The sequence below is a fragment of the Terrapene carolina genome, unplaced genomic scaffold (genome assembly GCF_002925995.2).
Source record: "Terrapene carolina triunguis isolate 2854851 unplaced genomic scaffold, T_m_triunguis-2.0 Scaffold130, whole genome shotgun sequence".
Classification (NCBI taxonomy): Eukaryota; Metazoa; Chordata; order Testudines; family Emydidae; genus Terrapene; species Terrapene triunguis.
In genome coordinates, this window is record NW_020664481.1 from 20,821,555 (window position 1) to 20,892,634 (window position 71,080).

A 71,080-nucleotide genomic window follows, 5' to 3' on the forward strand; every position below is an offset into this window, starting at 1 on the left:
CCCACCCTGCTCTAAAGAGAGAAGAGGGAAAGAAAGAACTAGTAAAGAGTACGGTTTGCCCCCCATTCATACACGTGCTAGGAATGGGTCCTGAGCAGCAGATGGATGACACAGTTACAGGGGCCTAGTGCCAGGAGGTGGGAGGAGGAGGAATGGAGCTCTTACCCATCCCTTACCAGAGCACCACTCCTCTGGAAAGCATAAACAAAACATGGCGAGGACTGATCTCGGCTATCAAAATTTCCAAGATCACTTAGTTCAGGACCTCAGAACTATGAGCAAACCCGTATGGGGGGGAGGGGTGTGTGTGCCCACAGATCTGTGCCTGATCACCGTGTCCTTAAACTCATTCTAAAGTTCATCCGCTCCGCTCTTGTTCGGCACTGACAGACATCACACGCACACTGCAACCTCTGAGTGCTCCTGTCTATGCCAGGACCAACCCACTCCCTTCACGTCTCAAACCCATGCTCTGCAGCTCCCCAGGCATTTCTTGGTGGCACGGCTGTAATCCTCTACCACACCCACATACATGAGGTGAGGGGAAGTGGAACTCACGAATTTCTGCAGCAAAAACTCGGGCCTCTCCTCTTCCAGCTAAAGGGCAGTCGCGTTCGTGGTGTGAGGGCTTTCAGCTCTTCTTTCAACCCCCAGCCACCTCTCACGTCTGTGCTCAGAAGCGTGGAATCATAGAATTGAAGGCCAGAAGGGACCCGCTAGATCATGTAGTCTGACCTCCAGCATGCCACAGGCCAACACCACCACCACCCAGCGCCCACATGCTGTACCTGTGACTTGCCAACCATTGTGCAGGGATCTAGCCATGTGACTTCCACTGACACAAGCTCAGCAGAGTGCTTCCAAAATACAGCACTGAGTCTTTGGCTTGATAGCGCTGGACTTTCTGCCTCATGCGTCCTTCTGCCTGGTCTAAGTTTGGTTTAATTTCATCAGTAACCAAAGGACAGACATTTTAGCTGTCAGAGTAGATGAGCCCAGTTCTGTTTGGTGTAACTTTTTATTTGTATTGCAGTAACCTAGGAGCCCCAGTCACAATACAAGTGTGCTAGATTAGAGGTGGGCAAACTATGGCCCGTGGGCCCCATCCGGCCTGCGGGACCATCCTACCCGGCCCTTGAGCTCCCGGCCAGGGACGCTAGTCCCCAGCCCCTCCCCTGCTGTCCCTCCTCCCCTGCAGCCTCAGCTCGCTGTGCCACCAGCGCTCTGGCCCACTGCTCCTGCCAGGCAGCGCGGCAGCCACTCTGAGCGTCATGGTAAGGGGGCGGGGAGCGGGTGGGGGGTTGAATAAAGGGGCAAGCGGTTCAAGGGGGCAGTCAGGGGACAGGGAGCAGGGGGTGGTTGGATGGGGCAGAGGTTCTGGGGGGGGCGGTCAGAGGACAGGAAGCAGGGGGGTTGGATGGGGGTGGGGTCCCCAGGGGGGCGTGGTTAGGGGCAGGGGACAGGGAGCAGGGGGGGTTGGATCGGTTGGCAGTTCTGGGGGGGGTGGGAAGGGGGTGGGGTGGATAGGGGACGGGGGCCAGGCTGTTTGGGGAGGCACAGCCTTCCCTACCCGGCCCTGCATACAGTTTCGCACCCCGATGTAGCCCTCGGGGCAAAAAGTTTGCTCACCCGTGTGCTAGATGCTGCATAAACAAAGGACAAAAAGCCCCAAACAGCTTACGATCCCAGGCAGATTTTTACCTATTGTACTAAATGCTGTTCACAGCTGATGTCACAGCACCCTCTAATTCCCTCGAATGCCTCTCTCCATTTGAGCCAGTCCATCTCCGCCCAGAATTTACCCCTTGTACACCCTGAAACTGCTCTACTGGTGTTGGGTTGTCTGACACAGCAGGATAATTTCACTGCAAGGGTAGGACTTGCAGGCCGGGAGAGTGGGGCTCTGGCTCAGGGGCTAGTGGCACTGAGAACAAAATACCGCTTGTGACTCCTGGGTGGGTGACTTGCCGGCCTTGGGAATAACCTGCTGTATGTTTGTTGTGGAAACTGGAAAATGGTTCTACTACAAAGTTTTGGGGGGAGTACTGCACTGGTCGGTATGAATACACGGTGGCCAGAGGCAGGCTTCATATTAGACACTGAGATACTATGTTCTTTTGCATTTCCCAGAGAAAGGGAAACTGAGGCAGGGGCACCTGTCATGCTGCAGCCTGTTGCAAGAGGGTACCCCAGGAGGCGACTGTCCAGATGGCTTTTAGGAGGGGCAGAGAATGGTCACAGCCTCCCGTGAAGTAGAGGGCTTTTCACAGGAAACTGGAGAAGGCTGAGAGCGCTTCAGGGAGGCTGGAGGAGGAAGTAGCAGTGGAGGTCTGAGCTGGTCACTGCTGGATGTGAAGTTTGTGGTGTGAATGGAGAGGAATGGATGGACTTTGGTGACTACCAACAGGATGTAGGGACAGTATCCAGTTGGGAGAGGAGAAGAGAGTTCACCAAAGTCTCAAACCTTGGAGGGTGCAAGGCAGGGAGGACGATGGAATTGTTGACAGAAATGGAAAGGAAGGGAGGTGGGAGGGTATGGAGGAAACGAATTCAGCTGTTGGCGCTTTGAGCTAGCACGGGTAGAGGGACTTCCAGGGTGGGGGAGATGTCCAAGACACAGCTGGGGCCTTAGTCCTTCATGCAGTCCAGCACCTCCTAAATTCAGCTGCCGTATCTAGAGCCCAACTGTCAGCTTCCCAGGCTGAACACACACTGTGAAAGTGCATTTCTCCCTATTTGTTTTAAACAGACCTGCCGTTGGCTTCACTAAGCCAGCCTGTGATCTCTGCCCATGGAAACCACACTTGTGACGCATCCTCCAAGCTGCTGGCTTCGACACCGGCACCAAACTTATTTCGCTTCTCAAACCAGACCTAGCCAACCACTAACCTTGTGTGCTGTCAAGCTGTAGTGTTCTGCGTTCACCTGTGCTAGTCATCTGTCAAACCACATACGTGAGAAGTGGGGAAATGGAGTCCTACTTCGGCAACATAAAACACAAAAATCATCGTGATCCTTACTCCCGGTTTCAAACCGAAATTGTTGAGCGCCAGGCAGATCTTTCTGAACTCAAAGGTGGTTGTAGCAAAGTGGTTTTAATTACCTGAGCCCCAGAGCAATCAACTCTGGTTAGCTGTGTGGCCTAAAGAATGGTTGCTTGGGAGTTCTCGTGGCTTTTGATGGAGTTTATCACATTGTTCAAGCAACAGACCAGGATCACTGAGATAGCAGGCAATGTGGACAATTGGATGTTCAGTTTGATTGGACGCTTTGCATGGGACAAGGGTGCCATCCCGTCAGGACATTCCATTTCTGGGGAGTGCCTTTGGTGCCTTTAGTGAGTCATCTTGTCAAAGGGCATCCCCCTTCACCCTCCCCCACCATGGGTGACACCAACATGTGCTGGCACTCAGAAATTTATCCGCATATTCTTGGGCCTCTTTCCTGACTCTGAAAGATCTGATGAAGAGAGGACTCCAGGCAACATCTCCATGCCCATTACTCTTTCCTGAGAAAACTCTAAGACATGAACCACACATTCTTGCAACTCCAGTCCCATGTCCTCTGATGTGTTAACTTCACCCCTACCTTTTTCCTCTCACCTCTCTTCTATATTTCTCTTGCCACCTTCTCTCTAGTACGAATCGGACTCCTTTAGCCAGGACAGATGTACCCCTGCAACACGTTGCATGGACAAGTTTGGCAAACTACAAAGAATGCATGAGCAGCCTCTGGGCTTTCCAGAAGAAGACTGGAGCAATCTAGTGAGCTGGGGTCCAGGAGTGACTGACTGGGTCACGTGCTAATGCTTGCAGTCTTCCAGGAACTGAGGGTGTGTCTACCCAGCAAAGAAAAGCCCGTGGCTGGCCTGTGCCAGCTGACTCAGACTTGCAGGCCTCAGGCTGTGGGGTTGTTTTCTTGTGGTGCAGGCTTCCAGGCTCGGGCTGGTGCCCAGGCTCTAGGACACTTCAGGGTGGGAGGGTCCCAGGGCTTGGGCTCCAGCTATACAGTCCCAGATGGAGCTGTGGCATGAGGGTGTCCGCCACTGGCTGCTGCCCCTAGAGCCCAATCTCATGAGGTACAGGAGCAGAGAGGGGAACCCCTGCAAGTCAATGCTCAGCGTTAAGTTAGGATGGGTCTGCTGACAGGCTTGATGGTGACGGGAGATTTGAGGATGTAGACAGCAGCTGTTTCATCCCCTCCCCACCTACGGATCCTGATCATCATGGTGAACCCATGGAGAGGCTTCTGCTGGGTCAGGGGAAAGAGAAGCATGCCACAGAGCTGGCCCTCCCCATTCCCTGGATCCCCACCCACTACCCCCAGACCAGGGGACTGGTGCTCCATTCTCTTACACCAATGTAACTCTATGATGGTACAGAGGGGGGAATTTTTGCTACCTCCCCCCACCACACTCACCAAATTAGAAGGCCCTATGGGACCCTATCGCACTGGTTAGTGACTGTGGTGACTCACAGCTGGTCTTCCAGATGCTAGTGCGGTCTAACAAGGTTCAGCTGTATTACGATTCAATTTCCCTCTTCCACAATTATGAAACCTCAGGAAATCTCTTCCCTCCGCAAAAGTCACATTGTTTCCTTAGGCATATTATCTTCCAGTTTCCACCTGTTCTATCTTGTCTTAGACTGTAAGCTCTTCAAGGCAGGGACTGCCTTTAGTTCTACATTTGTACAGCACTTAACACCATGGGGTGGACTTCAAGAGGCGACTGAAATACAAATACACATGGAATTGGTTGAACTGATGTTCGGCACGTACTAGTGGCTTTGGTAAAGAGGGATGCTTCCCTCTGCTGCTCTGAGCACGGCCCTGTTTCGCAGTAGCGCTACCACGTGTGAGACAGAAGGAACTTTTCTCTTTGTCAGGGTGTTTGTGCGGGTGAGGTTTCTCTTGAGGTGTGTGACAAGTTCCAAGCCTCAGAAGTTATGAGTAAGCCCTGGGATCTCTGCGTCTGTCTCCAGAGGAGCAGAGTGAGAGGAAAGGCTGCACTGAAAGCTCTATAGGAAGGGAGGTAACAAAGGCGTCTTTTGTCACCCTCTCCTAGTTTCCTAGCAGTCAGCCGCATGGCCGTGCCTGTGATGGGAAACGGCTCCTCCCTCAGCTTTGAGGAAGCATGGGCCATATGTAAGCTGGTGCAACTCCATTGACTTCCATGACAGCCCTGAATTTGACCCGTATAATGCAACTTGCTGTGTAAGCTGACTTGTGGCCAGATAGCAGAACAGACATAAGCAGCAGATTTTCCCTACTCGGGTGGTGGGGGAGCTGTGCAAGCATCATGTGTGTTACCGCAGGTGGGGTGAGCACAAAACCTCCAGGGTTCTAGTGTGTCATTCCGCTAACGGAGGCTGCGGGGGGCCTTTCTTGCTTTGTCTGACCCAGCAGCTTGCCTCAGTTAGAAGATATTTCTGGCTTATCTCAGACAGCCATTGATCTAAAAGAAGCTGCACGAGGTAGATGCTGTGGGCTGGGGATGGCAAACCACCTCATCTGCCATGATAAGATCTGAGACAATAAATGTGTTTCTCTGAGGCTGTTGTTTCAGAGGAGACTTTTTTTTGCAAAAATTGCCAGTTTCTAATGCTTTGTTAACTTTAACCCCCCCGCCCCCCAAAATCTATATTTAGGTTAAGGGAACATTTGGGGCCGGTTCCTCAGCTGGTGTAAATCAACATAGCTCCATTGTTAGCAGTGTAGGTAGGCTGATTTGCACCAGCTGAGCATCTGGCCCATCGTTCCAAGATCCTCCTGCTTGTTTTTACCTGCTGTTTCACTTCTGCAGGGCAAATCCTGCCCCTTCTCCACAGCTTTGAAGGCCCCAGACGCAGTGGAACCAATGCAACTGCACTGCAGATGGATGTAGGATTTGGGTCTGAGTCCCCACTATGCTGAGGGGCTGGGCTCCCTGCAGAGTGTTTATTGGGGGGCGAGAGGGGATTAGGAAGTTGTGGCCAAGGAATCTGCCGGTTCTACAGAATAGCATTGCAGTATACCCCTACTGTTCCTGCAGCCTACAGAGTGGCTGCAGCGTGGTAGCCCCGAGGAAGATCAGGGTAAGCTTCCTTCCCCCTCCCCCAATCTGCTGAACTTGAACCCTAACCTTGGGCTTGATACTAGTAAAGAGAAAAGAAGAAACATCCCTGACTCAATTGGCTAACCAATATCTGGGCTCTCAGCAATATCTGTTCCCGGTCCCCCAGGGTCTGTGGTTCTGAGTTTGTCTTGTGCACGTACTGATTGTCCCCGATTTCGAAGCAACAGTTTCAGTTTTGAAACTTTTAGTTTACAGGGAGCGAGGTTACAGATAAACCCCATCCCTGCATTCCCATCTACAGCCTTGTTCTAACATAATAGCATCCCAACCTGCCCCAGCTACTCTCCTCTAGTTCATTGTGTAGAATCATAGAGATGTTGGTGTGACGGATTCCCCCCGGGGTGCCAGCTGGAAGTGGGTTACCACTGAGCCTCCCTGACCCACCAGCCTGGGCTGTCTTACACTGTACTGCTGTGACAAGCTGTCAATGCCTCCAGGCTTCAGCCTGCACTTTCACCAACATACATACAGGCAGAACACACCCAGCTGCAGGCAACAGCTAGGGCAACAACCAACTCTTCAGGCACCCACCCCCTCTGGAGTATAAACCCAAAATTATACCATCTTGCACTGCACAGGGAACTGTACAGCGTGAGCTCATGATATTCGCCCCCTCCCTCAATGTGGAGAGGAATATGCAACAGCTTTCTGCCCCTGAGTTAGGATTCCCACAGACTGGTTTAGATAAAGCAAAAACAAATGTATTAACTACACAAGAACAAAGCAGATTACCTAATAAATAAGCAGAAAACACAAACTACGTTTAATATACTAAATAGATTGGATATGAATAGCAGATTTTCATCCTAAGTGATGGTACAAGCAGGCTGCAGATTCTTAAGGGGCAAGCTGCACTTGCTTACAGCTTGAAATCCCCACGTGTTCCATTCGCAGGCTAAAAATCCCTTTAGCCTGGGTCCAGCACTTCCCCCAGGTCAGTCTTTGTTCCTCAGGTGTTTTCAGGGGTCTTCTTGTGTGGGGCGCAAAGAACCCCAGTCTCTCTCTCCGCCTTCTATAGCTTTTTCATATGGCAGGAACCCTTTGTTCCAAAGCTTGGTTCCCAGAGTGGTCTGTGGAAAAACACTGACAGTCCAAGATGGAGTCTAAAGACATGTGATCACATCACATGTCCTTGTAGAGTCATAACAGCCATATTCAGAGGCTGTCTGTAGCGTTCTCAGGAAGATTCCCCAGGTGGGAGATAAGCTTTTCCAAAGGCCTATTGTGTTCCTAATGGCCCATTCCCCACTCACTGTCTAGAATGAAAACATTTTCTCTAGTGGGCGTTACCCAGGTGTAACTACATGTGAAATAGATACATAGTCAATATTCATAACAGCAGATACAAAAATGATACATGCATACAAATAGGATAATTATATTCAGCAAATCCTAACCTTTCCAGTGACATCTCACATGACTTATCTTGCATAGAATACATCATAACTATGTCATAATCGTGTCCTAATAATATCACTGTGAAGAATATGGGGTGCGGTGTCACAGTTGGGCTGGAAGGGACCATGATGAGAGGTCATCAAGTCCAGCCCCGGCATTGAGGCAGGGCCAGTAAACCTAGACCATCCCTGCAGCTGTTTGTCCAACCTGTTGCCTGTACCAGCAAAGGGCTTTAAAGCACCTCACAGCGCATGTGCTCCTCCTGTCCTGACTCTGAGGATTCTAGAGATGATGCAGTTTCTTTAATTGGACGGGGTTTTCGGTTTGTGTCAAGCAGATGCAATGGTGGGTTCAGACCGATGATAGGATGATAAAATACCACAGAGGCAGCTTGTGACAGGTTCGGTCACAGAGACCCCCTTGGGACTGTCACTTGACGTGCTGAATTTGCCTCTGAGCCCATTTTCCTTGCCAGCTTGGGACTCCAGAACCCTGCCTGGTTGAGCCAGACATGCTAGCCACCTGTAAACACAGACCCAGGTCTGGTCCATGCCCCCAAAGCTGCAGACTTTAACCAAAAACTGCTCATCTGGTCACCTATCTCTAGGACCCAGACACCCAGTTCCCAATGGGATCCAAACCCCAAATAAATCCGTTTTACTCTGTATAAAGCTTATACAGTGTAAACTCATAAATTGTCCTCCCTCTATAACACTGATAGAGAGCTGTTTGCTCTCCCAGGTATTAATCACTTACTCTGGGTTGATTGATAAACCAAAGTGATTTTATTAAGTATAAAAATTAGGATTTAAGTGGTTCCAAGTAATAACAGACAGAACAAAGTTACCAAGCAAAAAAAACAAAACAAAACACGCAAGTCTAAGCCTAATACATTAAGAAACTGAATACAGGTAAATCTCACCCTCAGAGGTGTTCCAAGAAGCTTCTTTCACTGACTAGACTCCTTCCTAGTCTGGGCCCAATCAGTGGCGTAGCCAGCTTCTCACTGCATGGGGAGCAAACATAAAAAAGGCGCCCCCCCTTGGCTCCTCCTCTGGCCACCCCCCCCTTGGCTCCTCCTCTGGCCACGCCCCCCTTGGCTCCTCCTCCAGCCGCTCCGCGCCCCCCCCCCCCCTTGGCTCCTCTGGCCATGCTGCGGCCATGCTGTGCCCCCGTTCGGAGGGGCTCGGTGGGGGGCGGGCTGGGTGCGGGGGCAGGGATGGCGGGTGGGCGCTGCTCGCTTTTCCCGGGGGCTGGGGGGAGCGGAGCAGTGGGGCGGGCAGCAGCTGGCGGGCAGATCCCCTCTCCCTGGCAGCTTCCTGGTTCCCTTGGCCCGGGCAGCCCAGCATTTTTTTCAAAAGCGGAGCCTGCCAGACCGCCGCTGGGCTCCTGCAGGCAAGGGAGGGGGGCAGCACGGCCAGACTCCGGAGGAGCCATTTGGGGGGGTGGCGGGCGCGGCCGGAGGAGCGAAGCGGCTGGCTCCTCGGCCATCGCGCCCCATGCTCAGCGTAGCCGCCTCCTGCGGCGGCTCAGGGCTCGGCGGCCGAGCGCTCCACAGCTGGTGGGCAGATCCCCTCTCCCCGGCAGCTTCCCGCTTCCCTCGGCCCTGAGCTGCCGCAGAAGGTGGCCGCGGCGGCGATGTTGGGGCCGCGTGGGGCGCGATGGCCGAGGAGCCGGCCCCTTCGCTCCTCTGGCCGCACTCGCCGCCCCCTCCCCCATGGCTCCTCCGGAGTCCGGCCGTGCTGCCCCCCCACTTGCCTGCAGGACCCCAGCGGCGGCCCTGCAGGCGCCGCTTTTGAAAAATGTACTGAGGGAAGCAGCTGCTTCCCCTGAACCCCCCTAGCTACGCTACTGAGCCCAATCCTTTCCCCTGGTACAGCCCTTGTTAGTTCCAGATAAGGTGGTAACTCAGTGATTTCTCATGACTGGCAGCCCCTTTTGTTCTATTCCACCCCCTTTTATATCTTTGGCACAAGGCGGGAATCCTTTGTCTGTCTCTGAGTTCCCACCCCTCCCTCTAAATGGAAAAGCACCAGGTTAAAGATGGATTCCAGTTTAGGTGACATGATCACATGTCACTGTAAGACCTCCTTCTTCATTACCTAGTAGCTGGAAGACAGGTACATAGGAAGGCTTGCAGAAAAACAAACCCATTCACAGTTCATTGATTCTGAAGCACTCTTAATGGCTTCCACTTAACATGTTTGCATCAGTAATACAAGTTTATATTTTATTCTCCTAACTCAAGACAGAGTTAATACATGCAAACAAATAGGATGAACACACTTGGTAGATCATAAGCTTTGTAATGATACCTTACAAGAGATCTTTTGCATGAAGCATATTCCAGTTACATCATATTCACACTTAGAAACATATTTCCATAAAACATAGGGAGTGCAACGTCACACAGCTGTTTTTCTTAAGTGACTCTGAAAAGCACATCTTGGACCTCTAGATTCCTCCTCACTCAGGATTCTAGAGAGCTGTTGCCGGATAGTCGTGAAAAGACAACTCTTCAAACCACCGTTGGAAACGGGCGTTGAATTATTTTTTGGCACCAAGTGTGGTCCAGGCAGGAGTGATTTAACATGGGAACTTGCATGGGTCTGGCCCTGGAGCTGTCTTGTAACACTGCAGAAGGGGACAGCTTGAGTGGAAGAGGGGCAGTTTGTGAAGGCAAAGAGGAGAGAGGGAGAAGAAAGCTATGGTGAAGAAAAGGTAGGGTATGTCTACACTTACCCGGTAGTTCGGCGGCGAGCGATCGAACTTCTGGGTTCGACTTATCACGTCTGGTCTGGACGCGATAAGTCGAACCAGGAAGTGCTCGCCGTCGACTGCGGTACTCCAGCTAGACGAGAGGAGTACCGCGGAGTCGACGGGGGAGCCTGCCTGCCGCGTGTGGACCGAGGTAAGTTCGAACTAAGGTACGTCGACTTCAGCTACGTTATTCACCAAGCCGTAGGAAGGAGAGTCCAGGGCTTAGGCACTAGGCTAGGACTTGGTTGAGCTGGGTTCAATTCTACAGAATTCCTGCGTGACTGTGGGCAAGTCATTTAGGTCCAGATCCTCAAAGCTCAACCTCCAGTTGAAATCAGTCAGAGTTAGGATCTGAGCCTTCACCTCTCTGTTCCCCATCTGTGAAATGGGGATAATGGCACTTCCCCACCTCACAGGGGTGAGTGGAGGTACCCCAGTAATGGGGACCATATAAGTGCCTAAGATAGGGAAAGTAAAAGACTGTCTGAGGGAATAGAAAGAGCTTGTTTTGGAGAAAGGGAGATGCCTGAGGAGAGGAAAATCCCCTCTAGACAGGCCCTTAGCAATCAAGGAAACCTCCTGAAGTGTGAACCCCTTGGAGACTTTGTGGCCCAGCTGACATAGCAAATCAAATGCTGAAACTCCCCAAAGAGGAATTGGCAAGCCGAGAAGGAATGAATTTATAATCACCCCTAAGAGGAGAAATTGAAAGTAAGACTCTCTCTTTCACCGTACAAAGAAAGAGAGTGAGTGACTTCTTTATGTTCCCACAAATCGTCTGACTTCCCATTTAACAGGGAGGAAGGAAGGACTCCATAAAAAACTGCAAAGAAAGAAAGTCAGGCAGCAAACTGCCTTGTGATATTTGGCCACCTGCCACCAAATGAGAAATGAACAATACTACAAAATGGGCACATTGTGTGCCACTGTGAAACCCTGTCCGGTACAGGGATGCTAATTCTGGAAACACTTGTACTCAGTGTCATGCCAGTAAAGTTACTGGAAAAGTGGGAAGGAGGTAGCAGGGGCTTAAGATAGCTAAAAACCACTTTGGACCAAACCAGTTGATTTAAACAAGGGAATCTAGATCAGATTTATGACATGCTGTGGTGTTTGAAGTCAATGACGTGTTATACAGGAGGTCACACTAGATTATCTGATTTTCCCTTCTGGATTTAAACTCTAGGAATGTTGAGGCCTCGAGTTATTTAAGGGATAGATGTTGGTGTATATGGAACTGAAATAATTGCATCCAATTTACTCTTTAAATCTCAGCTATCTGAATGCTAAACACGATTTGTCCCGTTTCCACTCACTGCAACATTGTGGTTAGCATCACATTAGGATAACATCCTGTTCTGTTTGTACGGCGCCTAGCACAATGGAATTCTGGTCCATGACTGCAACTCATAGGCACGACTGCAATAAAAATTGGAATAAGCGAACATGATTCCTTGGCATCATTCTAAAGTAAGCCAATTTTTTAGGGAAGACAAGCCCCTTGTGGTTCCTTTTACCCCCACTATATCAGCTGTTTAAATGAATCCCAATCACTAAACTTCTGTGCACTGGTTTTGTCTAAACTATTTTCATTCCCCTCAGCTGTCTAAACCGAATGAAGAGTTCACTCATTTTCAGTTCTGTTTGGATTCTAGTGGGAGGCGAGAGAACTCAGTGAAATCAGCATTTAATTATTTGTTCTTCATTCTTCCTTTTCAGCTCGGGAATGTTTTGTGGTACTCTAGGCAGAATCACGGATAAGCTGTTTATCTGCCTGGCTCCTTCAGCACTAGTGGCAGGCGCCCTAGTGTGTTTTCTGGGCCAAACGCTGCTCTTGGCTCTGGTGTCAAGTTGCTTTGGATTTGCTTGGGTGAATAACAGAGCAGGATTGAACCCATCTGAGTGTCGGTTAGCAAGCTACTCCGGTGCTGCTGCCAAGTCCATATTCTTCTTCCCCCAAGGTCTATTTCTGTCTCCTTCTGCATCCCCATGTTCTTCTACAGTTCAAGCAGAACCATATGTGTGTAGCCAGCTCATAACACGCTCATCTGACCCGGTTACACTCAGCGTTGTTGAATAATGTCAGAGAAACAGCCTTTTGGTCACAGCACAGCTGCCCTTTGTACTCCCACCCCTACTACAGTCTAACCCTTCTTGCATTACTGCATTCTGGGAATATGTGGCCAGGGCTTCAGCGTGGGAAAGGGTACTCAGAGCAGCGGCACCTGGAGCAATGCATGCTGGGATGCCCTACCACAAAGAGGGTGAGGATGCGGGACCTGGCAACTTGGTTACAGGGCACAGTTACGGGGTCCTGTCTGTAAACAGACAGCTTGCTGGACCAATTACAGGAAGGTACCATGTGTCGGTGTTGCCATCTGTGGAGCTAACGCACCGCTAGCCATCATGATTACTAATAGAGTGTTAATCCTATTGTGGGTGAATGCAAACCATGTTTGGCGTCAACCATGCAGCAGCTGGTTACATGCTGTTAAAAGCTGTAGTAAGAACAGGGCCTGGAACTGCTCCCCGTCATAGGCTGGGCAGCATGAGCTCCTAAGCCAACTCCCCATGATTTCCTTCAGCAGGCCCAAGTGGCCAGCTACTCCTTGGAATCCGCCAGTTAGCGCTGAGCCAATGAACTGAGCAGAGGCCATTCAAGCCTATCTAATCAGCAGTAGGGTGAAGGAGTCACTACACTGAGAAACCGAAGGCATTGCTCTCTACCATGAGAATACATCATTGTCTTACTCATGTTCACGGCCAGAGGAGCTGGAGGTTGGGACTTGAACCCAGGTCTCCTACTCAGTACTGGAGAGCAGTAGCCAGTCAGCGTTCTCATCTTCAGACATTTTAACTTTACAAGGAATTGCCATATTGGGCATTGGTTCCATCTTGTCCTTGACAGTGGCCTCAGCTGGATGTTTCACCAGGGGGTGAGGAAACCCATAATGCACCTGTCCAAACGTTACCTTAAACCATAGGGGGAAATTACTTCCTGACCTCTTCTGGAGGTCATCTTACGCCCCAAAGCATGAGAATAGATATCCCTCTTTTAGCCTACCAAATATAAATACAGATATTGGGCTAGATCCTCAGCTGGCGTAAGTCAGCATAGCCCCATTGAAGTCAATGGAGCAAAGCTAAGAATCTGGCCCACTCTTGAGTCCTATGAATTGCATTTACCCTTTGTACATATATACTTACTTTTATTACAATTACTATTTAAGCTGTATCTAAAGCGGAGGCCTCTACTGAGGTATCTACAGGGATGACTAGCTAGCTGTGATCTCTCAAGAAGGCAAACTCAGTACTCATCAGTCTATAAGCCACAGATCCTAGCGACCGTCTCCTCCAGCCCACCCATTAGGTTTGCTGTGAGGGAGAATCCAAGCCTCTCTTCTCTGGATCCCTCAGCAGGCTGCAGCATTGGTCCCTTCCTTGGCCTCTTTGGTACGCTGCCTGGGAACTGACTGTTACCCCTTTTTGGAAATGGGCTTCTCAGCCTAGGAGCCCACGACCAGTACTGACACATTACTCAGGCTCACTATTAAAAGGGGCTTTCAAAGCCTCCCTGAGCCGTATAGCTCTGCACTGAGCTCTTGAATCTGGCTGTTCAAATTCAGCAGAGAGCCGCTCCACCTCCATCCTGGCAGAAACTTTTCCTCCGTTGCTTCACAGATATTATGCAGGACACAGCAGGCAGCTATAACCATTGGGATTTTTTTTTCACTGAGGTTCAATCTCGTAAGTAGACAACACCAGCAACTCTTCAAATAACCAGAGGCACATTCAACCATCATTCTGCACCTGCTTAGCCTGTAATTGAAGCACTCCTTGCTGCTGGTGAGGTGGCCAGTGCATGGCTTCATGAACCAGGGAGCAAGGGATAGTAGACTGGGTCTCCCATGATCACTATTGGCATTTCAACATTCCCAATGGTAATCTGCCAGTCGGGAAAGAATGTCCCTGCTTGCAGCTTTTTGAACAGTCCTGTGTTCTTAAAGATGCGAGTGGCATGCACCTTCCCTGACCAGCCAACACGGATGTTGGGAAAGCATCTCTGGCCATCTACCAGCACTTGCATAACCATGGAAAAGTAGCCCTTTCTGTTGATGTACTCTGTGGCAAGGTGGTCTGGTGCTAAAATAGGGATACGCATGCCGTCTATCGCTCCACCATGCTTCGGGAACCCCATTGCACTAAATCCATCCACTATGTCCTGCATGTTGCCTGGGGTCACAGTGCTGCATAGCAGGAGGCGATTAATTGCCCTGCACACTTGCATCACAACAGCCTCCGCAGTGGCTTTCCCAACTCCAAATTGATTCCCGACTGGCTGGTAGCAATCTGGCATTGTAAGTTTCTACAGTGCAATCGCCACTCGCTTCTCCACTGTCAGGGTGGCTCTCATTTTGGTGTCCCTGCACTGGAGGGCTGGGGTGAGTTCGGCACACAGATCCAGGAATGCGGCCTTGTGCATCCAAAAGTTCTCCAGCCTCCGCTGGTCATCCCAAACCTGCATGACAATGCGATCCCAGCAGTCAGTGCTTGTTTCTCGGGCCCCGAACCAGCGCCCCACCATCTGCAGCTGCTCCGTGAGCGCCGCCAACAACCTTGAATTGCTCCTTTTACGTCCCACAGCAAGCTAGCCGCCAAGGAATCGGGTTCCCCACAGCTCCTCTTGCGGCTCTGCAAATACTGCAGGATCAGGTGACCCATGCTCACACTGCTCATCACAATAGTGCAGAGCTGGGATGGCAGATAGCAAGGAGGGACACGCGGGTTTGCGGGGCTTTTGAAAAGAGGCGCGAAATAGTATGGGATGCAAATGAAATTATGGGATGGAGAACACGGCATGATGGGAAGTTGAACCCATGCTTCCAGTCACTCCTGCACGACTTGTTTTGGCCCCATGAGGCGAGGCAAAAACTTCCCAAAACACCCTGTGCTGGATAGCCACCCACGGTGCACCGCACTCTGCATCGATACAAGCGCTCCTGGTGAGGATGTGCACCGCCAACATAAAGAGTGTAGTGTGGACACTCAGAGGTGATGTAATCGCTGTGGCAGCTGTATGCTGATGTAACTTAGGTCGACATAATTTTGTAGTGTAGACCTGGCCAAATAGAGCCATTGGGTACTGCAAAAAACCCCAATGCATATAATTTGACAAAAAATGCCATTTGTCTATCTTAGTTTTGTACTGGTGCCTTCATTGTAGATCTGATTGCCTCCCACGTAAAATTGTCGAAGAGGGGACTTCATGATGTCTCTGGCTCATCTCCCTCCACTGGGTCTGGTAAACTCTGAAGAGCATTTAGCCACCTCTGTTTTCTCTGGAGTTTCTGAGAGGTAGTAAATATGGGACCCCACAATGCCATTTTCAGTCACCGTAACCACCCTTTAATACCCTCTGGGCAGTCCCTCTATCCAAAGCAGCTTTAAAATGTCTAATCAGACTTATGTAGTCAGGCTTCTTTAGCCACTGTGTATTTGGGCAGTTGTCAAATTCTAGCAGGTTAGAAAGACGCCTCATACACTTCCAGAAATCACAGCAATCTGTCCCTGTTGTTAGTCATTCCAGTGCTTAGTGCTCCATTAATGAGCGCCTCATCCTTTCTCAAATATGAGTCATGCTACCTGACATAAGTCACCCGCGGTAACTGTCTTTGATGACAAATGAGATGTGTGAAGCCCAGCTACTGGTACTTCAGTCTTTTTGTGCCTTACAGACTGTGGGGGTGGGTGGGGTGGGGTGGGGTGGGGGTGAGGGAGGGGAAGGGAGATGAATGCCATTTACTTCTGCTGTGACAAAGTTCCTCCTCTATCTTGGTGGGTCCTGCGCTTATTGGCGGATTTTCTTGCCTCAGAGATTCACCATGTGGGTTGGGGAAGAGCCCAGAGACCTTCCCCTCTGGGAGAACCCACAGTCCAGGTCAATTGGGAGGTTTGGGGGGAACCCGGGCCCACCTTCTACTCCAGGTTCCAGCCCAGGGCCCTGTGGACTGCAGCTGTCTATAGTGCCTCCTGTGACAGCTGCATGACAGCTACAACTCCCTGGGCTACTTCCCCATGGCCTCCTCCAAACACCTTCCTTATTCTCACCACAGGACCTTCCTCCTGGTGTCTGATAACGCTTTGCTCCTCAGTCCTCCAGCAGCACACCCTCTCACTCTCAGCTCCTTGCGCCTCTTGCTCCCAGCTCCTCACACTCGCACCACAAACTGAAGTGAGCTCCTTTTAAAACCCAGGTGCCCTGATTAGCCTGCCTTAATTGATTCTAGCAGCTTCTTCTTAATTGGCTCCAGGTGTCCTAATTAGCCTGCCTGCCTTAACTGGTTCTAGCAGGTTCCTGATTACTCTAGTGCAGCCCCTGCTCTGGTCACTCAGGGAACAGAAAACTACTCATCCAGTGACCAGTATATTTGCCCTCTACCAGACTCCTGTACCCCACTGGTCTGGGTCTGTCACACTGCACATTTACTCAATCTAAATTTCATAAGTTTTTTTCTTATCACGTCTGTTTTTAATCACCTCTCCAGCGCTTCACTTCCTCATCTCTGGCCGCAGCTGCAAGTGGCGAGACATCGTTTTGCTACTCTGAGCTCTCCCTGGCCTCTTTGGTGCTAGGTACCCTGACCCCACTCATTCTCATAACTGAGGAGCCCCATCAGACTGAATAGTGATGACGTTCTATAGAACTTCAATAGTCACTCCTATAGGACAATTAAAAACCTATAGGTTCTCGCTCTCCCTTCCATAGATGCTGGAACTGGGGCGGGGTGTGTGTGGAAATGGCTGGAAGTGGGTTCCATTATATACACCGTTTACAGTTTGGTTCAATGGCTCTCAGCGCCCCCACTATAAACATTGTTCCAGTACCCCTGCTCCCTTCAGTTCTTTCTCTAGGTTTTCTGAATAATCCTATGGAATTCTATAGCAGGGATAGAAATCTGTTCATGTATTTAGGATGGTCCCAAAATTCCATAGAAATAGTCTCCCTCTTTATTAAATTCTGTCAGAATTTTCCATAAGGGATTTCCTTCAGGGCTTGTACTGCTGATGTGCTTGTACTTCATGAATAACGTTTGCCTTGATATTTTTGATGTGGGTTTTTTTTCATATCTTTCCAAAGGGTATGTCTACACTACAGGATTAATCCGAATTTAGATAATTCGAATTTGGGAAACAGGTTGTATAAATTCGATTGTGCGCGGCCACACTAAGCACATTAATTCGGTTTTTAACCACATTAATTCGGTGGTGTGCGGCCACACTACCCCATTAATTTAACCACAGTAATTCGGTGGTGTGCGGCCACACTAACCCTAATTCGAATTAACAAAATCGATTTAGGCGCTACTCCGTTCGTCTAGGTGGAGTACAGAAATCGATTTTAAGTGCCCTTTAATTCGAATTAACTGGCTCTGTAGTGTGGACGGGTGAAGGGTTAATTCGGATTAACGCAGCTAAATCCGAATTAAAGTGGTAGTGTAGACCAGGCCTTAGTCTTCCTTCTGTCACCTTCCTGGGAGAGGCAGAGTCATTGGGAGTGGCCTGAGCCAGGAGCCACTGAGATGAGCTCTGCTCTGACTCAGCGTGCCGACTTGAGGAAATGCCTCCATCTCTGAGTCAACTTCCCAAATCTGTGAAAATGGGATGAGTACAGTTGCCTGCCTCCCAGAACAGTTGCAGGGACTATCTAGTTAATGCGTGTGTCAAAGGAACAATCGCAAGACCAGTCAGCGCTGAACTTCGTGCTGTCCCAGAGGAAACCAGAAGCACTGTGCAGAACCAAAGTCACTAACCGCTGATAATCTCAATTTAATCAACCACACAGACAGACGCCGGGTTCTCTGCAGCAGCTTCCCGGTGGGTGGCTGCCATCTAGTGATTACCTGAGGTAAGCAAATAAGGGTGGTGTTTTTTTCTTGTTTTTCTTTTTTCTTTTGTTTTTGTTTTGTTCCCAGGAAATTCTGAGAAATTGGGGTGAGAAATCATTGTGGGTCGAACAAAATATTCGTTGTGATCTTGAGTATTTTAATGCTTCTCATATTTTTCATAAATAACCGGGAAGGGCAATGTGTTTAGAATAGCATTGTTTCAAACTTACTGACTTTGAAAAAAGTATCCTAAAAAATCAAAATGGGCAAGCTGGTGAAATCGATGCAAGTTCATGAAATGTTTAGATGTCCCCGAATCTGCCTTTTTCTCGGGGAGGGGAGGATTTTGGTTGGAAAGTTGCACCCAGCTCTAGTGTGGACCCATTTCTATATCTCCTCTGTTCAGCCCTCTCCCAAGACACAGGCAGCTGTCGTGACTAACTGGCGGTGGGGGGACTTGGTGCAGCTCACCATGTACCACCTCTTCTTGCTCTTCACGAGCACAGTATCCAGGAGAGCAGAGTCACCCTGCGCAGTGGGCTGGCCCACGGCCCACACGCTCTTCCGGCCCCATTCTGGGGGATTCAGTGGGACTTCAGACGGGCCCCTCGGCACAGGAGTGAATTTCGCACTTTCCACTGTATTTATTTTTGCCATATCTGCTCCCCCTCTTCTCCCCTCCATCCCGGGAAATCTCTTGTACAGCTTGTCACGGGATGGTCCCCTGAAAGTCTTTTCCAGTCTCAGTAACTGACCACCACAACCCAGGTGTTCTTACACCTCTGTGCTTTCTGACATCCCTTCAGCAAGCCGCAGCCTGGAGTGTCAATCAAGAGATGTCCCCACTTGCTTTTCAGGAAGGGGACAGAATTAGCAGTCGCCAGTCCTGCTACTCCTGCCTCAGGCTCACTCCTCTCCTCTCTAGCACTTCCTGTCTGTTTATGTAATCCCAGCTGTGCCTGCTGGAGTTACAGCCACCCAATTAGCACCTCTGCTGTATCGCTACTGAGTTAATTGGCGCCCTCTGCCACCTACCTGACTTTCAGTCAGGTCGGAAGTGGTGTATACTGGTGGGGATTGGAGTGACAGGGTAACCCAGCTCCCAAAGGGATCTCTGTCCCATAGGAACCTTTTGACTAATCTGCCCTCCCGTCTGGAATGTTTAGCTAGTTGAGGGGTTCTCAAACTTCATTGCACCGTGACCCCCTTGTGGCAACAAAAATTACTCCATGACCCCAGGATGGGGGACCAAAGCCTGAGCCTGTCCAAGCCCCGCTGCCCTGGGTTAGGAGGGCCAAAGCCCAAACCCCACTGCCCCAAAGTGGAAGTCCAAGGGCGTCAGCCCCAGGCAGGGGGCCAGTAACCTGAGCCCCACTGCCCAGAGCAGAGGCCTCATGCTTCAGCTTTGACCCCGGGAGGTGAGGCAGAAGCTTTGGCTTCAGCTCCAGGCCACAGCAAGCACGGGCGGCTCCAGGCACCAGCGCAGCAAGCGCGTGCCTGGGGTGGCAAGCTGCGGGTGGCGGCCTGCCAGTCCCTGTGAGGGCAGCAGTCAGGCTGCCTTCGGCGGCATGCCTGCGGGAGGTCCGCTGGTCCCGCGGAGTCAGCAGCAATTCGGCAGCGAGGATGCCGAAGGCGCGGCACCGGCGGATCTCCCGCAGGCATGCCGCCGAATCGGCGTGACCAGCGGACCGCCCGCAGGCGTGCTGCCAAAAGCGGCCTGACTGCCGTGCTTTGGGCGGCAAAACACATAGAGCCGCCCCTGGCAGCAAGTCTAAGCCAGCCCTGACGACCACATTAAAACAGGGTTGCAACTCACGTTGGGGTTCTGACCCACAGCTTGAGAACCGCTGACATCTGAATGAGCAGCACACTAACATGCTCCAAGGGGAGGATGAGGTGAGAGCTTCACCCTAAGAGGAGGAGTGTGATGTAGTGGTGATATACAACACCCAGAGACAGCCTCTTCTACCTGCACCTTCCTTCACAACCACCCAGTCCCTGCTTTCCCTCCCCAGGAAAGGGCTGCTGTTGTATAGGGAGCTTTTTCCAACATGCCTGTCTGGGGCTGACCCTTTATATTTGTCAGCACAAAGTCGCTAGAGCTCTAAAGTGATCATTTTGCATCTGGCTGCTGCATCTCCTTTCTTCCTGCCGGTGTGTACTCGTAAGAGTAAGCAGAGTCAGAATGAGCTCTACCCTGACATCTGGTGGTAAGCTGTGGAAAAGGACTTCAGGGGCTGATCTCGTTTGCGTAGGCTCACCCACCCTGCCTAGCATGATGGACTGCTTGCCCAAATGGTCACTTTGGCTGCTGTGGGACCCCCATCTCTTTGTTATTGGGGCAGGAGTAATGAAGGGTTGTTTTCCTGGTTATGTGAATCAAGGACAGTAGAACTGTACTTGGCATTTTATGACGGAGGGACTCGCCTTCACCTAAGTAGCACTCGCTAGGCAAGGGACATAGGTTCCAAAGCCCAGTGAATTGAGAGGGAATCTGGGGACATGTATGTGGACTTGGCAGTATGAGCGCCTTGTGATGGCTCTGCTTTGATTTCTCTACAGTGTAATAACAGAGCTAATTTTGACTCTTATTACATGCTGCAGAGCTGAAATCACTGATACCTAGGTTGAAGCATTAGATCTACTTTGGGCTAGTGCCGGGGTTTTGAAACTGGAGGTTGGGACCCCACGGGGGTTGTGAGCTGTCAGCCTCCACCCTAAACCCAGCTTTGCCTCCAGCATTTATAATGGTGTTAAATATATAAAAAAGCATTTTTAATTTATAAGAGGGGTCACACTCAGAGGCTTGCTATGTGAAAGGGGTCACCAGTACAAAAGTTTGAGAACTACTGGGCTAGTGGTTCTGAGTGCACCAGCACGGAGGCTCCCCTACTAACAGCAAAATCACTGAGAGCTCAAGTTACTAAGAGCTGAAATCACTGAGCGCTGTGTTAAGTGGGGGGTGGGTGGGCTGAAGACATATTGGTGAGCGGCTAGTAGAACGGCTAGCGGAGAGGAGCGGCCCGCTGGGCGGCTGCTGGAGAGGCGCGGCTGGCGGTGAAGACTGCAGCAGAACCCCATGGAGAGGCGTGGCAATCGGCCGTCGACCCAAGCAGCGGAGCATGTAAGGCCCCCCCATACATCCCCCCTTCCACCCAGGCTGGGAGGTAAACTCTGCAGATGAACTTCTGAACTCTGGGGGCTGCACTGACCAAGTGGGGTGGGGTGACTGTTGGGTTGCTGGACTTAAGACCCTGAGGGGAAAAGGACACTGCCAAACTTACTGGGGGGTGGGTCTTTTGCTCACGGTTTGTGTTATGAATCCTGTTCGTGGTGTTTCCCCACATAATGCCGCATTGTTTCCCTCCTTTATTAAAAGGCTTTTGCTACATTCAGACTCTGTGCTTGTGAGAGGGGAAGTAGTGCCTCTTAGAGGTGCCCAGGGGGGTGGTATATAATTGTCCCAGGTCACTGGGTGGGGGCTCGAGCCGGTTTTGCGTTGTGTTATTGAAACGGGACCCCTAGATAGTGAACCCGGCCCTTGTTGCTGCCAACTGTCACGGGCAGGAGGGTTACATAAGCATGAGAGTATCAGAGGGGTAGCCGTGTTAGTCTGGAGCTGTAAGAAGCAACAGAGAGTCCTGTGGCACCTTTAAGACTAACAGATGTATTGGAGCATAAGCTTTCGTGGGTGAATACCCACTGCGTCTGACGAAGTGGGTATTCACCCATGAAAGCTTATGCTCCAATACATCTGTTAGTCTTAAAGGTGCCAACGGACTCTCTGTTGCTATAAGCATGAGAGGTGCCATGATAGCAGTTTGTGGGGGAGGGGGAGGGAAGAAGAGGGGGAGAAAAAAGTCACGAAAATGTTTCCTTTATATTGTGATGTTTGACATTTATCTGACTCTAGAATTTTTTTTCAGGAAAAAATTTGAATTTTTCATTTTAATTTTGAAATTTCAAAGGTCAACATCTCATTGGAATTTCAAAATTCCCCAATTTTTTTTAATCGGCTCAAATAAAGCTTTATAAGATGACGACTGGGATAGAAAAGGACAGGTGAGTTGCATCGAGAAGGTAGGTAAGGTGAGTAGAAGCGCCCATTCTCATAGCACAAGAACATGAAGACAATTGATGAAAATGAAAGGCAGCACACTTCAAACTAATGCTCCCATTCGGTACTACCAAAAATGGCTGTCTCAGACTGCATGATTGGCCCCTGGAACTCACTGCCACAGGGTATCATCGAGGCCAAGAGCAGAGCAGGGTTTAAAGACTGGCATTTATGGGTAATGAGGACATCCAGACTTACAAGGGTAAGGTTCAAAAGCAAGAGATAAAAGCCCCCCTGCTTCAGAGCATAAACCAACCTCTGGCTGAAGGGGTTGGAAAGAAACTTCCTCCTCTTGGTGGGTTATTCCATAATTGCCCACTTTTGGGTTTCTTACACCTGGGTCTCAAGCAACTAGCACTGGCTACTGGTGGAGAGAGGTTACAGGCCTAGGTGGTCCTCTCCAGAATGGCCGTTCCTATGTTCCTACCACCCATTATGGTTCCCGTTTTTACTTCTGGGGCAATGGCACATTCTAACCAGGGATCTTTGGGAAACAAGGAATCTGAAAGTCAGTTTTCATATTTATTAACAAGAAGCCACCTTCTAATGAAACGATGACTAACTCCCCACCGTACATACTATAGAGAAGGATGGTCATGTGACCCCTACTTGGCCAGGGACTGGCTTTAGACAGACCCAGTCTCTCGGCCATTTTCAGAGATGCAGGGAAGTTAATGGAATCGCTATGATGCAACGTGATTCTCATCTTCATCATGGGCAGGACAAGATCAGAAATGGGGAAATCCAAAGCTGAACGCAGCAGCCACCTCCATCAGCACTAGTTCAGTTTTGGCGGCTTTCTTGGTATGGACGTATTGTTAGAATGGAGACCAGTGAATTGTGACACTACCAAAGAATCCACTACACGGCAGTGATCGGATGGGTGCCGAAAGCCCTGGTGTGGTAAGATGGACTGATTATCCAGCCAGACCACCTTAAGGACATAGCCAGTGATCGATCCTGGCTGGCTCTCGATAGGCAAGGGGGTCACATCCTTTTGGGACTTGCCATGGGGAACTGAGTGAATGTTACTGGTGTCTGTAGCAGGTGAACTCCTGGTTTCCCCTGCTCTGAATCAAAAGCAGAAAACAAATGAGTGTTACTGTCAATAGTAGTCTTGAACCCAACTGCATTTCGGTGTCTCTGTAACATACCAGTTATTAACACCCACCGCTTGCACTGAGAATGAAGCCAGCCTGGTTACAATGTAATGTCTGTGACAAGGTGATAGAACCCCACCCCGATGCCTGAGAGCCCTGTCCCCGGCAGCCAGCAGAGCCTCCATGTGCGGCACAAGTGAATGAGTCACCATGTAGCACTGGCAAAATGTTTGTGCAGCTGTCATTGGAGTAGCCTTAACACCCCTAATTTTTTTTTTCCAACGCTGGGCTCCCGAAGTCCAGCCTTGTCTCTGTGCTGGGCCATGAGCTGCTGCCTGCTTGTGAGGTTTCCACCCTGGGCTTTCCACCCCTTTGCCTTTTGCTCAGACACTGGGCTGTGATGGAGCTCCTGCACGTGAAGTGAGATGCCCTCTGTTGGCTAAAGATAGCTGGCTCTTTGGACATGCCCTCTAGGAGAAGCTTCTCAAACAGAGCTGGTGCCTAGAGGGGTTAAAACATTACTTAACCCCTGGGCTTGTTCACCAGCTACCACTGAAAGGGAACAAAGTGAGTAACACCCCGTAGGAAAAACCGAGATACAGGCAGGAATAATGTACACCAGGGCTGGGGCTCAGAGGCAGAGACGAGGGATGCTCAGCGGTTAAGGCACTAGCTTAGGACTTGGGAGACCTGGCCTCAATTCCCTGCTTTGCCACAGATTCCCTTAGGCAAGTCACTTAGCTTCTCGAACGCCCGGGCCCCCCCCCCCCCCCGGACAGGAGGGCTAACAGCCCTGCTCGGTCTCTCGGGGGTGTTGAGGATACAGGCGTCAGACTGGGAGGTGGATAGCTGCTTTCCACTGCACCTTCTAAATGCCTGCTGGATTCTAAAATAAACGCCCATGTCAGTTGGTCTGTGTGTGGAGAGTCTTGTGTCTGCTGCTGTTGGCGGGGGCGGGGGCGGGGGGGGGGGGGCAGGAAGCATGTTACGTTCTCCCAGCAGCCAGACCTGTGGATGTTTATCTCCACTGGGACTGAGTTGCATAGTCGTTCTGAGAAAGCTGTGTCCCTTTTACATGATGGGTCCATTGTTGCAAAGGGCAGTCGGGATTAGAGTGTGAGGAAGCCCCTTGGGTAGCTTTAGCCTCTTCCAAGCGGTACTATGAAGATCAGGACTGAAGCCTTGAACGTCGCTTGGAACCTTGGAGCAATTTTCTCCCTGAAGCTCTGTGCTGGCCTCCCTCCTGCACCTTCCAAGTAGAGAGTTCATTTGCAGCTGAGTCTGTACAATGCTATATAGGTGTGTGTGCACCTTAGTGGAGCTCCCTGGTGCGGGGAGGAACCACACTCAGTTGGAATAAACCCAGTTTAGAACCGGAGGAGCCTCAGTCATTCACTTTATTCTTTTAACCTAACAAACGTTTAGGGATTGTACAAAACAAATTCCCCATCAGAGGAAGGAGGGTCTTATGGCTAAAGCACCAGATGAGAGTCAGCACTGCTGGGTTCTAGTCCCAGTTCTGCTGTTGACTCACTGTGTGACCTCGGGCAACGCATAGAACCACTCTGTGCCTCCACTTCCCTGTCTGTGAAATGGGGCTCTGAATATTTGTCTAACTGCATTGCTCTCAATGCTGTTCTCTGCGATCCGCAGATGGAAGGTGGAGTGCATAGTACTAGTACTGCACCAGGCTACCTGGCTGATTGCATCTACCTAGATATTTACAATGCACCCAATCATTTACCTGCATGCATTGTTTGTATCAGAGGCCTTACTGCAAACCTAGGGAGAAATCGCTTCCAGCGGCAGATGGCATGGCATAATTTGGATTTGAACATTAATGTTCTTTAAGTCATCCATAGATATGTTGAGAATCCCTACATGATCCAGTATTTATACTGGATGGGGGATGCACTGCGCTCACCAAGCGTCTCCCATCTGTTGAGTGTCTAGCTCAGGGGTAGGCAACCTATGGCACAGGTGCCAAAGGTGGCACGCGAGCTGATTTTCAGTGGCACTCACACTGCCCAGGTCCTGGCCACCGGTCCGGGGGGCTCTGCATTTTAATTTAATTTTAAATGAAGCTTCTTAAACATTTTGAAACCTTATTTACTTTCCATACAACAATAGTTTAGTTATATATTATAGACTTATAGAAAGAGACCTTCTAAAAATGTTAAAATGTATGACTGGCACGTGAAACCTTAAATGAGAGTGACTAAATGAAGACTCGGCACACCACTTCTGAAAGGTTGCCTACCCCTGGTCTAGCTGTATCAGTGATGTGATCTGAGTGCCCCACGGCCAGTTTTACCTCTGCTCAGGCCATGTGTTAGGTGGGTGGGGGATATTTGTGCAGCGGGTGGAACTGTAACAAACTCCTGCTTACAGCCAAGGGCCGCAGCAGCTGCACAGACCTGGCCGTGCCCTGCTGTGCCCTGGCGAGAGCCCTTCATCGCTCACTGTCCCCTGGGGCAAAAGGAATTTCCCACATTCAGCCCTGGCTTCCCCCACATTGCTACACTAGAGGGCACCAGTGTCACACTGCGAGGCCCATGTTCTTCTGGTACAAGAAGGGAAGTCGCCCTCTTCTGATATATTTAGTCATGGACTTTCCCACACTGCTTCTTCAGCTTTGGCCTCTGCTCTAATCAGATGGGCTCCCCCTCTCCCTGCCAAGACCAGAGGGAAATGCTCTCAGGCCCCAGGAGAGAATATAGGTGAAACTGGCTGACTGCCTCCTGGGAGGGTTATGGGCTAAGGGGCCCACATGAAAAGGAGGTGGTATTAGAGCCAGGGCCGGCGCAACCCATTAGGCGACCTAGGCGGTCGCCTAGGGCGCTGTGATTTGGGGGGTGGCGACTGCGGCGGTATTTCCGCAGCCGGACCTTCCACCGCCTCTGTGGGGGGGGGGCGCATTTCGGGGCGGCGGAAAAGCTGGCGGCGCTCCTGATTAGAGCAGTGTTGCGTGGCGGGACTCACCCCTGCGGCGCCTTCTGCTGGTGTCAGGGGAATTAGCTCTTTTTCCAGCTCCGGAGCGCCCTCTACAGGCCAGTGTCCCGCTTAGTCCCGAGTCCCTCCTGGACCCCAGTGCCCCTTTCAGGCAGGGGTGCCCCCTGCAGTACCCCATAGTCTCACTGGGTCTCCCCTCCCCGGGGAACCCCCAATCCCCTATCCCCACCTCGCCTCAGTCTTTGGTTACTGCCAGTCACCAGCTAGCCCCCGCTCACTGGGGCGGTCTGCAGTGTAAAAGCCACTCATCGTTGCCAAGGGGGGTTTGGACCTGCTGCCTTGGCCTACCCCTGGGCTGCCCTCTGCAACCCCAGTACCCTTCTGGGCCTTTAACAAAGCCTGCAGCCTGGGGGAGTTTCCAGGCCGGAGCTCCCCAGCTCCTCTGGCCTTCCCCAGCCCTGCTCCATTCCAGGTACCCTGTGAGCTCCTAAGCAGCCAGGCCCTTCCCTCTACAGGCAGAGAGACTCTCTCTTCTAGCCTCTGACTCACAGCCCTTTTATAAGGGCTAGCTGAGGTCTGTTCCAGGTGTGGCCACAGCTGTGCCTGCTTCCCCAATCAGCCTGGGAGCTGTTTTCCCCAGCCACAGCCCTCTCCAGGGCTGGTTTTAACCCCTCCGGGCAGGAGCGGGGTGACCACTCCGCTACAAGCAGGAATCCTCAGTCAGTAAGCAATCAGAATGGGACTCTCAAACCCGTATGTGACTCCAGAGCGCAAGTCCCACTGACTTTCTGTTCTAGCCCAGCAGCGTCCCTGACGTGTGTGAAATGAGGCCAGACACAGCCGTCCCCAGCTTGCCGTAAATCTAGGGTTGCTCTCGCAATTCTAGTGACTGTGCTGTCGTATTTGGTATCTTGCTTAAAGCCTCAGCTCCTGGAGTCATGTGTTTTCTGAGGATCTCGGCTTTTGTTTTTTTTAAAACGTTTCTCAACCCTGTGGTTGCAGAGGAAGAAATCTTGAAGACATGGTCTGAGTGTAACCTACGGGCTCAGAAACTGGAGGACAAATAAATAAATAAGTAAACCCATGCTATTGTGGCTTTTCTAATCTCATGGTTTTTAAGCCCAAGCCCATGATTGGGGTAGTGGTGAAGAGGGGGCTGACTCATGACCTGAATGCAGAGGGTTGGCAACATTGTAGCTGTCTAGGGTGGAGCTTCTCTGTCCTGAGCGCTGGCCTCTTGTGGCTGCTTCTGTCTCCCCATCTCTTGGCATGGCAGGTCCCCAGTGTTTCCTGGGGAGAAGAGTCTCTCTTCATGCACTTGGTCCTAGACTCTCTGGAACTCCGCACAGATCTGGGGGGAAGGGCGGTCCAGGTGATTTTGCAGTTTGGCTCTAGCCCTCTGGCACAAGGTAGAGCAGCCCCCAGACCCAAGGGGCTGTTCTGACAGCCAAGAGTAAGGATGCTCCGGCCATGCCTTCTCCCCAGAAGTGCCCCCTCTGCTGGGAGCTGGGAAAGGGACGGGTTAGCTCCCTGGAGCTCTCCCTTGCCCAGGGGGAATCCTGAGAGGGTCTGAGCTCAGAGCTGCCAGCTGCTTAACAGCAGGATACCAAGGGAGGAAAAATCACTTTTGTAGTGGTAATCAGAGTGGCCCATTTCAAACAGTTGACAAGAAGGTGTGAGTAACAGTAGGGGGAAATTAGTATGGGGGAAATTAGGTTTTCGTTTTGTAATGACCCAACCACTCCCAGTCTTTATTCAGGCTTAATTTGATGGTGTCCAGTTTGCAAATTAATTCCCGTTCTGCAGTTTCACATTGGAGTCTGTTTTTGAACTTTTTTTGTTGAAGAATTGCCACTTTTAGGTCTGTTATTGAGTGACCAGGGAGATTAAAGTGTAGGAGAACATTTCAATCTCCCTGGTCACTCAATAACAAACCTAAAAGTGGCAATTCTTCAACAAAAAAACTTCAAAAACTTCAAGAACAGTTATTTTTCCTCCCTTGGTATCCTGCTGTTAATTGAATTGTCTCGTTAGACTGACCTCACACTTGGTAAGGCAACTCCCACCTTTTCATGTATTTATACCTGCTCCTGTATTTTCCACTCCATGCATCTGATGAAGTGGGTTCTTGCCCACAAAAGCTTATGCCCAAATAAATGTGTTAGTCTCTAAGGTGCCACAAGGACTCCTATGATCACAGGACCACCCCGCTGCAAATACTATCCCAGCTGTGATGTGTCTGTGGAGCCTTCCAAGGGGCATGAGTAGCAGGGCCATGGTTAAGCAGACTCATTCTGTGGTGGACCCTTCAGCAAGGAAATTTCGACCCAGGCCCAGCTTCAAATGCATAACAGACTGGCAGGCTTCAAGAGCAGCCACTAGGGTCATTGTTTGTTTTTATTACTCCAGCAGGAGGGCTCCAGTCATTTGCATGGAACAAAGTCCAACACCGGGAATGGGCTTTGGCCAGAGAAGGCAGTGGTGGGGGTGGGGTGGATGCCCCATTGTAAAGCAGTTTAATGGAAACCTCTGGTTGGGTACAAAAGAGCAATAAACTCCCCACACGGTCATTAGAAAAGCAAAAGCACATTGGTTCCAGGTTTAGTCCATCCAGGTTGTGGACTTGTCTGTGTGAGAGAGAGAACTCAGCTACAGCATCTACCTTTGTGGCAAGATCTCTTCACTGACCAGTTAGTGGCGGCTGATGTCCCGCAATACAGTCTCCAGCATCCAGGAATTCACAGCCCCTTTGCTATTACTTCCTTTCCCTAGACTGCCTGTTTCACCATGTCTGTTTCTTTATTGCCCTGCTCTGTAATTCCTCCTCTCCAATTTCTAGTTCTTTCCTTTCTGCAGTTTTCTTCCATCTCCTTCCCCTGTTGTTCGCCTGTCCTCTTTAAATCAGAGATGGGCTTGAGCAGCAGGGTTAGGATTTGGGTTTCAACCTCCTCAAAAGTCAGGGTGTTTGGGTACATCTGATTTGTTCGTAATGAGTTGGTGTTGGGGTGAGCAGGTCAGTGTGTGCACGAACCTGCATACACCACTGCCCTCTACTGAATGGAATCAGAACTGCTCCAATGTATGTCATTAGCCCCGTACTGCTAACAGATCCTCTCATTTAGCTTGAATGGTAGGGGCCTGTGCCAGGCAGTTAGCTGAGTATAGAATCTCTCTCCATGGTGAAGTGACCGGGACGGGAGAATCATCGCATGATTTCAAAAGGAAATGTACCAAACCGGGGTGTTTATAGCTTCCTGGGGGGGAGGAGGGGGACAGGTACATAGGCTCTGATTCTCCTTGTTTTGCCCCTCGTGGTGTGTGTGAAGTAACTGCACGACGTTACCCCTGGTGTGAGTGGGTGGGGAGGTCTGGTTTGGTAGCGATGTGCACCTTCTCTGCACTCACTGTGTGCAGGTGTAAATAAAGACACACGGTGCAATGGAGGGGGAATCAACGCCCCAAGCATTGTCTGCCTATAGCCTCCTAGGGAACAGCAATTCCCTGTGCTGTGAGAGGACTGTTCTGTTACCCCTCGGTCTTGCCCAGGTCCTGTTTGCCTACTCGACAAACTCTGCACAAGCTGCTTGGAAGGCTCATTGTCACGCTGTTTGTTGCCACGTGTGTGAAGGCCCTGAGGAGTGCGTCTCTTCCCTTGCTAAATCCCCCATCGGAAGCGCAGACCTGGCTGGGGCAACTGGGGCAGGCCAGTTCCAGCAAGTGAATCTGCTCCTGGGGGTGAGCTGTGCCCCTTTGGGAGCACAGTCCAGCTGCCTGGCCTGGTTATTTTGTCATCTGAGAACTCCCGGTGGAGGGGCTGGTGTCCGGCTGGCGGCGGACGGTGCAGTACCAGAGGCAGATGAAGAACCCTGCAGGTGGAAAGCACATTGTAAGCCTTCGGTCACTAGGGTTGCTCCATGTCCTTTCCCCTCCCCACTCCTGGATTCAGAGGCGGGGCAGCAGCAGCAGAAGTGCACTGACCAGGTGGTGGCTGAGAACCGTGCTACTTATAACAGCAATGACCAGGAGCTAGCAGAAACCTCGAGGGGACTCTGCTGCTCCTAAATCAGTGGTAATAGAACCCTGGAGCTAATCCAGCCCTGCCGTCTGAGCCTCCTTCTGCAGAATCCCCCTTGACGGGGCTTTGCTTCAGGTCTTAAGCTACTTCTGGCTCCATCCCATTCATCCCACTGCCTGAGCACTGGGCCCTGCAGCCTCACTGACCCAGGAGGGAGTTGATGATAGTGAAGAGGATGAGCTGAGGAATCAAGAAGACACCGAAACCGAGGAAGGCCAGTGCCCAGGTCGTTCCTAGCAGGCACGTCAGTCCCAGCACTGTCACCAGATCCTTCTTCACTCGTTCTTTCTGACTGTTCATGTTGGATCTCAGTTTCCTCAGCATCCTCATGACGGTGACTAAGATGACCACGTTGAAGAGTATGGTGATACCAGCGTAGCCCACGTTGAGGATGTAATGAACATCCTGGGCCTTGTCTGTGATCCAACACCTGTGGGAGAAGAGGAGGAGACTCTCGTATGCTAATGACGATGATGCCACACTGTGGGGATTGGCCCCGTGGCTGGGGAGGGATGTCTTGCTTTGGGAATGGCACCATGCCATGAGAATTACACCATTCCAGCAGGGCCCCGGGGATCCAGGCCTTGGGGTCAGAGCCCAGATAGGGTAGCAGACATCCGTGCAAGGCTGCTGGGGAGCCAGCTGCTTTGTGTGCCAGCAAACGGGATTCCCGATGAGGAGGACAGAAGGGACATCTGTCTCGGACGGGGTGGAAAGGCTTTTTGGGCTGCTTAGTGTTGCTGGTGAGTTCAGGCTCTAATTTGCCTTAGTAAATGCCTGCACGCCTTGGAAAGGGGGGACCACAGCAGTGCATGGGAAGGGTGTTGTGTTGGGGGAAGCCTATCGCGCCATAGCTGAGATGGGATTTCAGTGCCAATGCAAAGGGAGCAGCACCATTTGTGGGGAAATGGCACTGTGGTTCTGGGCTGGAACCAGGCTTTGGAGACCTGCCCTGTTCTTTGGGAAGGGCAACATACTTGCAAAATTGCACTGCCTCTGGGGAGTCGGAGCATGTCTTGGGCAGAGGACAGCACCATACTCCGAGTAGAGGACAGCACCATCCACCAGAAATGGTCTAGTGAGGTGTGAATGGCACTGTAGTTTTCAAACCATCCCACAATCCTAGGACAGGCCGACAGAGGACAATGCTGGGTAAATGGCGCAATTGTTCTAAACCAGCATCATGCACCTGGGAAAGTCGCCATGTTTTGGAGAGTTGGACTTAGGCTATGTACACACGACAGCGTACGTCGGTATAAGTTATGTTACTGAGGGGTGTGACTAAGCCACCCCCGAGTGATGTAACTTATAATGACCTAAATACGGGTGTGGACAGTGTGCTATGTTGGCAGGAGAGCTTCTGCACCTCTGTAAGCTCTGTAGCCTAGCCAGAGCCTTAATCTTCATTGCCCATGGATCTGATTAGAGCACTCCATGGATGGCACATTGCTTGGAGGTAGGATACAAGGCTTAGGAGAATAGAACCATATTTTTTATCCTGCATCCTGCCGAAGATAGGACCATGTGGAAAAGAACCAGGAGGGACTGGGGAGCACAGAAGCTTTTAATGATTAGGAGACCTACTGTACCACTGGGAACCCAGCCTCAACCCCCGCTGGTCCCCATTATGGCAGAACGTGATTGTGTGTGGACCATCAAACCCATGTCTAACACTTACATAGTTGCATTGTTGTAGCCCGTGTCGGTTTCAATTATGTGCAGCCCGTATGTCTCTTCCTTGAAGATGAGAATGCTAACCACAGCTAAGGCTGGCAGTCCTGTGGGGGCGGGAGATACACACCGACTAAGCTATGATTGAACATGATGGGAATACATAAGAAGGACCTAAGTAATTGGAGGGTAGGAAACTGGGTAGCATTCAAAGGAGTTGGTCCTTGGACATAGGTAGGAAGAGAAGTATATTGGAGGAAGGAAAAATCCAGTAAGGCAGATGGGACAAGTGGTGATGGAATATGGGGCCATTTTAGAGAGCAGAAACACAAAGGCAGGTCGTGGCTGTGTGAGCAAGATGCAGTTATGTCCCTCAAAAAAGTTTCTGCTGTCCCAGCACACTCCAGGTAAACCAGGCTGTCTTATATTAGATGTTGGTAGGGCACTGTAGATTCCCTCCCCCACACCCCTATCACGCATGGGAAACGTAGACATGAGAGGTGGGCCCCATCAAAACCCCTGAGTATTTGGGGAGGGATTGGAAACCAAATCTGGATATAAACTCTGCAACCAGCCCCTACTTCTTTATTATGCAACAAGCTAATGCATTGCAAACAGACAATTACTATCTAATTCTAGAGCCGAGATCCTCTGGCTCTCAGAATACAGCTAAAGGAGCACTTTGATCAGCAGTGGACAGCCTCCCTCCCACAGGCCAATGCCTGGCTCTGACCGCCTCCCAGATCTTGAGTGATTGAAATGTGGCTACATCTCTCACTGGAATCTGCTGACACTGCAGAGAGTGCAGCGGAAGGGCTGTGGTTTTGGCAGGAGGGACGGAGCTCCTCATGGGTTGTGAGGGAGGCATCTTTCTGGGTAGAGAACCTGCACTTACCCCAGCCAACGGCGCACAGCTTGAGGACGTATCTCCTGATGTACACGTTGTAGACTTTGATCAAGAGCAGGTAGAGGTGGAAGCCCTCGATGGCCATCCAGGTCAAGCAGCAGAGCAGGGAGTATTGGAGGAAGGCGGCAGTGCCTCTGCAGAGCCATGTGGAGTGAACCGATGCCAGGGGCCCACTGAGCAGGAAGAAGACATTCAGCAAGAAGAGGGCACCCAGCAGGTTCATGTGGATTTTGGTTGTATAATCTCTGCTCTTTTTCCTAAAATGAACACCGCAAATAGAACTCAGTTCCTTCTGACTGTCCTCGAAATGGGGAACGGGAGGGGGTGCAAAGCAGGCAACGCAATCCACTCCTGCCCCCCACCCCAGCCCCTCCACCTGGGACATCCCCTCCAGTCAGCGTGTGCTGCAGGAGAACGCCAGAGCTGTCTCATATCTCGATAGGGCCCACGTTGGGGTGTGTGTGGAAATGTCCTGTCCCTTCCTTGGGGGCTGAGTCCATAAGACCACGTGGCGATACACAGGCAGTGCACACTGTATTAGAACCACTGGTGACTCTAGCAATGTCTGTTAGGGGTGTGACTTTTATTCTGTTTCTTTACAGGCCAAACCCCTAGTGTAGATGCCGTTCAAAGTGCGTCGGGCAGCAGGTATAAGCGATACCAGTTGCAGTATAGCCAAACCCATGACTGGATTAAGGCAGGGGCTTTAGGGGCTGCAGCCCGGGGCCCTGGCTCAAGGGGGTTCCCAGAAAAATAAATCACAGGCAGCGATCTCTGGGGCGCTCAGGTGGCCTGCCCTGGCCCCACGCCGCTCCCAGAAGCGGCTGGCTGCTGGCACGTCTCTGTGGCCCCTGGCGGGGCAGGAGGCGGCTCCGCGCGCTGCCCCTGCCCCCAGCACCGTCCCCGCAGCTCCCATTGGCCAGGAACCGGGCAGGCAGCCTGCCTGAGCCCTGCTGCACCCCCAGCTGGGAGCCACCTGTGGTAAGCGCCTCCCAGCCAGAGCCTACACCTCGCACCCGCTTCTGCACCCCAACACTCTGCCCCAGCCCGGAGCCCCCTCCTGCACCAAACTCTCTCCCAGACCCCGCATCCCCTCCTCCACTCCAACCCCCTGCCCCAGGTCAGAATCCCCCTCCTGCACCCCAACCCCCTGCCCCAGCCCCCTCCTGCACCAAACTCCCTCCCAGGAAAAAGACTTGTATACAGGGGCCCCACAAAATCTAATAGCCCCAGGCCCACAGGAGAGTTAATCCGGCCCTGGGTGAGCCTGCCCTAGGAATGTTGGCTGGCATATCAGCAAACCCTTTCTAGTGTAGACAAGGCCTGGGGAGCTTAAAAAGCCAGAAAACCACAAGATCTGTCTGTGTCCAGCAGCCTCGGTGAAGAATTCATGACAGCCAAGCTCTGGGCCAGATCCTCCGCTGCTGTGGGCTGGCATGTTCCAAAGATTACAATGGAGCTCGGCTGCTTGACACATGCTGCTGCTCTGGCCCCTGTCTCGTCTCTGCTGCAAGGGATGTGGCCAGGGATAATTGGATCCCTCCAGGAGCAGATGGGAGAACGGTGCAGAAATTCAAGCAGGAACGTGACGTCTTGGGGGTGGGAATGGCAAGTGTAACTCTCCAAAAAGGGCCAAACTAACCCCGGGTGTAACCCCAGGGGTCTCAGTTGGGAGTCCCCATTGGAATGAATTTGGTTTAGCATCTCTCTTGAGGGAGCCCCTGTTGATTCAGCTCAGCCAGGCACCCCGGGCGGGCGCCGCTCTGCACAGCAATGGGGTTACCTGGAGGCGAGGTAGTGGAGGATGGTGAGGAGCGAGGCAGCGGCTGAGACACTGCAGCCCACCATGGAGATGTAGGTGAGAGGAGCCAGGATGGCCTCGTCTATGGGCGCTGAGGAGATTTTCTGCGTGGGATGAGGAGGGGAAGGGGTGAGGAATGAATGCAGCCCTTTGGCACTGGTCCTCAGCCTTCACGGCCGCCCTGGCCTTTCATTCTCCCCTCAACCCCCTCCAGCTTCTTCAGGCCTGGAGCCTGTTCCACCCCCCCAGCTTGGCACCCGTCCCTGAGGCTGCTGGATGTCACTGGCCTCTGTCCTATCTCCTCCCCCCTTCCAGAGCTCCGAGGGGGACGGGGGAACCGCCTCAAAGCTCGACCCCCTGTCCTGACCCCGTGAGAGGGGTTGCTCAACAGGTCCAAGAGGTTCCCTCCAGAGCGGAGGCGGGGCAGAGTGTGTCCTAGTGTAACCCTTGTGGGGGTGCACGCGTGTACATCCATCCCCCGCAGTGTAACAGGTGCTGGAGCGAGGCGGCCCCAGAGGATGGTGCTGCACGTCTCTCAGCCGCTGCAGGGCGGGTGTGAAAGAGGAAAGGGAAATGGAAGCAGGGCCTTGTGGTGGAGCCCAGCTGTGGGGAAATGAGCCGCTCAGAGCACTGAGAGCGGCTGGCGGGGAATGAGTCAGGGAGAAGGCAAACAGGAAACAGCCCTGGGAGAGGGATGAGTGCTTTAGAGCAGTGGGTTTCAAACCGCGGGTTGCGACCCAATGGAAGGCACTGGGTTGCGGCGGCTCTGGTCAGCACTGCCAACTGGGCCGTTAGCAGTCCCATCAGCGGTGGCTAGTCCCTACCTGTTCTGACACCGCGCTGCGCCCCGGAAGCAGCCAGCAGCAGGTTCGGCTCCTAGGCGGGGGAGCTCCGGGGCGCCGCGCGCTGCCCCCGCTCCGAGCACCGGCCTCGCAATCTCATTGGCTGGGAACCAAGCTGGGAGGAGGTGCCTGCAGGCAAGAGCTGTGCGGAGCCGTTTGTGCGCCTCTGCCTAGGAGCCGGACCTGCTGCTGGCTGCTTCCGGGGCACAGCATGGTCCACAGCGCCAGGACAGGCAGGAAGCCTGCCTTAGCACCCCCACTGCACCGCTGACCGGGAGCTGCCTGAGATAAGCCCCACCTCCGCGCCCCAATCCCCTGCCCTAGCCCTGAGCCCCCCCAACCCACAGCCCCTTCCTGCACCCCAAACCTTTCATCCCCAGCCCTAGCCCAGAGCCTGCACCCCCAGCCCAGAGCCCTGACCCCCTCGAACAACCCAACCTCCTGCTCCAGCCCAGAGCTCCTCCCACACCTTGAACCCCTCATTCCCAGCCCCACCCCGCAGCCCTCAGCCCCGCACCCCAACCCTCTGTCCCAGCCCTGAGCCCCTCCCACACCCCAAACCCCTCATCCCCAGCTCTGTTGGGTCGCGGGCATCAACAGTTTTCTTCAACTGGGTCACCAGAAAAAAAGTTTGAAAACCACTGATCTAGAGCACCTGAGAGACAGGGACTGAGAGGGAGCAAAGACTGTGTCTGATGGCTGGGGGGGGGGAGCCTCATACACCCCCAAACAGAGCAAGAACAGTGGGGGAGAAACAGCCTTCCTACCAGCAGCACGGCAAAGTAGGTGAGGTGGTTACACTGGCACAGCACTACGTCTTTTTGGTGGATGGTCTCACAGCCAGCGCTGCTCCAGTTCCCCTGGCTGCCGTTTTCTGCAAGAGGGAGAAACGGCCTTAAGGAAAGCAGCCCACGGCCACAGAGCAGTGAGGCCGAGCCTCAGGAAAACCCATAGGCAACATTTTCCAAAGCACCAACTCACTTAGGAGCCCATGGCCCATTGATTTTCAGTGGGGCTTCGGTACTTTTGAAAATGTTACCCCCTGTCTCCAACCGCAAAAACAATCAGAGTGTGGGGCAAGGGGTGATCTCAGGTAGTGCTACTGCGACATGGGGGTGTTGACGCTAGACATGGGCCAGCATTGGGATCAGAGTTGGGTTTGGGCTACCTGTGGTTCAAGGCTGCACAGCACTAGGGCTCATGTGGGTTGGTGCCGAACCCTGGAGAGCTGTTCTCAGGCATATAGTGGAGGGAAGGAATAAAGCTAGCAGGACAAAATGTCCCCCTCCCTGCACCTTCCTCTGCAATCCCCTAAGATCCAGCCCTGGGCACCTACAGGCTCTCTAAGAGCAGGGAGCCTCCAGTTCTCAGGGGCAAGGACCTTGGAGCAGTGTTTTTGCTGCCTTCTGCAGCGTGGGAGGCAGGTCACTTGCCAGGTTTATCTGGGTGCATCTCACCCCGGGCACCGGGGGAACCTGAGTCCCTGTTCTCTGCCTGTGGCACACAGTTGTTCAGTCTCTGAGGGCTGTAACGTTCCGCTCTACGGGTGGTGGTTTGGTGCTTGGTTGTGTTTTTAGTGGCCGATGATCCATGAGGCCAGCCTAGAGGATCTGGGGGTCCCTTCTGGCCTTAAATTCTATGGCCCTGGGTCTCTATATGACTCCTTCCTTGGAAGAAAGGCATAAAAATGGGAGTTGCTTTTACAAGCCTGTGGGAAGTGCCTGTACCCTGCTTGGCTGTTTGCAGGTGGCTCTGGCTGACCTGGGCCCGCTCTCCACCCGCTTTGTGCGCGACAATGGCACTCACTCAGGAAACCCCTGAGGGGTGTGGGGTTTAGTCCTCCAATAGGTGCCAGTGTGGGTCTCCATATAGCCCTATGCTCGGCAAGTCTCTGTGCACAGAGGGGGGCTCTCCGTAAGCAGCTCTGGGATGACAGGAGGATGCTTGTTGCTGGGAGCCAAGGGAGGTCGGGGTTCCCAAGTTCTCCTGGCAAGGTGGCTGGGATGAGTATAGTCTGGCAGCAGACAGGGACGGTCATAGCATGAAACCTCAGAGTCTGTCTGGTAAATTGCAGCTGCATGTTTGGTCCTTAGGTCCCCCTGGTGTCTAAGGCAATGCGCTCTCCATTGAATGACTCCCACCATCTCTGTTTTGCCTCTTCCTCGTTCCTTGCATGCATGCACGGGTACCGCGTGATGCTGTGAGTGTCATAATTACCTGGTCCTTCCTCCCAAAAGACGCAGATCGCATTTGAGTTATCCTGGTTGGGGGGCGGGGGGAGAAAACATGAGGCACATGGTGAGGTGTCTGTGCTCCCTTAGTTCCAAGCAATGTACGTAACCTGCGCTCGTTAGGGAAAAGTCTTGTGACTGGTCCCTCCTGCCTATGCAGTGTTGTTCCCTACAGCATATTTCCCAGCACTTTTTCCTGCCCACTATTAACATGAAGCCCCATCACAGGAATCCACTGCATCACTTGGGAGACTATTCCGCAGTGTAGTGAGGAAATATTTGATAGTTAATCAGTTTTATCCCGTTACTCTGAGTTAGTAATAATACCCCCTTGGAGTAATAATACCCCTTTGGAGTACCCTACACTCTTTTCTTTCTTTCCCGCTGCTTACACCTAGATTTTCAGCAGGAAAATTTACACCAGGTGAGGATCTGGCCCTACATACTTCTCAAGCAGTTGACTTAGAGCTCCTTCGTCATTTGGCCATTCTGCTTCGCAATCTTTTCCTCTAAATCCCCGTAATCAGTTCATTGCTGCTCTCTGACGTGCCTCCAATATACCCGAGAGCACAAAGGGCCAATGGCTTCCTCCTACGTCTGCACAGTTGGGTTACATTGCGTGGTGCCCACTTGGCGGGCACGTCTCTCCCCCCTAAAGATTCCCACCTGCTCCCCAGTCCGGACAAAGACAACTTGCAGGCGGGCTGACCCTCAGAGTCTCCGCAATACTTCACAGAGAAGAGTTGACAGGAGTCAGTGGGGCTGCACTGGCTTTGTGGTTAAAAACCAACCAACCACCACACGCCTTATTGGTTGCAATGAGCCAGGACCTCCCCCCACTCTCCCGTAGCTCCAGGGAAGGTCAGAGGAGAAGAGAAGCATTTTAAAAGCCCCACTCCATCCCTGCAGCAGCTACTCTGTTTTCTGCTACAGCTTCTGCCTCAGCTAGAACTCCTCCCAGGGAGCACACATGCGCATGCCCGCTGCATGCCCTTCGAGGAAGTGGCATACTCCTCCTCCGTGCCAGGCCAGTTCTACTGGGTGGTACAGAGCAGGGGAGATCTTGCTCTTAGCCTGCCATTCCCTGTCAGGCCCCTAGCACCTGAGCACACTGCTAGCAGGGAGCAGGAATTACATTCCCCTTTGGGATACCGGGCAGTCAATGGTGCCAGGGCTCAGGGAGGGGGAGCTCCTTATGCGCTCGCTCCCACCTCTTTGCACACCGAGTCAGAGAGATACTGGCCCAAATCCACCCTTCAAGCAGCAGGTTGAATTCCCATTGGGTTTCAAGAGCCCTGGCTGTTCCTGAGACTTCAGCTACACTGACCTCCCCGCTCCGGTGTCCTGAAGAGCTATTTGCCTTCCCTTGCCCAGAGTGATAGCTGCTGTTAAAGCCTTTGTGGGCCACGATCACCAGCTCACCAGCTTTTGGTTATGCCAGAACCGGATCTCCACAGGCTCAGTGAGGTTGGTGACGCTGTAGTTTTCAAGGGTGGCCCCTAAGATGTCATTGTTCAGTAGGGAGCTATTCTTCCAGTCCTGCAAAGCCAGAGCAGAAGAAACAATGCGCAGACCCATAAAGACTATTACCAGGAGTGGGCAGGTCACTGGTATCGGGAGCCTTTCATCTGCAGATGACCAACGCTGCTTCTATCCATGGGCAATCTGATGGCCTATGTGCAATGAGTTTGTTGGTCTCAATCCAGTTCCTTGCAGGCAGGTGCTCACATTGCAAACCTCCCACACCATGATGCTTAACCACTTCATCGGGGAGGCCATGAACGGAATGGTCAGAGAGGCCAAACTACCCTTCCACTCTAAGAGGTGTCCCTTTATGATGCATCTTACTGAGGTTGCACAGAGAAGTTTGCATTGCTGCTTCCCATGTTATACGTAAGAGTCCTCTACGCTGCATGTGTGGGTGTTGTGGGCACCTGCATGTAATATGTTGTTAATGAAAGGATCCAGCTAGATAGACGGATGGCCTAGAGACACCGTCCTGCTCATCTCATTGAAACACCGGTGGAAGCTATTTTCTTAGCATTGGTCATAGGGGGCTGCAGCAGCCAATTGGTGAGCAAGGCCAGACAAATCTTGATGTTGCTTGACCATGGGCTGACCACATCTTTACAGCTTCCCGGGGCTTTAATTACCAGAAGAGAGGTGTTCCCCTGGGGTTCCCCTGGGACAATTCCAATATACCTGGGGCCCTTGCCCTCTCTAAATTCCCCTGCACTTCCAATTGGATACGGCATAAATGAGCAGGGGTGCCGCGTGCTGTTAAGCAGCTACCCTGCTTCATCTGCATCTCGGTGTTGGGGAAGGGCCCCATGCGTATGGTCTGATGCATTAGTCTAGACAGCTCTTCAAAAGAAAGGGCTGCGTACATGCAAACTAATGTCTTTTCTCTGCTTCCCCAACCCACCCGCGCTGGTAAAACTTCAGAGTGTCTAACCTGGAACAGGCAAGGGGTGTTGAGATAAATGCAGACGAGTTTCATTTCTGCTGGTGTACTCCGCCGTTTCGGCACCAGTGCAGCTGGGAAATGCATGGAGTGTTGGGTTGGTTTATTCCTTTTGGGCTGTGAGGTTGAAACAGAAACATTCCCTGGCACAAACTGACAAATGTCAGGTTATGATTTAAAGAGAAGAAGCAAGTGCTGAAAGAGCGATCGCAGGGGGCTGCAATGCAACTCAATAATAATTGTAGCATCTTTCAAACACCCTGCATGCCAGCATGCTGGAAAGAGCGAAGCACAGTGTCAGCGTGAGATAAAGGATAGGGAGGGAAGGAGAAGTGAAATGAGGCAAGGATGAAAAGAGCAGTGCTTGGGTCAGATGTGCTTGTAGCTGGAGGGAGAAAGATTTATTCATGTACCTGAACCCATCTGGGCCAACAGTGTGGTTTGAACCCAGGACTTTCTGCACTAAAAGCATGAATTGCCACCCCTTGAGGTAAAGAACTAAGTGAAGCCCTGTAGCTGATTCCTAAACCTTTTTTATGGACCAGCTACTAGAAGGGCGACAGACATCCCTATTCTCCACGATGTCTCCTCATCTATGTCTGTACGCTGCCCAGCACAATGGGGGCCTGATCCTAACTGGTGCTTTTGGATGCTACGGTAAGAGAGATGATTGACAATCACAGCAGGAGGTGCGGAGGAGAAGGTGGTGAGGTTGCATGGAGGTATAGCGAGGAGACCAGTATCAGATGAGCAGAAGAGTGGGAAATGAAGAGAGGTGAGGTCTGTGAGGCAGGGCTCCGGCAAGACAGATATGAGGATACCATGGTGACAGGTGTGGTATAAATGACTAGTAGAAGCTTTTTCTCAGAGCTTTTGGTGAAATAGTGTCTGGGAATCTCTGTCTTGCCACCTGGGTCAAACAGAGGAAAGGTTGAGAAGCTGGAGCAAGAGGATTTGGAAGCCCTGGATGTCCTATTGCTCCATAATAAGTTTAGGACTTTGTATGGTGGCAACAAATATTGTGACTGGGATTGTGAGTGAGGCTCACCACTTTCTAGGTCGCTTTCTGGCAGAAGTGACAGGGCAGACGGAAGCCACAGGCTCCCTCATTCAGACCTTCATTTACAGAAACATTTGAATGGTTCTCTTGGGTCCGTGACTTACCATTTGCTGTAGAGGTCAGGCCCAGTTTGCAAAGTGTGGAGCCACGCCTTGCAGGGGTGCTGTTGGATCAAAGGGTTTGGTTCAGGCCAGTTCCTAAATTAGGCTGTACCAAGGTCTTTAAAAGTGACTAGTGATTCTGAATGCGTCAGTCTTTAGGGGCCCAGCTGGAGACCTTAAAGGGACCTGGATTTCAGAACTTTTGGAGCTCCTCCCTCTGGAAATCAAACCCTTCTAAGGTGTCTCAAGCTGTGGCCCTGCCATTGAAGTGCCCCAAATCACCCTTTATTAATAGTAGAACGGTGGTAAAATTGATTCCTTTTGCACCTTTGCATGATGCTTTCCTGATGCTGGATTTTGATCTCTGTGGGATGCACACTCCTACCCCTAAACGCCCTGAGGTATTACCTCACCCACCCTTGTCTGTAACCCGATAGTCAGATCCAGCATTTCAAAGCCACGCTCACATGCACTTTTAAATCTCTGAGAACACTCCCTGGGTGCAGAGTTCAGCAGCCAGTTTGCTCCCAAAAACCGCTGCAGCAGAGATACATATCGCTTTGAGCTCTCTCCTATCACTTATACGGCCTCCATTCCTTTGGCATCTGAGCATCGCACACAACGCCTGGGTGGTAGGGAAGTGCTCTTATCCCCAGTTCACAGATGGGGAGCTGAGGTACCGACAGACTGTGACTTGCCCAAGGTGGCACAGTGAGTCTTGAACCCAGGAAGCCTAACCATTGGAGCATCCTTCTCTAAAATCTTGGGCCCAGCTCCACAAAGGTATTTAGGCTTCTAACGTGCATGGATTTCAATAGGCGCTGTAGCGGGGTGGACACCCGCTCCTGCCCTGAAGGGCTTGAAACCAGCCCTGAAAGAGGGCTGCAGGGGTTAAAAGCAGCCCTACAGAGGGCGGCAGCTCTAAAAGCTGGGCTGATTGGGGAAGCGGCTGCAGCTGGGCCACGCCCCAATCAGGCCCCCGCTGGCCTGTATAAAAAGGCTGTGAGCCAGAGGCCCAGGGCAGTCTTCCTCTAGAGAGAGAAGAGTCTGGCTGCAGGAAGCTAGAGACAGGGTACTTGAGTGGAGCAGGGCTGGGGAAAGGCAGAGGAGCCGGGGAGCTCCAGCCTGGAAAGCCCCAGGCTGCGGCCTAGCAGAAGGCCAAGGGGTACTGGGGGGTTGCAGAGGGCAGCCCGGGGTAGGCGAAGGCAGCAGGTCCAAACCCAACCTTGCCAGTGGTGAGTAGGCTGATACTGCAGTCTGTCCCAGGGCGTGGGGCTAGATGATGACTGGCAGTAGCCTTATACTGAGGAGAGGTGAGACTAGTGGGTGGGGGTTCCCTGAGGAGGGGAGACCCTAAGACTGAGGGGTTACTGCCAGGGGGCAGCACCCCAGGTAAAAGGGCACGGGGGTCCTGGGAGGGATCGGGGCCAGAGGACAGGCGGATCACCAGCCTGCAGGGGGCGCTCCAGATGCTGGAAGAGCTAATTCCTGGAAGTAACCAGCAGGAGGCGCCGCAGGGGTGAGTCCGCTCCTCTACAGGCGCACACATACCTTGATGAAGCTGGGCCATGGAGACGTTGGTCTTGTTTTCCCTTAGTTAACGTGAGACAAATCATTTTAGACTGAAAATCCATGTTTTGCTTTGTGTAGTGAATGGCACATTTGCATGTGGGCTTTGAACATGCAATCTACGTGCGGACACAGTGGGTTCTAGGGGCAGTCAGGATTGCAGATTGGCGGAGGTGTGGCCATGTGTGTTTGTGAAAACTCTGGAATTGTGAGTGTTTGTTCCCACTCCGGGTGCAATCCGCAATGACTCTGAGTCTGTTACAGCCCCCTTGGGAGTGCGGCTCATGCTTTTAGCTCTGGAGGTCCCCAGTTCAATCCCCTTTCTCGTGATGATAATGTAAGCACTCACTTTCACTGCAGAAAGGTTACTTTAAAAAGAGAAGGAAATTCAACCCAAAATATTATTAGAGCAGAGATGCAGGAAACCTGCGGTCTGATCTGTTCCGGGACTAACACTGAGGAAGTCCCCCAGATGCTTTAGAGGCCATGTGGATGATTTTCCGTTCCTGCTGCTGCACTATTGCGTGGCTTTCAGTCAAAGAAGATAAAGCTGACATCTCTCCCTTGTCCCCGCTGCCCTCTGGCAAAAGTTCTTCCCTGGATGGAAGCGTCAGCACGTCGCATTCCCGGCGTACGTAGCAAGGCACAAAGCACTCTGGGTGGATGTGGAGACTGAGACCCCGGCTGGCCACCGGAGACCGTTCTAATGACCCGCCAGAGCGGACTGGGCTGGGAAGGCAGGCGCCTGGAGCTTTGGGTTGTGGGAAGGGAGAGTGCACGGCTCTCATCTCCAACTGGCTCTGCTGGCTGGCTGGGGGAGACACCTCCAGGCTGCCTGAGGAAAAAGCCCAGGGCCAAGGGCTGACATGTACAGGGCGAAAACACGGGCAAGAGGGGCAATTGTTCCCCCAACATTGATCCCCCCCCTCCAACTTTTCATAGGTTTCTGTGCTCTGCTTCTGCCCACCTGCAGACATTGAAGGAGATAATATGACCACAAAGACCAGTCTATATGACCAGTCTATATACTGACACAGCTTTGTCCTCCCCACCAGAATTTTTCTGAAATGATGCCCCTGACCAGAGTGTGCTGAGAGGCCCAGAGTTTTTCACAAGTGGCTTGTGATTCTTGAGATGTGTCCAAGCAGCCTGGTTTCCAGAGGGGAGGGGCTCAGCACCTTCTGAAATTCGGGACTCTTCAAGGAGACTTAGGTTGGGCTCCCCAAATGTAAATGCTCAGTCTTGGCCAGGGTCCCAACTCTGCCCCTGATTACCATAGTCTTGCCTGTGGGAGGGGCTTAACATAGAAAAGAAAACCCATCCAAGCCAACACTGCTGCATGTGGTTGGACACAGCTGGGAATGGATGGTTTAGAAAAGGAGGGTCTGATAAGGTTTAAGGACCCTTCTGAGCCATCCCCTGTGGGGCAGGGCAGATTTCAGCACCCCACCTCACCTTGTCTGTCCATCCAGCCTGCCCATGTTATATTTATATCTGCTGGGTCAGACGTACTGGAGTCAGACTTCAGCTGTCAATGAAGCCCCATTTGGTCCTTGGGCCTGGCGTTTGGGCACACCTCACGTGTTCACACTACTTCAGCCAGGATGCAAATGGGGTTTCTTGTGGGCAGCAGCTCTGCCAGCTGAGCAAGGAGGGAACTAAGCCGGAAGGAACCAAACTAATCTGGTCTCTTCCGGAAATTACTCCTTTGTAGATCTTACTTTAGGCACTCGGCCAAAAAAGAGGAAGAGGCAGGTGTGATGGAGCGGGGGAGACAGAGAAATGGGGGAATGGAAATCGAGATCAGACTCCTATGGAAACGAAAGCTCGTGCTATCGCTCTGTGCGCCAGAACGCTGTCAGTATGCGAGGCCCTACGCTGGGAAGAGTGATTAGAAAGCAAAGCCCGCCGTTAGAGCAAGGTGGATACTGACCGGCATTGACTCGCTGCTGAGCTTCAGCCCTGGGAACCGTGGCTTAATCTTGATAACTAAAGTCTGAATGTTGGGGCATAGGACAGTGAAGTTGTCCTCTTGGAAACGGACTCCCAACAGCTTCTGTTCTAACTGTTTTAACCTAGAATGGAGAAACAAGAATCAGCGCTCAGAGGGGCGGAGAAGGCCAGAGAGGCTGGGGCTGGGGCAAACAATACGAGGAGGAAGGAAAGAACAAGGGAGTGAATGAAGATAAGAAAGAGGCAGAGACACTGAAGATGTGTATTTGAGATCATCTCCAGAAGGTATCGTCACGCGTTAGAGGTTGCCTCAGACAAGGGGCACTAAAATTGGAGACAAACTCAAACATCAGACCCTGTCACCGTCAGCTTTAAACGTTCCTCACACAAATTACGGAATGGGTTTTCTTTGGGCTTGCCTCGTTTGTGAGACTGTGCCAAGCCTGTCCGTGAGGCTTCCTGTCTGTAGGGGACAGTGTGGCTGATCCGAGTCTGTATTATATTGGGTGTCTGACTTTAGAATTATACTTAGAAATAACTAGTTCTGGTCGAAAAACAGACGAGCCATCCCACAGAAAATGCCAATGGTTAGAAATTTTGGTTTCTTCCCAAATCTGGATGCAAAGTTGATATGGGCAGTGGCGACCTGGGGGAGGGATAGCTCAGTGGTTTGAGCCCAGGGTTGTGAGTTCAATCCTTGAGGGGGCCATTTAGGGAACTGGGGAAAAAAATCTGTCTGGGGATTGGTCCTGCTTTGAGCAGGGGGTTGGACTAGATGACCTCCTGAGGTCCCTTCCAACCCTGACATTCTATGACAGAGGGCCTGGCTTTTCTTCATCGGTCCCTCACAAGTTCCCCCTTCAGCTGAGATCCACTGAAGGAGAGCAAGGGAGTCTCAGCTTCGCTTGCCTGCTGTCTGCCTGATGCCACACAGCTGCCCTGGCGAGTGAACCCCAGCCCTTTCCACCTCCTCCTCTCCGCCCCCTGCGCTAACCCTGACTCTCCTCTTCCCCTGTGCTAGCCCTAAAAACCTTCAGCAAATCCGGTCTCTCCCCCTCTCTCTGGTCTGGGGCAGGGGGCTGACTCTGGGCTGTCTGCGTTGAGCCTATGGACTGTAGAGCATTCTGGGAGAAGCTGCTTACATGGGGGCCTGAATTCCTCCTCCAAGCTTAGCCATTCCTCTGACACAATTAACCTCTGAGTGCTCGGAGCAGCCCTAGAGCGCCACTGGGACCTTCTGGGCACAGAAACTCGAGAAGGGGCTTGGAGCCTGGGCCCCAGTGCGAATCCGAAGAGCTAGGCTGCTATTGTTAGTCCTGCAGCATTGTTAGTCCTGCAGCCTGAGCCCCACAAGCCCAAGTCAATTGATCCTGGCACCGAGACTCAGTGCCCTGGGTTTTTCTTTGCAGGGTAGACGCACTCAGTTTTCCCATCTGTAAAATGGGGGTGATGATACTGAGCCGCTTCCCTGGGGCGTTATGAGGAGGGAGCGAGGTTTGTAACCTGCTTTAGACATTGAGGGAGGCTGTGGATCCAGCTGGAAATAAATTGTTCTCCCCTTTCAAACATTTCAGCAAAAGAGAAAAATGTTCATTTGTGGCAAACGTTCTGTGAAAAAAAATTTTTTTTTTGCCTTTTTATTGAAAACTGATTTGTTTTATCTCTAAGTTTTTAGTTTGTCGACCCCTCCCGTCCCCAATTTTTGACAAAAACAGGTTTTTTCACTCAAATTTCCATTTGATCAAAACGCTGTTTTCTGCTTCAAAATGCCTCGCTGTAAATTTCCCAGGCAGCCCTAGCTGCAGGCGATGGACTCGGAGAGCTGGCCCCAGAGTGTAGTCTGGCAAAGCCCCCTGTGCGTGCTCCCCACTCACCTGTCCAGCTTCCCACACTGTGTAGACGGTGCAGGGCATCCTTTTTCCATGTCGTCGTCCATGTCAGCCACCATGTTCGCCTCCTCTTTCATTATCTCTTGTGTGGGTACATGACAGTGTTCCTGGGCCTCTATGGGGCCTGGGAGGGAAACGAGCCATGTTGGGATGGGCGGAGCGGCAGCACCCTGTGGGGGAGGTTTGAGCCCTGTTCCATCCCGTGACACGTCACCACCTGACAGATCCAGGGCCACCCAGAGGGGGGGCAAGTGGGGCAATTTGCCCCGGGCCCTGCAGGGGCCCCCACAAGAATATAGTATTCTATAGTATTGCAACTTTTTTTATGGAAATTGCTTTGCCCCAGGCCCCCTGAATCCTCTGGGCGGCCCTGGACAGATCTTGGGGGTCAGAGTAAAGGTATGCAGGAGAGCACGAGGAAAGCAGAGGGAGAGCTCCCCGCACCTCTCCTCAGCTTAGATAAACACCGCCTCCTCCCCCTCCTGGGCTAGGGCCGTGAGTGCTCCATCCCGCCATTGCAATCTTCTCACAGCTGCACCTCGTGAATGAATTTGTACTTGGGCAGGTGGCCTGCCACCAGGGTAGGGAGGAGGGTTGCAAAGGCCTTTGGGGAGATGAAAGAGGGGCTTGAGGTGAGCCCTGCACACTGCTGCTTTCACGGAGACTGATTCTCACCACAACTCCCCATGTGCCCCTGGATCCACACAGACATTCCGCTGCTGCAGCTGTGTGTGTGTGTGTGTGTGTAACCCGCTGTTTTGCTGGAAAAGGCCACTTCGTCAGAAACGAAACCTTTGGCAGGAAAGTGTCAGTGACTGCAATCGCTCAGCGACTCCCGTGAGAGCAGATGTGGGGGGCCCTGGCTGGGATGCCAGACTTGTCCCCAGGTTGGTGTAATCACTGTCGGCAGATGTCAGGGTGGCCTTCTAGGCGAAATGATAGCAGAGATGTCAGAGCTCCGAATAAAGAACTATCCATACCTGCCTGTTGGAGCAGAAGAGCAGCAAGATACAAGAAGAGGCCGGTCCGCAAGGGTGAGTCCCTCTGCGTGGTGCTCCAAATGTCGCTCATCTCCTGCAAGAGACATACAGGCTCTGCTTTCTGGATTCAATTACCACTGTTGTTAAAGTGCTGATAACGTGCACAGACAGTGCTGTACAAGCCAGTAGGAGATGTAATCTCTGCTCTGTGCTTCTTACAATCTAAATAAATGATCCAAAACCCAAGGGGGGCCTATCGCAGGGCATTTTTAAACTCTCTGATATCGTCCTCACTGTAACCAGCGTGGTGGTTTATCAGATGACAGTAAACAGAGGATTTGGATTCTGATGATAACCTTAGTGGTGGTAACCACATTCAGGAAGCCCTGAACTGTGTGCCTGTCACACCCTGTCTCTTCCTAACCCTTGCTGCTGAGTTCCAAAGACAACTCAAGGATTGGATCTCCTTCCATAACAGGGAGCTGCTCCATTTAGGATTAGACTAGGGGAAAGAGGGAATGTTTCTGACAACAGCCAGGGCCCTTTATTTTGAGTGCACTCCAGTGTGCATTAGTGTTATTCCTGATATACAGCAAGACAAGAGCAGATTCAATGAGCTGTAGCCGCAAGAAGCCCAGAGTTAATGTTTTTGTGACCGGGGTCCCAGTGGGGAGCCAGCTGTGGTCACTCAATTAGGGTGAACTGCAAAATATGGGACAGACAATCCCCAAAAAATGATGGATATTCCAATACTTAGATTTACCAAGCCAGCATAAAACAGCTTCTTTATTACCTTACTGGTTACTCAGAAGTCCAAACAACACAGTTCCCTTAAAGTGATCCAGCCTCAGGCCTCCATCCAGGTACCCACGTCAAATATAATGAAAATTTTTGTAAATCTTATTTCATCATATAAAAGAAAAGGTCCTACCAATCCCAAAGGATCGGACACATTACCTCCCAGGTTAATGAATGTGTCAGATCTTACCCAAATACATGCTACAGCCAATTCTTATTAACTAAACTAAAATTTATTAAAAAAACAAAAGAGAGAGAGTCTGGTTAAAAGATCAACATACATACAGTAGGGCTGTCAATTAATTGCAGTTAACTCACGCAATTAACTCACAAAAATTAATCACGATTTAAAAAATTAATTGTGATTAATTGCAGTTTTTACTATACTGTTAAACAGTAGAATACCAGCTGAAATTTATTAAATATTTTGGATGTTTTTCTACATTCTCACATATATTGTATTCTGTGTTGTAATTGGAAATCAAATTGTATATTTTTAATACAAATATTCGCACTGTAAAAATGATAAACAAAAAAATAGTATTTTTCAATTCACTTCATACAAGTTCTGTAGTGCAATCTCTTTGTTGTGAAAGTGCAGTTTAGTGATGTAGACTTTTTTTGTTACATAACTGCTCTCAAGAACAAAACAATGCAAAACTTCAGAGCCTACAAGTCCACTCAGTCCTATTCCTTGTTCAGCCACTTGCTAAGACAAAACAAGTTTGTTTACATTTATGGGAGATAATGCTGCTCTCTTATTTACAATGTCACCTGAAAGTGAGAACAGGCATTTGCATGGCACTTTTGTAGCCAGCATTGCAACGCATTTACGTGCCAGATCTGCTAAACATTTGTATACCCCTTCCTGCTTCAGCCACCATTCCAGAGGACATGCTTCCATGCTGATGACGCTTGTTAAAAAAATAATGTTTAAATAAATTTATGACTGAACTCCTTGGGAGAGAATTATATGTCCCCTGCTCTGTTTTACCCGCATTCCGCCATATATTTCATGTTATAGCAGTCTCAGATGATGACCCCGCACATGTTGTTCATTTTAAGGACATTTCCACTGCAGATTTCACAAAACACAAAGAAGGTACCAATGTGAGATTTCTAAAGCTACAGCACTCGACCATAGGTTTAAGAATCTGAAGTGCCTTCCAAAATCTGAGAGGGACGAGGTGTGGAGCATGCTTTCAGAAGTCTTAAAAGAGCAACACTCTGATGTGGAAACTACAGAACCCGAACCACCAAAAAAGAAAATCAACCTTTCTGTTTGTGGCATCTGACTCAGATAATGAAAATGAGCATGCGTCGATCCGCACTGCTTTGGATGGTTATTGAGCAGAACCTATCATCAGCATGGACGCACGTTCACTGGAATGGTGGTTGAAGCATGAAGGACATGTGAATCTTTAGCACATCTGGCACATAAATATCTCGCGACACCAGCTACAACAGTGCCATCAGAACACCTGTTCTTACTTTCAAGTAACACTGTAAACAAGAGGCGGGCAGCATTATCTCCTGCAAATGTAAACAAACTTGTTTGTCTGAGCGATTGGCTGAACAAGAAGTAGGACTGAGTGGACTTGCAGGCTCTAAATTTTTTACATTGTTTTATTTTTGGATTCAGGTTTTTTTGTACATAATTCTACATTTGTAAGTTCAACTTTCATGATAGAGATTGCATTACAGTATTTGTATTAGGTGAATTGAAAAATACTATTTTGTTTTTTTTACAGTGCGAATACTTGTAATCAAAAAAATATAAAGTGAGCACTGTACACTTTGTATTCTGTGTTATAACTGAAATCAATATATTTGAAAATGTAGAAAACATCCACAAATATTTAAATAAATGGTATTCTATTAATGTTTAACAGTGCGATTAATCGCGATTAATTTTTTTAATCGCTTGACAGCCCTAACATTCAGATATGAGTTCAGTTCACTTAGGTGCAGATTCATAGCAGAGATGTGAGCTTTGTAGTTGAAAAGAGTTATTTTAGAAATAGTTCATAAGTTATAGTCCCATGTCCAAATCTCATATGCAGGGCGTACCAGCATAACTGGGACCTTGGTCTTGCGACTCAAACTTCCCCTGAAGAAGCCTACACAGATCTGAGATACAGGATCAGGCCCCACGGGTCTTTTTATACAGTGTTCTAGCATCCACTTGACCACGCAGTCCTGGTTAAACAATAGGCTTTTGATGTAACCTTCTGCTTTCTAAACACCACCAGTAATTAGTTACACAAATTAACATAGGGCAATTTATCCAGTAGTCAGTCTATTACAAACTTAAAAGAAACATTTAGACAATGACATTATTTTACCCAAGACTCATCTAAATGTTAATATTCCCTTTTGATCTCTGACTTAGTAGCTGTAGTGACAGACAGGAACTGTCTGTTTACGCGGGTAGCATTTCAGATACACATCATTAGTATTACATCTAACTTCCAACCATACAGTTTGCATTTCAAAGTTCTAGCCTACTGAGCATGAATGGCCCTCATTACCATTCACATACCTTTCTAACATGACTTTAAAAGCGGGCTTTGGGTCATTCAGCCTGCAGGCTGTTTAACCCTTTCTGGACACGAGTTATATTTTGTATAAGATTGGCTGCAATTATATAGCGGTGGTAGCAGCAATGGTTTGCATGGTTACATTTTAATTAGACAACGTCACAGTTTTTCTTGCCTTGCAAGGGTTAGATGGTACCTCTGCTTCCTGGGCATTTTCCAGGGATCCCACCTTGGGGGTGGGGAATGAAATAACTGCCAGTGGGCATGGCTAAAACAAATAACTGTTGGAGGGAGTGGCCTGTGGGGAAAAGGAGTCAGGACTGGACATATAGGACCAAATTCTGCCCCTCGCTAGATCCAGGCAGCTCCACGGTCTTGATTGGGTAAGGGTAACATTGGACTCACCAATAGTGTTTGCAGTGAGGAGAACATATGATTTTTTTTTTCTGCGCTATCAGTTGCTGAAATTCTCCTTGTTTGATAATAGATTGCAATAATATCCAGTGTCTGGGACTGACAGGGAGGGTAGCCAAGAGCCCCGTTAATTTGGCGCTCTTGTGCGCAGTCATTTCAGGTGACATTGCGCTGGTGACTTAGCAATATTCTCTGAGCATAGATGGATGGAATGCTTAGCTAATGTAATGCATCATTACTGAGGAGAGGGAAGGATCTTGCACCCAACATGCTAATAACATGTCAGTGCTGGTGTTAGAATATAGATTTTCAGGCCTGCCTGTAAAGGCCTCTACTTTAAGAACGTAGCTGTATTTTTATCACTTAGCTAGTTATAGAGGTATAAAAACAAAGAATCAAAATCACTGTCTGCCTGTGTCTGGGCCTTCTCTCCCTAGGATAGTCTGAGGCCTTGTTCTTAGGCTAAGGCCTGGCTAAGCAGGGAAGGGAACGATCACGTCCTCACATCCCAAACCAGTCACATGGAAATAAGGTGCTATTGGGCTGCTAGGAAGACGATTCTGTCCTGATAGTGCCCATCACCACCAGATAAAGAAACAGAGCTTAAGATGGTTAAAGAAAACTTAGTTTGATAGCATCCTGTCTGGCAAGAAATCACTTATCAATGGTTGTGAAACCCTCATTTCTGTATTGTTTTATCTTTATGGCTCGCACTTTTCTATTGTTAATCTGTCTGGTTCTCTAATTGTTTCTGTGTGCTGTATCATTAATTTTGCTAGGTGTAAGTTAATTAGGGTAGTGGGATAGAATTGGTTAGAGAATTGTTACACTATGTTAGGATTGGTTAGTTAAATTTCAATAAAATGATGGGTTAAGATATAGCTGAGAATATTACTATATAAACTGGGGTCAAACAGCAAGGGGGGGGGAAGGGAAATTGGAATCATGTTTGCTAAGGGGCGGGACGAGAACAGGGAACAGGGACACAGGCAAGGCTCTGCTGGGAAGCGGGACGCAGGGTAAACGCTCTGCGGCGTCGGAGCTGGAAAGGGAACACTGGGGAACAGACTCTATTGACTTATAGAGAGAAGCCCGACTGGTGTGAGGGCTTCGGAACATGCTTGCTTGAAAACTAACCCCAATAAACATTGCATTGTCTGCCCTTCGGACTTCTGGTCTTCTGCTTTCTGTCTGCGTGACAAGAACCAGGGGAGATGGTGAAGGGAAAACGCTCTAACAACTGGAACCAGTGGGTGGGAGAATTTAGCAATGTGAGTTCCACTGATGGGACTAGAAATCATCTATTTGACTTGCAGCTGGTCGTTTTGTGTTTCAGGCAGTGGGCTGGGTTCAATTCCCTGCTCTGTCACTGATGTCTTCTGTGACCTTGGGCAAGACACTTAATCTCTCTGCCCTCCTTAAATGCTGCTTCCTTTGTCTCTCTTATCTTGCTAGATTATACACTTTTGGGGGCAGAGCCTGTCCCTTCCTATGTATGTGCCAACGCCTAGCACAATAGCAGCTCAGTCTGAGTTGGGCAGTCGATTCGGCTGTAGTACGAATAATAAATACATCATGCTCCCAGGCTGGGAACTGAGCGACTTGTGTGCCCCAAAAGAAGGAATTTCTTAGAGGGCCGTGAAGTGTCTCTCCAATTCCTCAGCTTCACTCTTACTCTAACTACGCACTAGCTATGTATAGCTCACACAATGACAAATGTCTCACAGACAGCCGTTAACATGGTGTCAGCTGTTGGCAGATGATTTGAAAGTTTAAAGGTAGCTCGTGTGATCTTGGAATTGGCAACCCAAAGAGGGCCGGTGCTGGCCCAGCACAACTCCTTGGGTTGCCAGCTGATAGTGGTTTGCAGCCTGGATTTACTGCTTAAATCTAGAAGAGGAAGTACACTTGTAATAAGAGTGGAAGATATGGTATGAGAATGAAATTAGTTGTAGCATGGTAAAAATTTCCCCTTCTTGCCCTGCTCTTTGTTACCAATAAACACGGTGAATATACAAAAATAGAAGGGGAGGTATTTTTTTAGGGTAGCAACCTCATCCAGGGACCCTCCCTTCCCTAAGCTTTGCGTATATGCTCACTGTATTCAATGATATATTTTTCAGTATGAATTTTCAATATAGTATTGATGCATTTTAACCAATATCTCAGTTCTGCTGCAAGGGGCTGAATTGATGGTCTTGGAGTCGGAAGCTGTTGGCTGCCTAGAGAGGTGATGTGCTCCTGTGAGTAGGGCATTGGCCTGCAAATTAGGAGACCTGTGTTTACTCCTAACTCTGCTACTGATTCTCTCTGACAAGTCTCTAGGCCTTAGTTTCCTTGTCCATAAACCACAGATAAGGACTTTGGCCTCCTTTTGAGAAATACTTTGTCATCCACAGATGAAAAGCGCCTACATAAAGGGCTGAGGATTATTATCAGTGTTTGCAGCAGTGGAAGTACCCCCACTGCCCTGCCACTGCAGCTCAAAGCTGCCGGGATCCTCTTGCGACAGCCCAGAGATGATAGTTCAGTCACCATGGCCTTTTAGTCTTCACTAGTGAGAGTCCCACGAAGGATGCCACAGGCCTAGCAATTAGGAGGACGGCTGTAATGATGTGGACATGTGTCCACTAAGAACAGGTTCATTTCCCAGAGGCACCAGCTGATAGTGGTTTGCAGCCTGGAGCAGATTAGAATGGGCAACCTAGGGGTGAAAGGCTCCATTATCCCCGTGCCTTCCCTCTGACCCAGCCAGTCCCCAAATCCATTTGTCATTGGACAGCTCATCTGTGTTACTTTAATGTACAATCTAAGGGGGAAATAAATTAATTTTTGCCACTTAGAGTGGCATCTTCAGGGCACAGGTAGACCAGTCCCAAAAGCACTGTCAAAAATATTAAACCAATACGAAACAGCAATACATACATGTAATGCAATAAATAGTGATTCCAATGTAACAGAAAAGTGGACACAAACACCCACTTATAACCTCTTTTGGCAGGAGAGCACAACTTTGATCCAAGCACTTTAATTAACTTTTGCCTTTACCTTATTAGGCCATGGAAAGGGAATAGACAGCAGCATATTGGTATGCAGCAATATTTAGAAACACAACTGGCTAGTAAGCACGTCTGAAAACAGATAAGAATCAAATAGAGAAAAGTGTTACTTTGCTACGCTAGTCTGAGCACTATTTCTAGGTGATAAAGTGACGTCAGCTAGTTTTGAGCTTCACTGCAGTGGTTTTGGATTTAAAATCGGTGGAGTTGTTTTATTCTGGTCAATAATAGTAAGTGTCCACTTACAGTTTTTCATTTTCATAGTAAGTTTCAGACTCTAACTCTGTCACTGGTGGAAATCAGAAGTAGCCCCACTGAAGCTGGTGGAGTTGCATCGATCCAAGTGAGAGGAGAATTGGGCCCATTGGGTACAACAGCAGAAAGTGCACCAAGGGCGTGAACGCAATGGCACAAGTTGCTGTCAATCCCATTTCCATCCTGGGGCCCTGGAACAACCTGGCACGGACCGGAAAGGGAGATGTGCTGATTCCACAAGCAGAGATTAAAGCTACCCAACCCCAACAAGTAGGCTTGGAAGGATTCGATTTTTATTGGTAAATGTCATTTTCACTGTACGCGCATGAACCAATGGAAAAGATCTTTCCATCGACGGAGCGGAGGCTGGGTTTTGCATGGGGCAGATGCTCCTCGCCGTGGCAGTCTGGCCTACAGCGCTGCTCTGAGAGTGCTCTCGTGACAGTTGCTATCTTGGCTGACACACCGGGGATGGAACCAGGGACCTCCAAAGCTCAAAGCAAGAGCTGTTACAGCTTGAACTCAAGAGCCAAGGCTCTGTGGCCTAGCACGCTCTCCAGCACAGAGCTTGCCCCACGAGCTGGCCCGTGCTCCCAGGGAACCGGGGCTGAGGGTTTCCCAGCAAAGCATGAACTCTGCCTCTCCTATAGACAGACACACAGGGGGCATCCAGGCTGCAGCTGGGAGTGTAACTTCTGGCTCGGGTAGATGTACGCCCACTAGCTCCTAGCTCCTGTGCTAGAAATAGTTGCTGCTACATAGGTGGCTAGTCCTCTGAATACACACCCAGGGGCTTGGGTGGGATTGTACTGAGACAGAAAGCCTGTGCGCCGTGGCTGCCACATTGCTGTTGTAGTGTATACTGTGCTAGTGCCATTAGAGCTAGTGGGGGAACGTCTCACTGCACTGGAAATTACATCTCCAACTCCAGGGTAGCCATACCCACCCACCCTCTTCTTATCACTTCACTTCGGCAAGGAGAGAAAGATGCAGCGTGCTAAAGAAAGAAACAGATCAGTGCTTCGCAGGGCCACCCAGAGGATTCAGAGGGCCTGGGGCAAAGCAATTTCGGGGGCCCCTTCCATAAAAAAAAGTTGCAATACTATAGAATACTATATTCTTGTGGGGGCCCCTTGCCCCACTTGCCCCCCACTCTGGGCGGCCCTGGTGCTTCGCACCTTCTTCTCCTCCTAGGACTACGTGTTACAGCAGAACACGGTTCCAGCATCCACTACCCTATAGCCAGAACGAAAAGGAAGGTGGTTGGAGCCCCCTGAAGCATGTTTGTGACCCTCCTCCCACTGGGGTTCGTATGCTGCACCTCCCTTCTTCCCCCAATGAAACAGCTTAAAGGGAGGGAAAAACTGGAAAAGGATGAAGAAAACCCCTTTGCACCCCAGCAGACATGGGGCGGGACAATAAGAAGAAAGAACTGGAAGCTCCCCTGGGAAAGGCAAACAACCGGATCCACTATGGGCAGCCCTTTGCAGTTAGAAATAACCTGTTGAGCACTTAGGGTCTGTCTACGCTGCCATTACAACCCGCGGCTGGCCCCTGCCAGCTGACTCAGGCTCGCAGGACTCAGACCAATGGGCTGTTTCATTGTGGTGTAGACATTCGGGCCCAGGCTCTAGGACCCTGCAAGGTGGGACGGTCCCAGAGCTCGGGGTGCAGCCGTAGCCCGAACGTCTACACCCCAGTTAAATAGTCTCTTAGCCCAAGCCCTGTGAGGCTGTTAGCTGGCATGGACCAGCTACCTAGACATACCCTTAGATACCCCAGCAATAGGTGCCACTGGAATCTCTAAGACAGACTTCAATCATCTCTCTGTAGTGCTCACTCCTGCGTTACCCACCGCACACCCCAGCTCAGATCAGTTCTAGGGTCTGACACTTTTTTCTGTTTCCTTTAATACACTGGGCATTTCACAGGCTGCATCCAAGAGGCCGACAACTCCATTTGCCTCCTCTGGCTCCAGGAGAGCCTTTGAGGGGACCACCAAGCACAATATAAGTGGGCCTGATCTCCTCTCACACCACTTTTACACAATGTAACTGCACTGGAGCCACTCCTGATTTACTCTGCTGCATGCAAGATCAGAACTGGGCCAACACAGTTCAAACCAAAGGACTTACTTGCAGCCTCCTGCAGGATGGTGACTTCCTCAAGCAGGTTCGTTTCTCCCTTTGCCCTTAGTGCATATGGTCTCCCGTCCCTCGCTCTGTGCCTAGATCGCTGCACAAGGCATGCATGTCTGAGAGCAGCGTAAAGTCCCGGAGCTGCACAGACAGTGTTGTGCAGCAGAGAAGGAAGTGCTCTCATGCAGCTCCACCTCATGCAGATGTAGAGATTAAACCAACAGAGGGTTTTAAAAAAGGAAATGCTAGAGGTTGGGTCCTCAGCTGGTGCACAAGGGGCAGTGACTCCATTGAAGTTAATGGAGCTGGGCTGCTGTATGGCAGTGGAGGAGCTGGCCCTAGGGGAGGAAGTTTTATGGTGGAGGAGCTGGTCGTGGGGGTCTACCTAGTAAGGGACATCACCCACTTCTCACAGCCGTGGGCTGAGAACAAGTCAGACCAAAAGAATCTCTTCCCCTTTCCGCACGTTGTAACTCCAGGTGTAGTGTTCAGTGTGGAACCCTAGAGCAGAGGCAGAGAGCCATTGAAGAGGTGAAGGAGCTGAGCTAACACTTCTTCTGCAATTTTCTCCTAACCCTCTCCTCTCCAGGTTTGGTTCACTGTTTTCTCAGTTGGTAGAGAAGCGGCCAGGTTAAGGCATCAGCTTCTCGGCTGTGGAGAGGGGAATTCAAGTGCTGGCTTAGATTGCAGCTGGCAATGAGTTTGCCTCCTACAGGCTGAGCGTGCCATCTACCCTGCAGGGTAAATTCCCCGGCCTGGCACCGAGTGCCTGTACCTCCCTCGCTTCGTGTGGGGCGCGTGGAACGTTATGGCTCCTGGAGTGTAGTTCCCACATCACAAACCCAGCATATGGGATGGCACGGTTGGGAATCTCTGATCAGCTGAGGGACCCAGGACAGGAAGAGCAGGGTGGTGCTGCAAGGCAGAGCTGTGCAGAGACTAGGACTGGGTGAGCAGGTCAGGCTTGAAGCACATTAGCGGAGCTGCCGATGCTATTACTAAAACCAGTGGAAATTTGTGGGCTCTATAAAACCCTGGACCCTGCGATGATACGTTTTTTGTTTTTGGTTCCTTCAGCATTCTCAGAAACATGACTTTCAAGTGCAGCTCTGCTCTGAAGAGGAACTAGTGCACTTTCCCCCTCACTTCTGCTGCTTCCTGCAGGCACTTACATCTGCTGGCTGGACTGACAAAGCCGAGTTGTTGCTGCTTTTTACCCCTGTTAGCCCAGCAGAAGCCAACACTGCGGGGAGTATACTGAGCAAATTTGTCCTGCGATCACTGAAAGGTAATTGACAGAGTTCCAGGAGGCCATTGTTAGGGTCACTTTTCAGAGCACAGATGCATTGTACAAGGAATAATGTTTACAGATTACTATTCTCATCCCACAGGAAAGCCTAGAGGCTCTATTCAGGGCTCAGGGCCTCCTTCAGTCTGACATTGTACAAACACATAGTAAAGCAATACTCCTGGCCCTAAAGAGCTTCCAGTTGAGCTCATTCACAGTATGCAAGGAGCCTGCCCACTGCATCCGCTGCCCTGCCAAACCCACTCTTGCAGAAAGTTCTCACTTCCCCAGCAGCAGCAGGAGTGTGAATTACGCCCCTGACATGCAGTGTTGTTTTCAAAGTCTGGTTTAATACTGATGTGTTATAAAAAAAACTATGCTCAGCGCGCTCACTGTGCAAATTGGTGTGGTAAGCAACAGTCCTTGCTAGGAATAAATCGTAATGTGAGTTTACAGTTCCTAATACTGGGTATTTTAGGATCTCTGGGTGGAGAAAGCCATCTTATTGCCAGGGAAACTGTTTTGGCCAAACCTTCACAAGTGACCACGAATAAGGTTCTTGGATCTTATGATGAGTGCACCAGGATGGGTGGATGCATTGATTTGGGGGTGCCTCTGTTTGTGTGTCCAGACTGAGACATGGTTGTTGAATATCAACGGCTTGCCTCTCCAACTGCTGCCCCGTTTCCTTTCATCTCTGGGCTCACTGAATGTACAATCGCTGTCTGGAGTTCCTTGACTCCAATTCCATCTTAAACCCGCCTCAGTCCACTCCTTGCAGTCCTGAAATCACTCTCACCAAAGTCTCTGATAACTCTTCCGACCCAAAGCTCAGAGCCAGTACTCTAGCCTCATTCTCCTTGACCTGTCAGCCGCCTTTGACTCGTTGACCGTGCTCTTCTTGAAATCTAGTCCTCCCTTGGCTCCTGTGACTCTTCAGGAACTGTCTTTTTGGACTGTGATTGTACAGCGCCTAGCAACAATGGAGTTGTGGTCCATGACTGGAGCTCCTAGACGCTATAATAATACAAATAATAAATACTATCAACTGCTATAGAAGTAGCAGGTGTTCTGGATTCAGCAAAACTACCTATCTAGACCGTGGAATGAAATATCCAGATATAATAGGATCCATTGTATAAGTGTAAGCTGGGGCCTAGAGCGGGTTGCTCCAATTGAAGACAAGTTGAGGGAGGCTAGGCTACATTGGTAGGGACACGTTCAGCGGAGAGACACCAAAGAGTTATAGTGGTAGGATGGCCTTGACCATGATTGTGGTTGGAAGATGACCAAGGGGAAGACCAAAGACTTGCTACATGGACTGGATATCAGCAAGTCTTAGAGAGACCAATTTGTACAACAGCCTGGCCTACAGTCATGAGTTTTGGATTAGGGCTACACGTTGCTGAGCCCAAAAGCAGCAGTAAGAGTACAAGTCTAAACTGCCTAGCTATTATGCCTACAATAGCTAGCATCCGTCAGTCCTTGATTCTGGGAGAGCGCCAGTCCAATTCAGATCATGGGCCCTAGTGAACCCATTACGATATGTTCCCTTTCCCATGTCTTTTGCCACATTTTCAGGGCACAAGTTTCTGTAGGGAGGCGTAGCAGCTATTGTTAATGCTCTGAATAAGCTTTAAAGCACATGTGTTTATGTAAAAAAAAGGTGACTCCTGTGCTGTTTTTACATATTCATCATTTACAGCTGTGTCAAAGGATCAACTGTGGCCTGTTTTGGATACAAATGACTTTAGTACTGTTGGCTAATTTGCATTGGCAGGAATTGTTTTGCATTCAGGTTTGTCAGAGTGTGACCGGTTGGGTCACAGAAACTCCCTCAAGACAGTCACTAGATGTGCTGGGATACCACTGAGAAGAAACCCCCTGCCAGAAAAGGCTTCTCTCCACTCCCGTCTTGCTGAGTTAGACACACCAGTCGGCTCCAGCACAGACCAAGAGGTTGGGCCACGCCCCCCTGCAGTTCACAGAAACTAAGATTCACTTAGCCCAGGCGCTTCTCAGTTAACAGGGACTTTCCCAGCACCCAGTATTCAGTCTTTCTGGGAGCCTAAACCCCGAGTACATCTGTTTTACTCTGTATAAAGTTTATACAGAGTAAACTCATAAATTGTCCGCCCTCTATAACACTGATAGAGAGATATGCACAGCTGTTTGCTCCCCCAGGTATTAATCACTTACTCTGGGTTAATTAATAAACAAAGTGATTTTATTAAGGGGTTTCAAGTAATAACAAGCAGAACAAAGTAAGTTACCAAGCAAAATAAAACAAAACACACCAGGCTAACTTAATACACTAAGGATCTAGTTACAAATACTAACTTCGCCCCCTAGCTCTTATCTCAGGTACAATCCTTTTCAGACCAATGTTGTAGTTTATGGCCTGGGTCCAGCAATCACTCACAGCCCCGAAGTTACAGTCCTTTGTTCCATTTTCTTTCAGGCATCTCTTTGGGGTGGAGAGGCTATCTCTTGAGCCAGCTGAAGACCAAATGGAGAGGCTTCCAGTGCCTTTTATATTCTCGCTCTTGTGGGCGGAAACCCTTTGTTCTTTTGTGCAAAATCACAGCAACAAGATGGAGTTTGTAGCCACCTGGGCAAGTCACATGTCCATGAATGATTCAGCTTTTTGCAGGCCGACGCCATTGTTTACATGTTAGTTTGAACGTTCCCAGGAAAGCTCAGATGTGGATTGCCGTCTCCCAAAGTCCATTGTTAGGTAAGTACTCCCCATTGCTTGAATAGTCCCTTCACAATATATTGGCCAAACCTCCCTTATGTGTCCCTACAGCAACACTTCAAATACAAGCATAAAGCCAACACTCATAACTTCAGATATAAAAATGATACTTGCCTACAACTAGGATGAATATATTCACTAGATCATAACCTTTGCAGATATGTTACATGGCATATCTAGCACAAAGCATATTCCAGTTATGTCATACTCTCAGAGGAACAGAATTGCTCAGGGGACTGGCAGTGGAAAATGGAGCATTTCATTACGAGGTCACTGGCTGGTAGGCAGTGAAAATCACTGCCGTCTGATGGCTCTGTGGAATGAGGTGGGGGTCTTCCTAATGAAGACAAGTCAAATGCAGCCCTGGCATAAATCCACGCCCCTGGTAACTTCACTGGATTGCACCTGCTCACCGGGGCAAAACCAGCACCGCACCAATGGATGTTAACTGATACCCACATTAGCCATCTCAGGAGTAAATGACCATTCGCTCTGGCCCCTAGAGCTGGGGGTGCGGGAAAGGGGGAGAAGCTGCCTGTGCTGTACCCCTGCTGTGGTGAACACAGAGAGTTTGTTTCGAACACTGTCACCTTCCATTATGACTAAAGTCACATCCAGCATTAGAAACGGGGTGTGGGAAACGGAGTTTATTACACTAGCAGTGGGGGCCGCATGTGCCGTCAGTGAAAGACCAATGGATTTCCTCCCTTGCTCTCTCGAGGGCTCTAGCCACAGTCATGCGGCTGACTTCTCTGCTAGCTCTTCCTGTGAGTGGCTCTGCAGCACTCCAATTCAGTGTGACTGCACTGAACTCAGCCGCACTGCTCGGCCTTACAGGGCTGAGAGCTGCGTTTGGCCCACTGGTGCTGTCATCGGCACTTGAGGGAGCTGCTAGGCTCTCCGGGCTCACTTGGGGGCGGGGAGGGTTTGCACAAGGCGCATTTAAGTCCCATTTCAAACAGGCTTGTGTTTAAAATGCAGGGGTAGCGCTCAGACACCTAGATTCAGTTCCCGTCTCAGCTGCGGACTCCCTGAGTGACAACAGGCATGTCACATAACCTCTGTGCGGTTCTGCTTCTGTCTGTCAAACGGGTAATTCAGGTTGTAGCTCTGCAGGGCTGGGACTGTCAGTAGTATGAGGGGCCTACATGGTTTCTTTTCTGAAAATCTCTCGACAGCTCGATGATGCCTTTCTAGAGGCCTTTGAGAACTTGCACATCGGTAGCCCTGTAGGAGTAAATCTATCCTGCATCAGCTGGTTTTGCTCATGTCTGAGACACAGATCTCAAGAGGAAAATCCAGAAAAGGACAAAATGGAAGAATGAACCAGCTCAGACTCCCTAATGGTAGGGGTCATGACATGCATTTTCACAGGCGGCTGTAAAAGGACGTGTTCAACCAGGCAATTAATAAAACTTGTTTAAATTTGTCAATATGAATGTGTCCCCTCCATACTTGTGTTAGTAAGAGACGATACAAGTAACAGTCATGTCTACGCAGCCAGCTCTGTTAAAGAAAATATATTACACCCCTGGGGAAGTTGGGAGCTTCAGTGGGGTGAACCCTCTTTTTCAAGCGGCCAAAAAGCATAGTAAAACTTTGAATAGAAGACAGGTAACCGCTTGGCTTTCAGACCAGGACGCTTACGCTTTACACAAACCGGCTCCAATATGTTTTAAAAGAAACAAGACCATAGTTTCAGATGTGGATGCGCAATGGCACGCAGATTTGGTGAATATGCACTGGTTCTCCAAACACAACAGCGGTTTTAAGTACATCTTAACAGTGATCAACATTCTATCCAAATATGCCTGGGCCTTAGGCCTAAAAGACAAGACGGGTTGTGATAAATGAAGGGGGGGAGGGTAGCTTCCTTTTCTGGACACCCAGCCAGCCAGTAGCTATAAAATCCCCCTTAGTAGCTGTTCTCTACTTGCTCTATCTGTAAAGGGTTAAAAAGTCTCACTGCGATGCATAGGTAAAAGGAAGTGAGTGGGTACCTGGCCAAAAGAGCCAATGGGAAGGCTAGAACTTTTTAAAATTGAAAAAAGACTCCCCTTTGTCTGTCTGTCTGTTGTTCTCCCGGGGAGAGGCGGACAGGGCAACAGCATGCTGTAAGAAGCTTGGGCCAGGTATGAAAATTATCAGTATCATACCTAGAAACTACTCATTTAAAACCCCAGTTATGTAAGTAGATCAGGAAATGTCTAGGAAGACGCGATTAGGTTTATCCCTTTTATTTTGTTACGGCTTGTGGAGTCCTCTGTGCTAACACCGGTGCTTTTGTTTTGTTTGTTTTGCTTGTAACCTTTAAGCTGGACCTCAAGAAAGCTATTCTTGTGCTTAATCCTTGTAGTTGCTCTTTTAAAATCCAGCAATAGCCTGAGTGCCCAGATGTATTTTCTTTCTTTTTTTTATTAATAAAATTTACCTTTTTTAAGAACAGGATTGAATTCCTGAATCTTAAGAGGTTTGTGCACATGTTGTGTAATTAGCTGGTGGCAACAGCTGATTTCTCGTTTTTTCCTTTCTCAGCTCTTCCCCAGAGGGGGTGTGAAAGGGCTTGAGGGTATCCCAAGTGCGCCTTCCTGGGCTCTCAAAGGGGTTCTGCACTTGGGTGGTGGCAGCACCTACCAATCCAAGGTCAGAGAGAAGCTGTAACCTTGGGAGTTTAATACCAGCCTGGAGTGGCCAGTATTAATGTATAGAATCCTTGCGGGCCCCACCTTCTGCACTCGAAGTGCCACAGTGGGGAATCAGCCTTGACATGGGTGGTGAGGTATCCAAGGCCTTTAAACCTATTTTCAGCGAAGATCGCATGCCTCAAAAATTACAAACCGATCGGGGGGAAAAAAATTTTAAACAAACCTTTAAGCAGATTGTTAAAGCGGCGTTAATGGCATTCACCGTTTTGTTACTTATTACGAAGTCCAAGCAGGGGTTGTGGAGCGATTTAACAGAACTTTAAAAACTAGGATGTGGAGATATTTTACAGCCCATAACACCTTTCGCTACATCGACTTGTTAACTGACTTTATAAAGAGTTACAACCAGAGCTTTCACAGAACTATATGTATCAGACCCACCGATGTTAACCCTTCAAATTCTCTGAGCAGGCAGCCAGGTACTTCTGGATCTTGTAGTTTTTGGGACAGTTCCGGTGAAACTTTATTCAGAACCTCAACAAGCTCTTCCCAGAGCTCAAACACTGTCATTAAAACTAAACCAGTGGACTGGGTTGTAATTCAGCAGCACCTTGTGTGTCTCACAGCCCATTTCACACGGAGTTGTGAATCTCCCTTTATTGACACCAGGGGCAGATCTATGTATTTTGACACCCCAAGCACTGCAGTGAGGCAGCCTTCAGCAGCGCGCCTGCAGGAGGTCTGCTGGTAACGCGGATTCGGCGGCATGCCTGCGGGAGGTCTGCCGGTCCCGTGCCTTCGGCGTACCCGCTGCCAAATTGCCACCGAAGACCGGCATGCCGCTGAAGGCAGCCTGACTGCTGTCCTCACGGTGGCCAGCAGGTTGCCCCCTGCGGCTTGCTGCCCCAGGCATGCGCTTGCTGCGCTGGTGCCTGGAGCTGCCCCTGATTGACACTGCTGGTGTTGACAGCACAGATGCATTTTTTCACTATGGATTCAACCTCATCCATACTTTTCATTGAAGCTTTGCTAGCAAGTACTTCTTGGTGGGCAAAACAGTGAACCAAAAAATGTTTCTGAGGGCCCCTTTCTCGGAAGCCGTTCAGCACCCCTACTCGTGCATTTTGCATAGCTGCTGCCCCATCTGCTGTCAAACCGCAGAGATTGTCAAAGCTAATATGGAACTCCTGCATTCTCGCCTGAACACATTCAAAAATGCGTTTGCCAGTTGACCTATCTCTGAGCTCACCTGACATAAAACACCTGCTGAAAAACGATGGCGATCTCGGTCCAAAAAGCGAACACATACGATTACCTTGGGATTCCTCGTGACATCAAGGCTCTCTTCCGAGCACAGACTGTAGAAAGGGCTTGCTGCGACTTTTCCAGCTATTTCATTTTGTAGAAAATTTGCCAGATCTCTTGTGCTCCTCTGTAATGTGTCATTGCTCAGTGGTATCTCTCTGAAAAGCTTACTTTCTGGTTCTACAGCCAGAACAATTTTTTCAGGAGTTCTCCATCGCTGAATGATTGTGACGTTTCCCTGGTGTTATCCGGACCAGTGATCTGCTAGGTCACCCCAATCCTCGACACTGGGAGCCAGCCTTACCCTACTCTGCTGTGAGAACCCCCACTCCCGGGCGGTTCACACACAGCCTCTGGCATGTATGCTGCTCCTTGGATTGTGCAACCGAATGACACTAGCCGATATCTCCAGTCCCAGACGCAACCCTGGGAACCTCTGTCTTGCAGTGTCCAGTTATGCCCGCTGGACGCTGCAAGCCCTTAGGAGTTCATCAGTTTAACAAAGAAATTGATCTGTACCAGGCTTGTTATCCCAAGGGGATTCTCTGACACGCTTCAAATCAAATGCACTGCTTCAGGTAGAATAAACAAACAAATTTATTAACTACAAAGTTAGATTTTAAGTGATTATAAGTCAAAGCACAACAAGTCAGATTTGGTCAAATGAAATAAAAGCAAAACACATTCTAAGCTGATCTTAGCACTTTCAGTGCCCTTACAAACCTAGATGCTTTTCACCACAGGCTGGCTGCTCTTCAGCCAGGCTCTCCCCTTTGATCAGCGCTTCAGTCACTTGGTGTGATGTCTGTAGATGGAGGTGGAAGAGAGAGAAAGAGCATGGCAAACGTCTCTTCCTTTTATCATGTTCTTTCTTTCCTCTTGGCTTTGCCCCCCACCCCTTCAGGGTCAGGTGAGCATTACCTCATCGCAGTCCCAAACTGACCAAAGGAAGGGGGTGACTCACTCGAGAGTCCAACAGATCCTTTGTTGCTGCCTAGGCCAGTGTCCTTTGTTGCTGTGAGGCTGAGATGGGCTTGTCCCATACATGCCCTGATGAGGTGTGAACTGCCCGTCTGCTCGTGGAGAGTTTTGCCTGGACTTGTTTTAAGCCATGAAGACACATTTTCGGCCTCACAACTATACACATGAAATTACAACCTATAACATTACTATAACATCACTATAACAACAATGCTCAGTCCATCATGAGCCTTCTGAAGACCCCGACATGACAAACTCTGCATTGGATATCACACAATCATATTATAGGATGAACATGGGGGTCCAGGGTGTTCCCTCGAGGTACAGAATGTCACAATGGTTTCCTTGCTTGGCCCCAAAGTAGTGCAACTTTAAAAGTAGCCACTCGAATCTGATCCGCTTTATTCAAAAAATCTTTGCGCTGCTGCTGTTGTCTTTCAAACTCGGTTTTTGCATCGTGTAACAGCTTGCGCCTCTGAAACACTATCTGGCACTGATTGTTCAAAATACTTTCTGATATCCATTTGTGTCTTTACCTCTTTTCCTTCTGCCACAAACAATCTCAGGTTACTCAAACACCACACAGTGATCTTGCCGACGATGAGGTTGACCAATAGCTGCTTACGGAGCTACAGTAGTGGGAGATGTAAAAAGAGAGTGTGAATATGTGTTGGGAATATGTGTGAACATGTGTTTGAAAGGAAACCACATCTATGCAATACAGCTCTGCCTGCACTGTAGTAATATTTAGAAGGGACTGAGTCTGCATTATAATTTATGGTGTTTACAAGGCAACTTTAAAACTTTACATCTCCACGATTGTTGGAGTGCTCTGGTCTGGTGCATGGGAGTGTTTTGACTTCTATATTTGGGGGAGCAGGGCAGTGTGGATTTAACCAGGACTGAACAGGGCCTTATGGGTGGGTGATGTGGACAGCCGCCCATAGTGCTGTGGTGTGGGGAGCACCAGGGACTAGAGGCAAGGAGTGGGGCAGGCCTGGCGTGCGAGGCTGCGGAAGAGAGCTTGGGACAATGTAGGGGAGGCAGCAGGGCCCATAGTTGATGGAGTGGTGGGTGGGAGCCCGGGAGGCAGTGGGAAGTAGGGGTGATGGAGGCAGTGCTGAATTTATAATGAAAGACGTGTCAGGGCTCAAGCTGGGTGGCTGCTGGCAGGCGCCCAGCTCTGAAGGCAGGTGGCATTGGGGTGCTAACTGTGCTCTGGAAAGTGATATTTGTATCTTTTTAAATATAACTTTTCACAGCAAGTCCTGGCAAATTGAGACCTGGATGGAGGGGTGGGTTAAAGAATAATTAAATAAGTTAGATGTATTCAAGTTGGCCTGATGAAATTCATCCTAGGGTACTTAAGGAACTAGGTGAAGCAATCTCAGAACAGTTAGCAATTATCTTTGAGAAATCTTGAAGGATGGGTGAGGTCCCAAAAGACTGGAGAAGGGCAAAAATAGGGGAACAAATTAAACAATCAAATTGTAAGCACCTGAAGGACAATAGGGTTATAAGGAATAGGCAGCATGGATTTGTCAAGAACAAATCATGCCAAACCAACCTAATTTCCTTCTTTGACAGGGTCACTGGCCTAGTGGATGGGGGGAAAGCAGTAGATGTGATATATCTTGATTTTAGTAAGGCTTCTGGCACAATCCCATATGATGTTCTCATAAACAAACTAGGGAAATGTGGCCTAGATGAAATTACTATAAGGTGGGTGCACAACTGGTTGAAAGACTGTACCCAAAGAGCAGTTATCAATGGGCTGCTGTCAAACTGGGAGGGTGTATCTAGTGGGGTCCTGCAGGGGTTAGTCCTGGGTCTGGTACTAGTCAATATTTTCATTAATGACTTGGATAATGGAGTGGACATTGTGCTTATAAAATTTGCAGATGACACCAAGCTGGGAGGGGTCCAAGCCCTTTGGAGGGCAGGATTAGAATTCAAAATGACCTGGATAAATTGGAGAAATAGTCTGAAATCAACAAGATGAAATTCAGTAAAGACAAATGCAAAGTACTTCACATAGGCAGGAAAAATCAAGTGTACAACTACAAAATGGGGAATCACTGGCTAGGTGGTCATTCCGTTGACAAAGATCTGGGGGTTATAGCAGATCACAAATCGAATGAGTCAACAATGTGATGCAGCTGCGAAAAAGGCTAATCTTCTGGGGTGCACTAACGGGAGCTTCACATGTAAGACACAGGAGGTAATTGTCCCCGTTCTACTCGGCATTGGTTAGGCCCCAGCTGAAGTATTGTGTCCAGTCCCGGGGAACACACTTTAGGAAAGATGTGGACAGACTGGAGAGAGTCCAGCAAAGAGCGACAAAAATGATAGAAGGTTTAGAAAACCTGACTGTGGTGGGGTGTCTGCCCCACCCCCATGCTAGAGGGGGCTGCAGCAGGCAGCCTGTGCAGCCCGGCAGCCAATAAGAGAGAAGGGCTTATTGGGAGCCAATCAGAGCCCAGATTGGAGGCAGCCAATCAGGGCCCGGCTCAGCCCTATAAGAAGGCTGCCCAGGAAGGGAGCAGTCAGTCTGTCCCAGGCCTTTGAGAGGGGGAGATCTGTCTCCAGAGGGGGAGACTAGCACCTGGGACAGCGCAGTGCTGGGCAGGCCTGGGGGAGTGGAAAGGAACTCCAGCCCGGTGTCTGCCAGGCTGCAGGCCCTGAGGGGAAGGGCCTAGCCGGTGCGAGGGGCCAAAGGGGAAACGGCCCAGGGACGTGGACAGACGGAGGGAGAGAAGGAGGGCAGGACGGCTGCCACTAGAGGGTCCCTGGGTTGGGACCCAGAGTAGTGGGTGGGCCTGGGTCCCCCCTTCTCCCCTTGCAGTACACCCAACCATTGGCCGTAGGGAGCGGACATTATATACCATGCCAGATCCCTGACAGAAGGGATTAGAATTTGGGGTGTGTGGTTGACCACGGTGGCTGGAGCATAGAGACTGCTGATCAACGTCCCCCCCCCCCCCCCCGGAAGGGGCTGTGGATGGACTGGGGGGCACTGCCGGAGGGCAGTGGCTTGAAGAGGACGCCGCAAGCTTGGGAGCAACGCGGGTCCAGACACGCCAACCAAGGGCGAGACAATGGGCGGGACACAACCAGAAGAGGGCGCTCCACTGGACTGAGCTAATTTCCAGAGGCAACCAGTAGGAGGCGCCAGGTGATGAGTCCCAACCCCGTTACACTGACCTATGAGGAACAGTGAAAAACATCTGGCCATGTTTAGCCTTGAGAAAAGAAGGCTGAGGGGGGAACTTGATAACATCCTTCCAATATGTTAAGGGCTGGTATAAAATCAATGGTGATCAACGTTCTCCATGTTCTCTGAAGGTCGGACAAGAAATAATGGGCTTACTGTGCAGCAAGGGAGATTTAGGCTAGATATTAGGAAAACCTCTCTAACTCTCAGGGTGGTGAAGCTCTGGAACAGGCTTCTAAGGGAGGCTGTGGAATCTCCATCGCTGGAGGTGTTTAAGAACAGGTTGGACAAACACCTGTCAGGGATGATCTAGATTTACTTGGCCCAGACTCAGTGCAGGGTGCTGGACTTGATGACTTCTTGAGGTCGCATCCAGCCCTACAGTACGTTTCTATGATTATTCAGAAACATGGACACCAACTCTGCTTATGGAAGGTGAATTTGCAAAATTTAGGGTCCCCTTCAAAGTGTAAGACCCAGAGTGGCCAGTCGGTTGGCTCCTGCTTTAATCTGCCACCTGTGTTATTTGCACAGGGGAGTTTCCTTGTGCGTTATCTTCCTTGGTGTAGGTTAAAAGAGGGCCACAACACTGCTGCATTTTACTTTACTCCAGATAGTGCTCTTTGCTTCCTCATCACATCCTCCAACAGCTGTTTTTGTATCAGCTCTGACATAAGGAGAAAGAGACTGCATTTGCTGCCCAGCTCTTTGCAAACACTGTGTTTTGCCTGTGCATCCCAGAGCTGAACTCTGGACGGTGTGATGGGGCAAGGCCAGATGGCTATAGGAAAGTGGTGAGAAACAGGTATATTAGCTCCAGGCTAAACAAATCCCTGTTACCATGGTAACCAAATGGCAGTTGCTCAAGGTCAATTAAGACACCTGGGGCCAATTAAGATCCTTCTAGAAAGCAGTGGAGACAGCTAGGTTGATGGGGACACCTGAAGCCAATCAAGGCTGGCTGAAACTAGTTAAAAGCCTCCCAGTTAGTCAGTTAGGAGCGTGTCAGGAGCTGTAGGAGGAAGCCGCACTGCTGGAGAAATGGGGTAGTACAAACCCTATCAGGCACAAGGAAGGAGGCCCTGAGGTAAGGGTGAAGTAGATGTTGAGGAAGTGGGGGGGCTGCTATGGGGAAGTGGCCCAGGGAATTGTACTTGTCCTGTTTTAAAAAGTCTGCTACCAATAGCTTCTACTATTAGGGTCCCTGGGCTGGAGTTCGGAGTTGAGGGCAGCCCTGGGCTCCCTCCTCCACTCTCCCGGATTAATCACAGAGACAACAGAGACTGTGTGAGAGAGGGTTGCTTCTTCCCACCTCCGTTATTGGCTTATGATGAAAATGGCTCAGTAGGCTGTGACCCTGGCCTCTAGAGAGAGAAGGGCTACGTGGAAGGTCACAGTGAGCCTCTGAGGCTAGCAAAATCTGCCAGGAAGCGTGGGACCCACTGAGACAAGGTCGGAGCTTTGTCACACCGGGAACAAGCCACCCAGATGTCACCCTGCCACCCAGGCACATTGGAGCTCGCTGCTTCATCCGTGAGAACAACGTAGCTAGTTCTTACTGTAATGGACCAGACCCTCCGTGGGTGCAACTCATCTATAGCTATATTGACTTCCTGATTTACTCCAGCTGAGGAACTGGCCTGTGTAGTTTTCAAAAGATCCTGGTCTTGGTTATAGATTAGCTGATGATGAAACTCAGCTATTCTCCTGTAGCCAGGAGCAAAATGGGCTGAAATACAAAAATGTAGGCCGGCTCATATGGAGCTAGGAAATGGCTCAATACATTTCACTGGGAAATCTAGGACAGATTTTGG

The 71,080-nt window shown here is 50.2% G+C and overlaps 1 protein-coding gene across 1 annotated transcript; it reads right to left on the reverse strand.

Annotated features, from left to right (window-relative positions):
• Positions 1–30,108: 30,108 nt before the first annotated feature.
• ADGRG5 (adhesion G protein-coupled receptor G5) lies at positions 30,109–40,406 on the reverse strand. The gene is made up of 9 exons (XM_026652915.1): positions 40,311–40,406; positions 39,278–39,394; positions 37,842–37,884; positions 36,392–36,498; positions 34,765–34,886; positions 32,970–33,238; positions 32,082–32,181; positions 30,550–30,833; positions 30,109–30,194 (listed from the first exon to the last, which is right to left on the reverse strand). The coding sequence occupies exons 1-9, from the start codon at positions 40,404–40,406 to the stop codon at positions 30,109–30,111; spliced, it is 1,224 nt and encodes a 407-aa protein (XP_026508700.1).
• Positions 40,407–71,080: the final 30,674 nt, after the last annotated feature.

Excerpts from the sequence above, each read along its gene's own strand:
- ADGRG5 (XM_026652915.1), bottom strand. The coding sequence starts at position 40,406 with ATGCATTTCCCAGCTGCACTGGTGCCGAAACGGCGGAGTACACCAGCA. Across the intron at positions 33,239-34,764 it reads CTCCACTACCTCGCCTCCAG|GAAAAAGAGCAGAGATTATA; the intron begins GTAACCCCATTG and ends TGTTCATTTTAG. Across the intron at positions 30,195-30,549 it reads TATCATCAACTCCCTCCTGG|GGTTCTTCATCTGCCTCTGG; the intron begins GTCAGTGAGGCT and ends TTCCACCTGCAG.